The sequence below is a fragment of the Columba livia genome, chromosome 22, assembly GCF_036013475.1.
Source record: "Columba livia isolate bColLiv1 breed racing homer chromosome 22, bColLiv1.pat.W.v2, whole genome shotgun sequence".
Lineage (NCBI taxonomy): Eukaryota > Metazoa > Chordata > Aves > Columbiformes > Columbidae > Columba > Columba livia.
The window spans coordinates 48567-107172 of NC_088623.1; the positions used below are offsets into that span (position 1 = coordinate 48567).

Here is a 58606-nt window from a genome sequence, read left to right on the forward strand (position 1 = left end):
GCTGAGCTGGGCTGGGCTCCTGGGACACAGGGAGCTCATGGCAAGCAACGCTGCAGAGAGACAGCTCTGCCCAGGAGCAGCTCCTCTGCAAATGCAGCAGGGCTGAGGGCTCTGCCTGGGGATCTCAGATGAGCAAGGCAGAGAGAGAGCTTCAAGGTGGTCAGGATTGGGACGATGTCCAAGACCTCACTGGAGGAGAAATCCTTACAGTCCTCGACACGGTAAGTCTCTGAGTGGTGGGCAATGCAGGTATCGTTCCTGAAAGCATCTCCTAAAGCTAAGACACAGCCACAGCCTGTGGGATCTGTAAGGAGTGGGCTCTTGTCAAGCAACTTTGAAGTGATGTGAAGCCACGTGTGCACCCAGGGGTGGCCAGGACTGTCCTTCAGAGCAGGAACCCTGCACTCCCAGGACTGTGTGCCCACGGAGCTCCTCATGGCAGACACCGTGGGGAAATGCTACATCTCTCTCTCTTAGAGGTGAAAAAAACTAGGAGTATCAGAAATGACACACTGTGGCTTGCAGACAGCACCAGGATCACTTTTCCAGTTTCATGATGTTCCCACCAGCTCTGCCCACACAGAGCTGTCCCTGGGCAGTGCCGGCTGCTGGGTGGGGTCTGCAGGGCAAAGCTGAGCACACAGCAGGTGGAATGGGGTCTGTGACATTGACAGGGAAGAGACTAAGAAACAACTCCTGGCAGGGACAGCTCCAGGCACCAGGGAAGGGTGTGTCCAGGAGATCTCTTTTGGTCCTTCTCTGTAAATGTTTGCAGATGTCTTCTCTGTTTGAGATGACAACACCCAGAGGTTCGTTGGGTGTTGTCTGCTGGGCAATGATCTGACTGTCCCTTTAGCACATCCCATCTTCAGCAGCCCTGACTCTCTGCTCTGCCTGTCCTGCTGGGCTCACGAGCTGCCCGCAGAAAGGCCCAGCTCTGCTGTAGGATCCCAGGAGTGCTGAGCCTTACCTTGGGGTCAACACTCTTCTCTCAGTCCTTTGCTACTCTCTGAGAGACGTCGTGTCCTGCTCTCTCCATCACATCTCCGCCTCTAGACTGGGACAGGGAAGAGTTTGCAGATCTGCCCCTTTCAAACAGTGCTCCCCCACTCCTATGTGCATCCAGCTGTTTGGGTTTTTTCAGAGAGTAATTTAAGTGTGAAGTCACCTTCAAGGCAACACAAGTAAAAGCTCTCAAGATATGAGTTTAAAAAACAGATGGACACTGAGGGTCTCCTGATTCTGCACTCAGTCACAGGAAGCTGAGCCCTGTTGCCTGTCCTGTCACAAGACTTCACATGTTCAGCCATGAAAATGAAGACTTTCTCCCTTCACCAGCTGTGAAGGTGAAAAATTAAAAACACAAACAATATTATTATAAAGATATGCTAAGCCTCCCCTCTGCAGCACATGCTCCTGACAGTCATGAATGCAGTTACTGAACTTTTCCATTAAAGCTGGATTACATCTGACATACCCTGTGAACACTGGAGCTGTCACAAAGCAGCTTCCCCATTCTTACTGCAGAGACGAAAGCTGGCTGCTGGACAGCACATGGGCAGAGGTCCTGCTAACTCACCGAACACTCAGCCGGAACAAAACAGAGAAAGGAAATGCGTGTCAGTTGGGGTGATTACTATGAAAAGTGGGGTGGCTTTGCTCAGAGAATGTTCCCTCATTTTACATTATCTTTCTTTATTAGATCAGTTCATCTATGACAAGAAACAGCAAATGTCCAACAGCAGCTTCATCACCCAATTCCTCCTCCTGGCATTCACAGACACACGGGAGCTGCAGCTCTTGCACTTCTGGCTCTTCCTGGGCATCTACCTGGCTGCCCTCCTGGGCAACGGCCTCATCATCATCACCATAGCCTGTGACCAGCACCTCTGTACGCCCATGTATTTCTTCCTCCTCAACCTCTCCCTCATTGACCTGGGCTGTATCTCCACCATCCTCCCCAAAGCCATGGCCAATTCCCTCTGGCACACCAAGGCCATCTCCTACTCAGGATGTGCTGCCCAGCTCTTTCTTTTTATCTTCTTGATCACAGCAGAATATTCTCCTCACAGTCATGTCCTATGACCGCTACGTTGCCATCTGCAAACCCCTGCATTAGGAGACCCTCCTGGGCAGCAGAGCTTGTGTCCACATGGCAGCAGCTGCCTGGTCCACTGGGCTTCTTCATTCTCTGCTGCCCACGGCCCATACATTTTCACTACCATTTTGCCAAGGTAATACTGTGAGACAGTTCTTCTGTGAAGTTCCCCAGATGCTCAAGCTCTCCTGTTCACGCTCCTGTCTCAGGGTTACTAGGCTTCTTGTGCTTAGTCTCTTAGTAGCACTCAGGTGTTTTGTTTTCATCGTGGTATCCTACGTGCAGATCCCCTCTGAGCACAGTCGGCACAAAGCCTTTTCCACCTGCCTCCCTCACCTGGCTGTGGTCTCTCTTTTTCTCAGCACTGCTGTCTTTGCCTGCCTGAAGCCACTCTCCATTTCCTCCCTGTTGCTTGGCCTCTTGATGTCAGTTCTGTACTGGGTGGTGCCTCCAGCAGTGAATCCCCTCATCTACAGCATGAGGAACCAAGAGCTCAAGGGTGTCCTGTGGAAATTATTTGAGTATTCACTATTCCAGCAACAATAAGGTGCCCATCATCCTCATAGGACTCCCAGGGCAGCTTAGGAAATCCCAGCACTAGCTTTTGTTCACATGTATCTTTCTTTTTCCTTCGTACTTTTGTGCTTTTCTGTTTTCATTTGCTTTTGTCTTGTTTGTTGGACGCTTCTTCCAAAGCTGGTGTCAGGAATACACCCACAGACCGGCTCCCTCAAAAAGCTGTTACTGTTTGGGGTTCTCAGTGGACAGAGGAGGAGAAGTTCAGAGTCCCAGAAAGATGTGTTTGAGACCAAGGCCCGGACAAAGAGCTCTCTTCTTGGTTGCACATGTCCAGAAAGACAGGGACACGTCTGTGACTTATCTGCCTGGCGCTGTCCCACCCGCAGTGGCAGATGCATCCTGGAGAGGAGTGGAGCTCCCAGGCACTGTCAGAGGATCTCCCTGAGGTGCCACTCGCTGCCCACCCAGACTCACACCCTGTCCCTGGCCGTGACAGATACACCAGCTACTAGCTCCGGACACAGGACACAACAGTCCAACAGCAAAGACCATCTCTCCTGTCCTGAAAGACTGTAATGAGTCCACAGTCATGGACTAAATGAATTCAACAGACATTTTCGAGATGCGGCTCATAGATGGGGGGAATAGGATATCTGTGTGTATCCATGGACAGGAAAAGTGCTGGTGATTAGCTGCAATGTATTGGAGAGTGTGGGACCTGCGCACAACACAGATGCCTTAAAATAAGGGCTGGACACTGCCCTGGTATTGGTTGGGACAGAGTTAATTTTCTTCCTAACAGCCGGTAGTGTGCTGGGTGTTGGATTTCATACAAGAAGAATATTGATAACACAGGGATGTTTTGGTTGTTGCTAAACCATGTTTATACCAAGTCAAGGACTTGAAGGTTGGAGGTACAGCAAGGAGGTTGGAGATGCACAAGAAGCTTGAAGGGGCCACAGCCAGGACAACTGGCCCAATCTGGCCAAAGGGATATTCCACACCATATGATGTCATGCTTGGTATGTAAACTAGAGAAAAGTTAACTGGGGGACCGCTGCTCAGAGTCTGGCTGGGTGTCACTCAATGAGTGATAAGCAATTGCATTGTGCATGAATCACAGAATCACAGAATCACAGAATGTTAGGGTTTGGAAGGATGACTTGGATTACATCTATTATTATTATTTTCATTATTATTATTACCATTATTATTATTATTATTACTATTATTATTGTTTTTGTTTTCTGTTTCTGTCTTATTAAACCATTTTTATCTTAACTCAATATGTTTACTTTTTTTTTTACTGATTCCCTCCCCTGTCCCATTAAGGTGGGGGGAGTGAGAAAAGGGCTTTGTGTGATATTTAGTTGCCTGCTGGGTTAAACCAAAGCAATCCTCATAAAATGGGTGATTATCCATGGTGGAGTCTCCCAGAAGAAAAGGTGAATCTGAGGAGCCCACAGGATAACAAGGGCTCAGCAATATAAGGAGAGGCTCTGAGGACAGAGCAGGTGAAGGGACGTAAGACTAGAAAGTGTTTCAGGACGCCGTCTGGGAAAGCTTACAGGGATATATATATATATATATATATATATCTTTATATATATAAAGCACCTATCACCATGTCAATAAACATTCTTTGGAACCACTCTCACAGCGAAGGTAAGAACAGGAGTCGGCCTGTTAGTACCTCAGCACTTGTTTCCAACCAATCAAAAAAAAAAAAAAAAAAGCCAGAAGGCTCTGCTGCCAGCCTGCCTGGCTGGTATTTAATACTGCTACTCTATCAGGGTTGGAGGGAAACCTATTGTGAATGGCAACAGTTTGCGCTGTGACTTCTCCAACTGCACAGCGCAGGTGTTGCAGGAGGGCAGTGGGACAGGAGGCTCAGACCTGTTATCAGTCAAACCTCTGATCAGCAGGATCTAGGATCTAGCAGCTGGATCTGGTTCAGTCCTCCCTTCCCCTTTGTGCCATTAGAGACACCCCATGGTCCTGCCCAGTCCTTGGCTACTGACCCAGCTGGGAAAATGGAAAGGGGCTCAGCAGCAGTGATCCTCATCCAGCTGGGTCTGCTTCCCACCCTGACCAGCATTGCAGAGAAAAGTCCCATCAGAGTTCCAGACCCGAGCAGACGGAGGAAGAAATGCAGCCGACCCAATATGAGTGATAAAGCATACTTCAACTTTATTGCCCGAGATAGCGTGCATTTATACCAAATACCATAATTATGCATACTTGTCTCTATCTAATAGGCTAAGCACATTTACTTACTCCACCTACTTGGGTTTAGCTAGCTATGCGCATCCCACATTCTTCTGACACCTATCTCTTCAAAAATATCCTGACCCTGCCTTAGTTAGTACTTTCCCGTTCCCCCCTTTCCCATGGCCTAATAGACAAGCTAACTAAGGCCTACTTATGTCAACTAAAATGGGCTCTGCTCGTACAGTTGCTTGGTGGACTCATGTCTGTGCTCCTTGAGCCAATCCCCGACATCTCCCCCCTTTTCTTTTATTAATGAGCAGAGCCTGCCCAAGTGTCTGCTCTAAAATCTTCTTAATACATGATATAGCACAACTCAAGCATATTAATGCAACTACTACTATGATTAAGATAGCCAGAGCACTCTGCAAAAGCCCTTTTACCCATCCTCCTAGTCCAAACCAGTTCATGAGGCCCTCTAAGCCAAAGAGGCCCACATCCTCTCTGATCTTCTGTGAATGGTCCGTAAGTTGTTTAATCTCCTCGTGGATGGATCTCGACTTATTCTGTAAATCCATACAGCACATTCCGTCAAATTCCTCACATCCATGGCCATGGGCTAATAACAAAAGTCTCCTGTGACTGTATTCTGCAGTGTAGCATGTCTTACAGAATCTACATCTAACAAAAGTCCACTTAAAGCCTTAGAAGTTCTGTTTATTTGCTTAACTAGCCAGCATCCTAACTTTTCTAAAGTATTTAAAGCTTTAGTTGTGCCAACACTAGATACAAGAGATCCTAAAACCCTTAACCCTGATCCTCAATAATCTACATTATCATCACATTTTGACTCATATACACGCAAAAAGTGTTTTTCTCGTCTTGCTCTTTTGTGATCTATTATCATAGATACATTGGGCGTTAAGAGAGTTAATAGTCCCAAAATACACAGTCCTCCAACAGCGTTAGAAGGAATTCCTGGTCAGGCTCTATCTTCACAGATCAAGAATACACCATACAGGAGGTTTTAGGGTCGCTGTCAATGACATCCCTTGCATTCTTCTGTGAAGCATTACACCGTCGAGTTTCATTTCTGTAGTCACCAAGAGTAGCATTAACATTTTGTAGTTTTGTCCATTCATGTTCTTGTATATTGTTCTGACACTTTTCACAAACCGGCTGAATACAAGCGTCCATGGGCATAGATGCCAGCAATTCCAGTTCCTGTGGTTCGACGTCTGCTTCCAGGTGGCAATTAATCCAAAGTTCCGTGTTAGTATTATTACAGTTCGTTGCAATGCCTCTGCATCAACCACTATTTGAAACAGTCGTGTGATGCTGCTGTAGTCATCAAGGAAGACACCAACCAAGCATGTGTGGAACGTTTTTTCCAGAGACATCGTAGTTAGGCATATAGATGGTCAGTCATGTTGGCTAAAGTACTCCACATGTCAGTCTTTGTGCAGGCATCCAAAACACAGCAGCTGCAACAATCATTGTCAGGAAGATAACACAGGTTTCACGTTTCGTGCTGGCAACCATTGCAGCTCTTGATCTGTAAAAACATAAGCATAACCTCTCCCCCAGGTTATCAATTGGTGTGGCCTTTTCCATTGAACGTTAACTAGTGATTTGACCATAACTAATGCAGGTTCTTTCTGATTTAGCATGGTTTTGGGTCATAGTTACAAAGTGTTTCATCACAGGGCAAATTTAGGCTGTACCACTTAGATACAAGTGATTCATCACATACAATCCTTTTGACAATTCCCCTTTTTGTTTAAAAAACAAAACAAAACAAAACAAACAAAACAAAACAAAAACACAGTTCAGAATCAGATACGTGTGTTGGATCTTGACTACGTACTCAAAATCGCAAATCAAATTCAGAGGTTCCTTAAATTTCGCAAATGGTACATATATGACAAAAGGATCATGGCCTTAAATTAATTCCCTGCATTTTCTTGATCAGAGTGACAATTGGTATATTAGTCTGTTAGCATTCTCATCATACTGTCCCACAATAGCCACAGGTTGTTTCATAGACAAATCTGTAAGTCCAATCAAATGCAGTCATCCTGTAAAGTTGTCATAAATTCATTCCTCAAAGTTTCTAACTCCATTTCGGCTGTCATATTTATTGGATATTGTTTTCCCTTACCGGATTGAAGTCCTGTTTCAGATTTCTCAGTGTAGTATTTGCTTTATCAAAAACATTGGCTGTTAATACTAGTGGAAATACAGCATTCAAAAATTCCTTGAAGATTTCTCACTTGCACAAGCAGATCTGCACCATCCAAGCACCTTCTTGTAGGATATGCAACTAAAGAGAATTCTCAGAAAACGTTATTTGAGCTTACAATTTACTTAACAAATCCTGACCCAAGAGAGGTATAGGACTTTTAGGTAAATACAAGAATTCATGTATTAAAACTTTGTTCCAAATCTGGCATTCCGTTTGTCTCAAAAAATGGCCTTTCTTTCGTTGTCTCTAGCATGGTGAATTTACTAAGAAGTCTCGTACAATTAATTACCATAGGATAAGTCCATCAACAAATTTTTGGTTTAATTGTCCAGTTTCATTAGAACTACGGGTCTGCTCAGGATGCCTTTAAACTTCACCCTCGGACTGCTCCATTCAGTATTACATCGCTGCAGTGGGGGGAGAGAGAACCCCCCTTTCTCTGCTTTAAAAGCGGGCAGCCAGGTTTTTCCAGTTGTTTTTTCTTTCTGTGCAGTGTAGATATAACCAAGGTCACACAGCTGGCACACGGGCTGGTACGAAGTAGGAGGCTCTGGGAAACTTCTCAGTTACAATGAGCTGCACACAGGCCTGGGATATTTTGCTCTTTTGTTTTCCCATTTCATTTCAGCCATAATACACTTTATATGCAATTTCAAGTAGCTCAGCAATAGTCACATTCCTTAGCTCCATTTACCTTTTACAATTTAGAGATGTCAAAAAACAGTATAAACCAGTATAATAAACATAAATCCATTATTCTATTGTCCTAGATCCAAATCAGTTCACATTCCAGCAACCTTTAAATACAACTTCATAACTTCATACAATACCCCAAGTTCACATCTATCATAGTATTTTAACAATTTAAATGCTTTTCTAACAATATAAGCAATTACTTTAATGTGTAAGGATGCATCCTAAGGGGGAGCAAGGTGGAATTTTAGCAGTGGAACCGGTTCCCATTTTGTAATTATCTCCCCAAACAAGATTCTTTTGGTACAGAATATGAATATGCAAACTAAAATACTGAGCTCAGATACGAAAACCATATACCAAGTTCAAATAAGCAGATGGATCACACTTACACCAATTTAAGACAATATCTCAATTTTTTGCATTGCACCTTGAACCGCTTACTGCTCAGCCAGGTGGAGATACCTCTGGGTCTCCCTGACAAAATGGGTCAGTGCGCGCTGGAGGCCCATTTGGCATCCGCCCCCCCCCGCAGCAACCTGGACTGGGCAAGGCCTTTTATTAGTGTCTCATCTGGTGTGCTACAACTGTTATTCTAAAACCATGATTCTTCACTTGATGTGCATACAAAAAGGCCAAATTTAGTGCACCGAGATGAGAGACAGCCTGTCACAGAGTTGCGCAAGTCTGGATATTGGAATAAAGCTAGTACGCTAGAAAAAAAAACATAACAGCTACTACACATAAAATCTTAACATCACGTTCACGCAGTAAGGAACTAAATTACTCATGATCTTTTGTACTATCACAAAACGCACCTTTTGAGTCAACCGATTCTCATGATTTAACAGTCTGTGAACTTATCGTACCATATAACAAAGACCTACCAAAATTGCAACATGCTTAAACAGATACCCACAAAGAAAACAGGCTAATAAGGAAAACATTGTGCAGACTTCAGCAAGTTTACTGTGACCTGTGTGTTATCAGTTAACTCTCTCTCAGCTGTCTGAAATGATTTAATGATCTCTTGTAGGGATTTATTTTGTCTTACTCTTCTCGCCCTAAAAACAACATTAATTGCAACAAGGTGTTATACTTCAAGATTCTATTCCCCGGACACTTTTCCCAATCATTTAACTTATACAGCAGCCACCATTAATTACAATATTTTACAAGATCTTCTTTCCTCATATTTCCAAGTACTTCCCTATGTTTTAAAACACCTCCCAATACCGATTTTTTATGAACACGACTGAAAACAGTAATTTCTGACCCCACGGAAAAGCACAGGGCTGCTTGCGGCGTGAGTGGGAAAAGTGGAGAGAAAGTTTTACGGTGCACTTATGCCACAAAGAAACAATTCTAACAACAACCAGTAAAACAATTAACTCACATTCCTGACAAGCTGCTTGACTTTCAGAGAGGCAATAAACAGCAGCACATAATATGCACTGTAAAACTCGCAAATAACATGTTGATAGCAAACTTTAGCATTCCCTACTGCCAATTCTAAAACCAGTGCTTCCTTAACTTCTAAGTTTTATACCCTGAGTCCCCAGGAGCACCCCTTTTCCCGTCACGATTATCATGACCACATTGCCGACTGTCAGATTCACTTGCTATTAGCTGATCTAATCTGTCACACAGTTCTGTTGTCCAGTTCTATTTTCAGTGACTTCTTCTGTTCTCTTGTGGAAGTTAGAGGGTTAAAATGCATCAGGCTGCAACGCTGCAAAAATTCCGGCAGCAGCAGACCGTTCAAGCTTCCATGTAGTTACTAATGATTTAGCTTCTGTATCTCCATTGCTGACTTTATCCCATAATTTCTGCTCTATACTGTCCCAAAGTTCAAGTTTTGAGTCACTAATGCTCGTAACAGTCTTTTCAGGTTTTAATTGCTTCACTGTAGTATTTATCAGTTTCCAGATGGTTACAAGGCCGAGAATATATCTTTCGCGGTGACTAATTGCCTTCCACAACACAGTTCCCATCTTTTTCCAAGTCTCTATTTGAAAAACTTCTGACAGGTCAGCAGGATACCTATTGCCTCTGCACCAAGTTAATAGTCTTTTAAGGTTCTTCGCTGATAACGCAGATATGCCCGTTTCCATCGGCGGAGCGTAAGGCTCCATTTTGCCGAGTTTCTGTGAAGCTACCGCGGCTAAATTCTTTTCCACTTTATAACGCTTAATATTATTAATTACTTCCCTCCACGGTTTCATCAGTTTCTTAGCTGTTTTATCCTCGTCTATGACCATATCCCACAACACATCCCCCAATTTCCTCCACTCTCCTTCATCAAACAATAAATCAGGATCCTGAAAACACCCCTTAGTTTTCCCCGTTGCTACTAGACCAGCTAGCTGTTTAACGCAACTATAATCAACCCCCCGCTTTTCTAAAAAGCTTTGTAATAAATCTAGGGCTACTTCTAAATCCATTTCTCTGTTATTCATCATTTTAACCCGTTTCTCCGTTATTCATCACTTTTAATCCGTTTCTCCGTTATTTATCACTTTTAATCCGTTTCTCTATTATCTATCACTTTTAATCCGTTTCTCTGTTATCTATTTCTCCGTTATTCATCATTTTTAATCTATTTCTCCGTTATTCATCACTTTAGTACGGTACCTCTTGCTAAATTAAGAGACCTCTTGCAGCCCTTGTTTCCTGTAGCCCAGCACTGGCGAACTTCAGTCAGTTCAGGCTTCGGAGTCGACACACCGCAGCACAGTGTTCGGTCGCTCTTGCCCGCCGGTCGCTGCTCTCCCGGCGCCTTTTGCTTCTATCCGCCGCTTCGGATCCCCAGTTCGGGCGCCAATTGCAGAGAAAAGTCCCATCAGAGTTCCAGACCCGAGCGGACGGAGGAAGAAATGCAGCCGACCCAATATGAGTGATAAAGCATACTTCAACTTTATTGCCCGAGATAGCGTGCATTTATACCAAATACCATAATTATGCATACTTGTCTCTATCTAATAGGCTAAGCACATTTACTTACTCCACCTACTTGGGTTTAGCTAGCTATGCGCATCCCACATTCTTCTGACTCTTATCTCTTCAAAAATATCCTGACCCTGCCTTAGTTAGTACTTTTCCGTTCCCCCCTTTTCCACGGCCTAATAGACAAGCTAACTAAGGCCTACTTATGTCAACTAAAATGGGCTCTGCTCGTACAGTTGCTTGGTGGACTCATGTCTGTGCTCCTTGAGCCAATCCCCGACACAGCATGACCAATGTAGTCACCCCATGGCCCCAGGGTACCACAGCCCCTCACCCTGCAGAGCAGCATCGCCAGCTCAGGGCCCTGTGGGGGCACAGGGAGGGAACCAGGAGCAGCCAGCCAGGCCAGGCTGGACACCCTCACCTGGGGAAAGGGATGTCCCTGGAGAAGAGCAAGGGAGCATTTCTGTGCCTGCAGGGAGGAATCCAGGAAAAGGAGAAACCTCCTTCTGTAGAAACTCATTTGGGGCAGGCTGCTCGGTTGCTGGACCAGGACTCTTGTTCTGGCCTGGGGAGAGGGGCTGGCACTGAGGAATACAGGCTGTCTGTGGTGGGGGGATCCTGGAGTTATTTTTACTGGTCTCCATGTCCTTGTGCCATGTCCAGCCTCCAGCCCTGGGACTGTGGGGGAGGCTGAGACCCATCTGTACCCCCAGCAGCTGCTGTGCCGTTCAGGATGGGGCTGTGGGGTGAATGCCCAAAGCCCTGGCCATCTTTGTCCTCCTGTGGGACTCAGTGCCTGTGTTAGGGAACAGCCAGCCCTGCCCGGCATCTCTTCTTGTCCAGAACAGGGCTGTCTGCAGACCCTGCATGGAACATGGCTGGGGCTGAGCTGGGACCTCATTGCAGGCTGCACCTTCCTCAAGGGGGGCAGCGGAGGTGGGGGACTGATCTCCTTGCTCTGGTGGCAAGAGGAAATAGAATCAATGTGCATCAGGGGAAGTTCAGAATGGAATGTGAAGAACTTGGGAAGGTGGTCAGTCACTGGAACAGGATTCCCAGGGATGTGGTCATGGCGCCAAACCCTTCAGAGATCAAGGAGCATTTGGGCAATGCTCTTTGTTTTATGGTTTCAGTTTAGGTGGTCCTGTGAGGAGCAGAGAGTTGGACTCTATGATCCTTATGGGTCCCTTCTAAATCAAGATATTTTGTGATCCTATGATCTTCAATCTCAATAACAGCCTATCCCAGACACACTTGTGTGTGTGTGCATTTGTCAGTTTCTGAGATAACTGAGAAGATTAAGAAATCCAGGGTCAACTTATGGTTAGACTGTAAACTTAAGACATGGTCTGTGGGGGATCTAAAACAAATGGATGTATATTTTTGACTAACACAGACAGCCATACAAACAGACATGCTGGGGATGGGGACGTGAGGAGCAAGGTTGTCCATACAGTGATGGAGCTCAAGGAGACTACTTTTCCTGGCGCATCTCCTTAGGAGACACTCTGAGTCAATACCTATTTGAGAATTATTCTATTATGTGCTCTTTACATACCTTCCTCTTTAACTACACTTATCTAATAAAGCATACAAGTCTTGAAGACCAGATGTAAATGACGGAAGTGACGTGGCTCTGTCAGTCTTCTCTGATAACTGCCAGTCCCAGGCAAATACCTCACATACGCTGAGGCCTCTTGAGCTTTTCAGTGGGTGCTTATAGTCAGACCATGGAGCTCTGCCTGGAAACATGTGAAATGCTCTCAATAACTGAAAAAATAAAAACAAAAAACAACAACAAAAATCTGAATGTGGATTAATCGTGGGAGAAGAAATATTGACCTTTTCCTGGGCTTACATTACCAGAACTCTGACTATCATGCTGTGTATTTATCTGCCTGATCTTCCAGGTTTTTCTACCTGTTCTTCTTCAAGTCACTATGTTTGAACACAGCTCTTTAGAAGCCTCTCTGCACATTTGCACTTTCCATTATTTTCCAGAGGTTCTTCCTCCTCTTACTCTTTGATCTCTCAGAGCCTGCTCACCTATCACCCTGCATTGAGCTTCAGGAGATAAAGCTGAATTGTCTTGGATCAGGCTTTCTCATACTAGCTGTAGGCAACTCTTCAACTGTGGCCATGGACCTGACACGCGGAAATCACTTCACAAACTGTGAGGTTATAAAGATGGTATGTTTATTCCATCTGTGCTGGGCGGACATGGGGATAATTCCTCCAAGATGTGGCACTCTCCAGCAGCCGTGAATCTGGTTAAATGCTGCAAAGCATTACATATTCATGAAAATTCTAGGAACACCTATACATATTCATAACCTGTCCCTGAGAAGGTGTTTCTTATTACAATGAGTTCCAAGAAATAATTTCCAGAGTCTCTACCTTTGGCCCCTCCTGGTTGTTCCTGCACAGTGACACCTGGTGGTCGTGGGCAGGGGTCTTTGGATGAAGGCTACTCACATTCCTCCCTGTGTCCTTTTTACCTCTGGCCTGGTGTGCTTAATTGGCGGGCGCTCAAACTGATGAGCATATATATCCTGCATAGGAAATGGTCCTTGTGTCTCAGAGGTAGTTGGCCATGGACTTGGGGACAATGGCAGAGATGCAGCCCAGGCTGATGAGGGAGAGGTTGAGGAGGAAGAAGTACATGGGGATGTGGAGGTGCTGGTCACAGGCTATGGTGATGATAATGAGGCCGTTGCCCAGGAGGGCAGCCAGGTAGATGCCCAGGAAGAGCCAGAAGTGCAAGAGCTGCAGCTCCCGTGTGTCTGTGAATGCCAGGAGGAGGAACTGGGTGATGGAGCTGCTGTTGGACATTTGCTGTTTCTGGGCACGGAGGTTGTGTTCAAAAAAGGAAATGATAATGTAAAATGAGAGCAGACTCATCTGAGCAAATCCACTCCATTTTTCATAGATATCAACCCCAATTGAAATACATTTCCTTTCTCCAGTCTGTGATGGCTGAGGGTGCTGTGGGGAGCAGGACCTGTGCCCATGTGTTGCCAACCAGCCAGCTTTGCTCTGCTGTACTGGAAACATGGGAGCTGCTTTATGACAGCTCCAGTGTTCACAGGGAATGTCAGATGTAATCCACCTTCAATAGAAAAGTTTAATATCTGCACTCACGACTCAAGAGTGCAGATTGCAGAGGAGAGGCTTAGCATGTCCTTACATTTATTTATTTTTTTTAAATTTTCCCACATCACACCTCATGAGTGGTTTTTTTTTAAGGCGTAGAAATTCTCATTTTTATGGTTGAAAATGAGAAGAGTCTTGAGACAGGACAGACATAAGGGCTCAGTTCTCTGTGGCTTAGTACAGATTCAGGAGAGCTGCAGTGTCCATCTGTTTTTTGCCTGCATCCTGTACTTTTGGTTGTGTTGCCTTGAAGTTGACTTCATACACAAATCACTCTCTAAAAAAACCCAGACAACTAGACTCATATGGGAGTAGGGAAGCACTGATTGAATGGGCAGGTCTGCAAACTCTTCCCTGTCCAAGTTTAGAGGCGGAGATGTGATAGAGAGAGCAGGACATGATGTCTCCCAGAGAGAAGCAAAGGACTCTTGAGAGGAGAGTGTTGACTCTAAGGAAAGGGTCAGCACTCCTGGGATCCTATGGCAGAGCTGGGCCTTTCTGGGGGCAGCTTGTGAGCCCAGCAGGACAGGCAGAGCAGAGAGTTAGGGCTGCTGAAGATGGGATGTGCTAAAGGGACAGTCAGATCATTGCCCAGCAGACAACACTCAGCAGACATCTGCAGAGAAGACATCTGCAAACATTTACAGAGAAGGACCAAAACAGAGCTCCTGAACACCCGCTGCTCTGCTGCCTGGAGCTGTCCCTGCCTGCAGCTGTGTCTCTGTCCCCAGGTCTCATCACTGTCACAGATCCCATTCCACCCGCTGTGTGCTCAGCTCTGCCCTGCAGACCCCTCCCAGCAGCCGGCACTGCCCAGGGGAAGATCTGTGTGGGCAGAGTTTGATGGGAACATCAGACAAGCTCCAATGGGGCTGTAAAAGTTATTCTGATGCTGTCTGTTTAGCTACAGTGTATTGATCTCTGATACTTCCAGGTTTATTCAAGTCTAAGAGAAACAAATTCAGAGTTTCACTGCCACCTCCTGAACTGAGACATTAATTTTTCTTTCCCATTGCCTACCCAGACAACCAAGAGTATAATATTTAAAGAACAGTATCCTTCCCTTTCAGGAAGTCTTGCCTTGCTGCGCTTTATGAAAAATCTCCTGGGAATGTCCTCTAGTGATCTGGAGCTGTGAGCAGCCCTGACCCATGCAGCATCATCTCAACAGCAGGACCCTGCCTTCCACAGTTTTCTCCTTTTACCCACAGCTTCTCCCCACAGCACTGTGGGGATCTCCCTGGTCTGATCCTGTGTGCTGGTTTGACTGAAAATTGATTATTTTTCTTCATGCAGTTAGAAACCTTTCTTTTTCATAGCTAGCATGCTCATTGTTTGAACCTTGTTTGAGAACAAGCAGATAACGTGCCAGCACAGAATTAAGGTTTTTAATGCCAAGGACACAACGAATGCTCTGCCCACAGGTGTGAGACAATGACTCAGAGGTTCACTGGCAACCAGACTGATCAATAAGAGTATTCCATTCCATTAGGGCCATGCTAATTATTTAATAAGTCAGGGCCTTCTGGTAGGCGCTTCTTCTGCCATTTCTTGCTTTCTCTGGGGCGCAGCTGGCAGAGGTCTGTGGGGACATCTAGCCCAGCTTTTGCAGTTTTGCAGAGGACTCTGAGCCGTTCTGCCTTCTTCCTCTTTTTTCACTGTTGGGGACCGGGTGCTGTTTTCGAGGGACTGGCTGCTCAGTGTGGATGGAGTTAGTGAGAAATTGCCTTGAATATCTTTTATTTCTATTTTATATATATATTTATATTTCTATTTACTAGTAGTGTATTAGTATTTTGTTATTTCATTAAACTTTGTTTATCTCAGTCTAAGTTTCTCCCTTCCATTTTGATTCTCTCCCGTTTGGGGGGGTGGGAGAGGGGGTGAGTGAGCGGCTATCATGGTTGTATTGCCAGCTCAGGTTAAAACACAACATCCTGGTAGGCAGCAGAGTCCCTGCCCTGGCACACAGCCCCTGGGAGTGCAGGGACGCTGCTCCGAAGGACAACCCTGGGCACCACTCTGTGCAAAATGGCTTCACAGTATTTAAAAATTGCCTAACAAGAGCTCCCTCCTGACAGATCCCAGAAACTGTGGCTTTGCCAGCTTTAGGAGATGCCTCCAGGAGCTACAGATGAATTGCCTTGCACCTATAAACTTACCATGTCAAGGACCGTGAGCTCTCAGTCTTCCTCCCAATCCTGACCACCTTTAAGCTCTCTCTCTGCCTTGTTCATCTTCCTGAGATCCCCATGCAGAGCCCTCAGCCCTGCTGCATTTGCAGAGGAGCTGCTCCTGGGCACAGCAGCGCTGCTGCTTGCCATGAGCTCCCTGTGTCCCAGGAGCACAGTCCAGCTCAGCAGCACAGGAGCAGACCAAGGCATTTTAGTGACACCTCAGGTGGATTTGGTTCTGAGTTCATGAATCTCAGATGGTGACAGCAAGTTGAAGAAATCTCTCAAGAAGTCAAAGTCAGATTCAAACTCAGAAGTTTCTTGTTGTGTTAATGGGTCCCACTGAGGGACATCACTGACAAAGCTTACATGTTTGTTAGGGGAGAAAACTAGAGGCACTGAGTACAGGCAGAAAAAGGCAACGTGCAGGTGGCTCTAATGCTGAGTGACTTGGATGTGTTATTTAAGACAAAGGGCCAAGCCCTGAACCCAGCCCCTGTGAAGGCAGATCCTGCTCCTTACACATTGGTCAGGGCTCTTCCTGGGGCAGTGGGATGTGGTGCTGTGCAATGCCAAGAGCAGGACTACAGTACCATCTCTTCCAGGCTTATGAGCTGTGATGAGGAGGCCATGAAGTCCTGGTGCTATAATGATGTCTCCTCATAGGCATCAGCTGCTCAGAGAACAGCCACAGCCCAGGATGCAAAGGCCTTGGCTGTGTTGGGGGCTTTCAGCCTCACCAGTGCCCCTAGCTTTCTCCACCCCAGGATGTGCTACAGTGTTGACATCCACCCTGCTTACCAACCTGGGTCTTACCTGAGCATCTTCCCAGCCTTACTGACATGTCTCCATCCTCACAGACTGTTCATTGAAAGACAAAGCTTTGGCTAATCCAGGGTCTTTCTGAGGGCCTATTGTACCACAGAACCGCACTTAGAGTGACATTTGTTTCTCCTCGTGTCCAATTTCAACCTTCCCAACTGCACTTTGTGGCATTTTTTCTTTCTCCTACTGTTTCCCAATTTTGAGATAACCTCCACTATCTCTGAAACCACCTTTCAAGCACTCTCAGGATACTCCTATACTGCCCTGAGCCTCCGTGCCACTGGGCAAAAGGGTCAAAGAAATCCAGGTCTTTCAGCTCCTTTACACAGGCCATCTGCTGAAGGCCCCGGACTCACTGTCTCCTCTGGGCACTCTCCAACTCTTCTCATCTCCATCAAAACTGGGAGCTGATATTTGGGACAAACCCACGTGTGTGGGTCCCTACCAGTGCTTTCTCAAGGTGGACAATAACTCCCTTTGTCTGGGTGAACATGCTCAACCTAATGCAACCCCATATGCTGGTGGCCTTCTTCATGGTGACCATAAACCACTGGCTTGGACGGCCTTCCCTGTAGTTCCCAGGCCCTTCTCCTCAGAGTCACTCATCACTCAGAGTCACACATACTCAGGTCCCAGCTGGCCCTGATGTGCAGGTTTATTATTACTCTTGAGGCTGGACTGGCCAATTCTCTTTGTAAACTTCAAGGGGGTTCTGTTTCCCAAATTCCTGAGTTTCTCAATGCCCTTCTGGATTCAAGATCCATTTAGTCAGATGTTATGTCTATGTGCTCACCTTGACTGCGGTGTGGTCTCACAAGGTAACAGTGTGAGGAGCTGAAGGTCTCTGCAAACCTGGGCAGGAATTGCCATGAACACAATCTCAAAAACACCAACGGAGAAAGGATATAGGAAGGTTGGGCTGTTTGAATGCAAGGCTATATTAGTGGGAAATGTATACGTATATAGACACAGACAAAATATAGATCTCTTCAGGAGCTGGTCTTAGACTCTTTGCCTGTCTGGGAGTCGGGCCCAGGACCCCCTCATCTCCACAGTTCTCCCATGCACACACACACATACAGATGCCTGTCTCCAGCACAGCAGCGCAGAACCATTGAGGCTGGAAGGCAGCCAGCTTCCACCTCCTCTGTGCTTCCTCTCCACGCAAGTTATTTGTCAGCAGTCCCTTTCAAAGGAGTTCCTCCTTTGCCAGGGAGTTCCATGCCTTCCTCCTACCACTTTTTCTTGACCTTCTGCATGTGGGGCTGGACTTTTTGGAGCTTGAAGAGGAGATCCTTGACCACCAAACATCACTCTGCACCCCTCCTCTCTGCCGGGCTGTATCCGAAAGAATTCTTCTTCCAAGCAGGTTGCCAAGCAGGCCCAAGCCTTCTCTTCTGAAGTCCTGTTCTTGGCCTTGTTCCCCTCTCTCAGGATCCTACACTCCACTTTCTCACCCCTGACTGTTACATCTCTGACCAGTTCTTCCTTGTTTGTAAGTAAAACTCCTGCAGGGCACCTCACTGGCTCTTCTCTTTTTTAACACTCTGCTCCCACCAGATGCCCTTTGTGGCCCTTCATTGGACTCTCTCCAGTTGTCCATATCTCTCTGGTACTGGAGAGCCCAGAACTGGACATGGTACTGTAGCTGTGGTGTGTCTGTGGTGCGGACCCCTCACTCACACACACGCACACACTGTGGATCCCCAGTAACTGGTCTCAGACACGCAGCCCATCCAGGAGCTCACCCGGGATCCTTGCTCTTCCCAAGTTCCTTTGTCCTGTGGACATCTGTGTCCTGCAGTCTCTTTCAACCATACATGCACACAAACAAACATACACAGAGAAACAGGTCTCCTGGTCGTTCCTCAGACCCCACAACCTTTCCAGCAGCTGCAGGTACATCCCTGGTCCCTCTGTAGGCAGCTCGTCCCATGGTGTCCCCATCAGAGGCCCTCACACAGCCTTTGCTCCCACGTCACTTCACTTGTGTGCCAGCTGGTCTGGCTTAATCTTCACCATTGATGGCACATCTATAATAATATCCCAGAGCCCCCTTGATCTTTAATGGCTTCAGTGCTAATAGTCCTTATTCTGTTTTCTTTCCGCTTTTCAAACGTTTATCTTTTTCATAAGCCTCCCAGATTCTGTTACACACACACCCCTTATGTGACCTCTCACTAGACAGAACGTGAATGAAAATGAAAATTCTCCCACTACCTCTGCCTGCCAAGGAACTAACTGTAACCACAACCTCAACTGTACTCCAGGCTGTTGTATTACTGGGGCACCGAATGGGGATGCACTCACCCCCCCAGCCACACTTTTCTTACTGTATGCAATCTGAGTACAAGTCAACCACTTTCTTCCATAAAAATGACAGCCTGGATGAGCCCACTTTGAGCTCTCCCTGCTAAATAAGTGAGCTGTATGGCAATGGTTTTACTATTCAGAGGTCAGTGGATGAGCCCAACTGAAGTTTCATATTAATAATTTAGCTTAAGTAAATGCATACTGAATGTAATGAATCATCTAGAAGTATAAAATTGTGTGATTTTTAATATACTCTTTGCTTCATGTTACTTAGTAAGCTGGATTTGCTGAAATTTTAAGCTGTAAAGTTCTACTCATATTTACTGAAAGCAACTACAAACTACACTGAACACTTGCAAGATAAGGCCTATTTTACACTTTGCTGAGAAGAAAAGGATTTGGACTATAATTTTGGCTATGGACAATAAGGAATGTCTACAGCCAAACAAAACAAAGGCACATATGAGATCAGTGAAAAGGATCCAATGAGGAGCAAGAAGACCCCAAGTGAAACTTTACTATTGGACTGAATCAGGGTATGAATGGTCTGTAGAGATGTAAAAGTCTGTGGTTTTCTATATTCAGGTTGGAACCTCTGCGCAGGTACCAGCTTGAGCCAGCCCTCCTGCTATTCTACTCATTTTATTTTTTTTCTGAGAATTTTGTTTCCTGAAATCTGCTCTGCATACAGTTATCAGCCTTCACCTGAAAGTTTGTCTCTGGACCTCTAAATTATAGACTCCAGAGCAACCGGTTATCAGAGGGGGAATGCCTGAAAGTTTGCTTTAGCGAATGGGTGCAGGCATTCCCTCAAAGTTTGCCTTCGGAGCTCTAAATACAGACTCCAGAACAACCGGTTACCAAGGAGAGAAGAATCCTGAAAGTTTGCACCCTGAGGGGTACAGCACCTGGAGAGAAGGTCAGCAGCACTCAGCTTGGCATATTTCCCCATGCAGTAAATAACAGAGAGAACCCACCAGTGAACTCTAAGTTGTGCTTTTCCTTGAGAAAGCTAAACATTGTTCTGCAGCAGCACAACTCTCAGTTACTCCCTTGCGACAAGTATGCAAATATGTAACAAACTGGCTCTTTAGCTCTTTGGCCGTCACTTTTCTTGCTGGCACACTGGCTTCGTTCCAGCATCCAGACTTGCACAACTCTGTAACAAAATATCCCCTCTCTGTGTGCTAAATTTGGAACATTTGCATGCACACCAGGTGACAGAAGGCTTTTTGGGGAACAACACCCTGTGTTTGTTTACATAGGACCTAGAGAAATGAGTTTAAAAACAAAACATTAAAAACAATCTCATTTTTGTAGGACCTCCAGAAAGGGGATTGTTTAAGTAGGACATACAGGAATTGGTTTGTTTATATGTCACCACCATGTTTGTTTATGTAGGACCCCCTGCAAACAGGCTTTTTTACATAGCACCCTCTAAAACATCTTTGATTTTGTAGGACCTACAGGAATTTATTTGATGTAGGATCCCCCCACCCAGGAACGGGTTTGTTCACATCCAACCCCCCACAGTGTTTTTGTAGGACCTACAGAAACCCCTATGCTGACACAGCCCTGCCCCTCCCACTTTGTTTATGTCGGCCCCACACTGACTCCACCCCACACCTTCACTGCAAGGACTTTTATTTACATAGGACCTACAAAAATTGCTACACCCAACCCCTCGACCAATGTTTACATAGGGCCTACAGAAAAACACAGAGGGGATGTGGGGGCCACACCATCTGACCCTGAGCGCAGGGTCCTCAGAAAGGGGACCCAAGCATGAAGGGGTGGAGGGGAAACAGCAGAACCAGCACTCCCTGAGCTGGGCCCCACGGATCTGTGGGGAGATGGGGGCGGGGGTGGTTAAGGTCTATGGGGAAGGGGGCGGGGCTCTGGGGTAGGGTTATGGGGCAGAGGCAAGGCTATGAGGCAGATCTATGGGGCAGGGGTGAGGCTATGGGGCAAGTTCTTACCTGGAGAGGGTGGGGCTTTCTGGGAGCCCTGCCCACCGCAGGTGACACCACCCCCACCCCACCAGCCAATTCCCTCCTCCATGGGGCCAGGGGTTGTTCTGCCATGGGGCAGCCCTATAGCAGGACTGGAGGGGGATTAAGGCACCAGGGCAGCTGTGGGGCTGCACTATGGGGCAGGGGAAGGCACTGGGGAGAGGCAGCCCCACGGGGCCGCTCAACTATGGGGCTGGGAGGTCAGTGGTTGCCATGGGTTGCTGTGGGGTGCGGGGTCATCACTGTGGGTCATGGGGTTGTCACCGTGGGGTGTCAGGTCATCACTGTGGGTCGTGGGGTCGTCTCCCTGGGGTGAAGGTTGAGGGTAGACGACCAGGAAGAGCCGCTGCCCAAAATGGGTCACGGCATCTGTGGGGAGATGGGCTGTAACCCATGGCTGTCCCATAGTGGCCCCAAACTGCCCCCTAAGTGTTCCCCTGCCCCATAGTGCTCCATATCACTCCATAGCTCCCCCTAACTGTCCCCAAACTGCCTCCCAACCCCTCCAAAGTACCCCTGAACTCCCCCAAACCACAACCAACCCCCACTATGGCACCAATACCAGTGTCTCCACCACCCCCACATGCACCCCTGCCCCATGGCACCCCACATCACCCCAAACTGTCCCCCAAACCACTGAAACTGCCCCCCACCCCCTTCAAAGTGCCCCTAACTTCCCCCATCCTCCACTATGGCACCAGTACCAGTATCCCTACCACCCCCTCTGCCCCTCAAGTGCCCCCCAAATGCCCCCTCCACCCCACATCACCCCACAGCGGCCTCACACGTACCGCAGGCCCGTCGCAGAGCAGGGAGCCGGGGCCCCTTGCCCCTCATTGCCAGCAGGTAGAGGGGGGCAGGGAGCAGCGACACTCCCAGCCCCAGCCCGCAGAGCAGTGGTTCCCGCAGCAGTGCTGCCCCCCCCAGCCACCCCCACAGCAGCAGGTACAGCACCGGCAGCACTGTGGGGACCTGGGAACAGGGAGGGAGACATTGCGGACAACCCCATGGGGAGGAGGACATCCCCCAGGAGAGGGGGAGAGGCAGGGAGGGGGGATATGGGGACACTCCTGCAGCAGAACTGCAGATGGGGAAGTAGCAACACCCCAGCCTACAAAGCAGCAGCTCCTGCAGCAGCACTGCCCCCCGCCAGCCATCCCCACAGCAGCAGATACAGCACCAGGAGTGCCATGGGGAACGACATGGGGACATTGGGGACATCCCCACGGGGAGGGGGGACACCCTATGGGGGAGATTTGGCTGAAAGGATGGTCATGGGGACATGCTGGAGTGACATGGGAACAGCCTGGGAGGGATCACGGACACCTGAGTACACAGACAAGGACACAGGGACAGGAATGGGGATATGGGGTCATTTGGAACATGGCGTGGACATGGCAGGATACTTTGCAGGGGAGATACAGAGGAGGGGGGGACATTCTGGGAGGGACTGAGGTGACCATGAACACCCTAAGAAGAGACAGGGTGACAAGGGGACACTCTGGGGTGACAGGGGTACATGCCAGGAGGATCCAAGGCAACAAATGGACACACTGAGGGGACCCAGGAGAACTTGATGTGACAAAGGGACACACTGGGGTGACATGGGGCCATCCCACAAGAACTCAGGGTGACAAAGGGACACCCCAGGGTGACATGGGGACACTCTGGGGGGAGGTGTCAGGGGGCCGTTGGGACACGGGAGAGGAAAAGGAAACACCCCACGGTAAGGGGGAGGGGCTGGGCAATCCCTGGGGTGACTGGGGGACCCTCTGGGAAGGCTCAGGGGGACACCAGGGCATGGCTGGGGGTGGGAGGGGGGCGTGTCTCACCCGGAAGGGTCGTGGCTTGTGGGGGTCCCGCCTCCGCAGCACCAGCAGCGCTGCCACTGCCACCCCGTACCAGAGGTGGTTAACGAACCCCACGTAGCTAACGAGGGCTGTGACATCACCGGCGCCCAGCATCAGCAGCGTCGACAAGCACTGGGGGGGATGGAGGAGAGGGGCACATCATGGGGGCGGAGGCAGCCCTAGGCCCCGCCCCTGCCCAGGCCCCACACACCAACAGTGACCAGGAGGGACTAGGACACATGGGGAAGGGCTGGAGGTGGGTGGGGCTAGATGGAGATGGACGTGGACTATATGTGGTCCTACCCTGGCCCCGCCCACCAACCCCAGGCCCCACCCACTCATGGTGACCAGGAGGGACCAGTGACCAGGACACACTGGGAGAGGACGGACTATGTGAGGAGGGGCTGGGCAATGCGTAGCCCTGGCCCCACCCCCTCCCGGTCACACCCAGGAGGTCACAGTGACCAGGAAACCCACAGACGTGGGCGGGGCTAGAGCGGGGTGGGTGCCGTCCATGCCCGGCCCCTCCTACCAAAGGTCCCGCCCACTCACTGTGACGAGGAGGGCGGGGCCGGGCGTGCGTCGCTCCAGGTGGATCATGGCCAGCAGGGCCGGCAACTGCCTCTCGCGCGCCCCCGCGTAGAACAACCTGCAGGCGGGGACAGTGACATCATGGTGGGTGGGGCTTCTGGGGGTGGGGCCTCACAGGGAGATGGGCCTGGTGAGGGGGCAGGGAAAAGGAAAAGGGTTGATCCCCCCTGCCAGGGTGGGAGCAGGGAAAGAGAAGGAGGGGGTGGACCTTTGGGAAACGGAAACGGGCGGGGCTTAAAGGATGGGGTGCGGTTTTCAGGGGGCGGGGCTCTGGGGGGCAGGGCCTGGTGGGTGGTCGGGGCAAATAAAATGGCTGCCTGCTCCCAAGGGGGGCCAGGGAAAGAGGAAAGGGCAGGGCTTTGGGGAGGGGGTGGAGCTTCAAGAAGGGGGAAGGCCTTCAGGAGGCGGGGCTTCACGGGGTGAGGCTTTGGGAAGGGGCGGGGCTTTGGAAAGGGGCGTGGTCTGACCGTGCCACACCCAGTGGGCATGGCAACCACATGGGAGATGTCAGGAACCGGGCTCAGCCCCACACGAGTCGTATTGATACAGTCTTGATGCAGCCATCAGGACAACACATCACCCCTGGTGGGCTTAGCCATGTGACATCACACATGGGCGTGGCTGCCATGATGTCACTCAGTGGGCATGGCCACTCACCGAGAGCAGGTGAAGAGGGATCCGTTGACTCCCCCAAAGGTGGCCAGGGCCACACCCAGTGGCATCACCCATGCCAAGGCCCTGCCCAGCGCCTTCTCCCCAAATGTCTGCAGGAAAAAAACAGGGTGTGGTCAGTGGTGGGTGTGGCCAAACAGGTGTGGTTAAGGGGGTTGGAACTCACCACAGCAACAGCCTGTGATTGGAGGAGCTCCTGAGGTGACATGGCGGTGAGGTAGGCAACATTGGCCAGGACGTAGACAAGGGTGACAAGGGGGAGGGAGATAAAGATGGCGCGGGGGAGGTTCCTGTGGGGGAGTGGCCAAAGCAGGCACGGTCAGGCCGAGCCCCCACACCCCAAACCCCCTAAAATCACCCTAAAATCTCACCGGGGGGGGTCGATGAGCTCATCGGTGAGGTAGTTGAGGAAGTTCCAGCCCCCATATGCGAAGGAGCCCTGGAGAAAGGCCAAGGCCAAGGGCCCTGCCCCTGGCCACGCCCCACCAGCCACGCCCTCCCCCGGGAAAGCCTGGGGCGGGTCCAGCCAGAAGTGCTTGCCTAAGGGCAGGGTAATTAGGAAGGTAATTAGAGGGGCTGGGGGTAACTAGGGGGAGAGGGGTCAGTTAGGGGGCCTGGGGGCAATTAGAGGGGGTGGGGGTAATTAGGGGTAATTAGACGGCTTGAGGATAATTACAGGGGTTGTGGGGGTAGTTAGGGGTGGGGGTAACAGCAGGCCGAGGTAATTAGGAGTCCTGGGGGTAATTAGAGGGTTCCTGGGGTAATTAGAGGGGGATGCAGGTAACCAGTGGGGGTGGAGGTAGGGGGCCCCTGGGGTAATTAGGGAGGTTGGGGTAATTAGGGGGCTCAAGGGTCATTAGGGATATAGGGGTAATTAGGGGACCCTGGGGTAATTGGAGGAGGTCTAGAGTCCTTCTGGGAGGGGGTGTGGCTTCAAAGGAGGCGGGGCCTGGTGAAGGGGCAGGGCCAGAAAAATGGCTTGACTTCTTCCAAGGTGGGAACAGGGAAGAGGGGCGAGGCTTTGGAAGGGGGCGGGGCCTGGGCCAGAGAAGGGGTTGTGGCTGTTCCAGTGCTTTGGGGAGGTGGAGGATTTTGGTGGATTTTGGAGACGTCATAGGGGGTGACACCTTGTGCAATGCGGACGAGACCAGTGACAATGACAAGGCCGATGGCCCCCAGCTTGGCGGCAGCGCAGGCGTCCTGCAGGCGGGTGGCCCCCACCACACTGGCCCAGTTCAGCCCAGTCAGCAGCACTAGGGGGGCCCAGTATAGACCAGTATGGCCCAGTAAGAACCTCCCAGTACAGCCCCAAGCCCCCCCAGTATATTTCAGTATGGCCCTGAGCCCCACCAGCATATCTCAAGTCTCTCCCAGTAGAGCCTATTGCCTCCCAGTACATCCCAGTATAGAGCCATATAGACCAGTATGGCCCAGTACTCCCTCCCAGTAGAGCCCAGTGCTTCCCAGTCCATCCCAGTACCTCCCGGTACACCCCACAGTTCTCCCAATATGGTCCTGAGCCCCTCCCCAGCTCCTCCCAGTACATCCCAGAGCACTCCCAGTATGGCTCCAGCCTCTCCTAGTAAATCCCAGTACCACCCAGTGCTTCCTGGACCAGTCCTGAGCCCCCCTCAGCACATCCCAGACTTCTCCCAGTCCACCCCAGCTCTTCCCAGTCTCATCCTCAGCCCTCACAGTGCCTCTCAGTCCATCCCAGTGTCCCCCCAGTGCTTCACATTCCACTTCAGTGCCCACCCAGGCCAACCCAGTGCCTCCCAGTCTGGTCCTAAGCCCTGCCCAGCCCACTGCAGTCCATCCCAGAGCCCTTCCAGTATGGCTCTGGCCGCTCCCAGTACATCCCAGTGCCTCCCAATATGGTCCTAAGCCCCTCCCAGTTTGGGGTGTGACTCACCCACACAGGCAGCTGCCAGCAGCCGCAGGGCGGTGTCCAGGGCGGGGTCTGGACTGTGACAGGGGGCGGGGCTGAACGGGTGCAGCAGGTAGGAGGCAAAGGTGAGGGCGATGACGGCCTGAGTGGTGGGGAAGATCACCAGCACCAGCAGCCACAGCCGCAGGAACCTAAAGCACGGGCATTAGGGTGCTGCCCCACAGCCTGCCCCACAGATCCTTGCCCCATAGACCACTCCCAGTTCATCCCAATACCCTCCAGTTATGACTTTGATGTAGGTGGCGTCGCCACTGGGGGTCTGGGCAGTGGTCAGGGGCTGCACCACAGCCTGCCCCATAGATCCCTGCCCCTTCGATGTCCCTCTGCCCCATAGACCACCCCCAGCCCACCCCATCACACCCCCTGTAGTCACCACCGGGAGAATTTGGAGAGGGTTGGGGAAGGTTTGGAGGGTGTCACCCCACCCCCTGCCCCACAGATCCCTGTGCCCCATAGACACCCCCCCACCCCATAGATCACCCCATAGATCACCCCATAACTCGCCACACAATCTTCCCGAAGGCCTCCTTGCCGTGGGAGTAGTTGCCATTGGAGGGATTTGGGAGGGTTTTGGTGGGTCACCCCCACCCCCTCACCCATAGATGCCCGCCCTCACCCCATAGATTGCCACACAGACTCACCCCACGAGCCCCCCGAAGGCCTCCATGACGTAGGCGTAGTCCCCCCCGGGGCGGGGGACAGCCAGGCCCAGCTCGGCGTAGCACAGGGCCCCCCCTGCTGTCACCACCCCTGCACCCCCCCAGACCAGTAAGGACAGTCCAACGCTCCCAGTTTGCTCCAGGACCCCCCGGGGGGAGACGAAAATCCCCGAGCCAATGATGTTACCTGTTAGTAACATCATCATGATGTCATGCACAGGGGCACCCCACCACCAGAGGGGAAATCCCCACCAAATGGGGGAAAAAGGGCCAAAACTGGGGAATCCCCCTACAAATATGGGGACTAACCTCCCCAAAAATGGTGGTTTTGGGCAGGTGGGGGGATGAAGGGGTTTTGAGGTGATTTTGGGAAGATTGGAGGGGGTTGAGAGAGTTTAGGGGGTTTTTGAGGGAGTTTGGGGTGACTGGGGGAGGTGAGGTAATTTGGGGTTGATTTTGTGGTGATTTCGGGGGGATTGAGGGAGTTTAGGGGGATTTAGAGGGAGTTTGGGGTGATTTGGGGGGTTTGAAGTGATTTGGGGCTGATTTGGGGTTGATTTTGCGGTGATTTGGGGGGATTCAGGGGAATTTTGGGGGTGATTTTGGGCTCCCCCCTCACCCACGATGACGCCACAGGCGCTGAGCAGCCCAATCTCCTTCTTCAAGGCAACACCACCTTCTTCATCTCCTCCCACTCCTCCTTTTTGGGGGTGCTCCCCTTTTACAGGGGGCACCCCCCTTTGCCGGGCACCCTCCATCATGGCGGCCAGGGAGGGTTGTTTTTTTGGGGGCGAGTTGTTTATCTGCTCTCCTCTTCCAAACTGGCGGGGTCCAAGGGGTTCTGGAGGGCTGTAATGAAAAAAAAGGGAGGGATGTTGGGAGGGGAGGGATGGTTTAGAAGGGGGGGGGTGGCTTAAAGGGGAGGTGGGACCCCCCCAAATTACCTGGTGGAGGAGCAGGATGTGTCACCCCCCCCCGTCTCCTTGGACGGTGACCTTTGGTCTCAGTCTCCCCGATAACAGGGGGACGGACTTTCCACCCCCCCCCCCACGAGGTGGAGGAGGGAGGAGGAAGGAAAGGGAGGAAGGGGGGCAGTCACGTGACTGGGAGCCCCCTGTCCTGCTGGCAACCCTCCAAAAAAGTGCCTCACCCCGCGTAATCACCCACTGAGAGGCCTCGTAGCCCCCAAACCCCCCTCGAGCCCCCCCATTTGCCTTCAGACCTGCCCACTTCACCCCCTTTCCCCTCATCCAACCCATTTCCCCCTTTTCTCTAATTTTTCCCCTCAGACCACCTTCATTTCCTCCGATTTCCTCTCAGTTCCCCCTCACACCTCTCCATTTCTCTCCCATTTCTCCTCAACCCCCCCCATTTTCCCCTTTTACTCCAAATTTCTCCTTCAACCCCTCATTCCCATTTCCCTCATTCTTTCCCCAGACGCCCCCCATCTCCCCAAAATTGCCCCAGACCCCAGCATTTCCTCCCCAAACCCCATTTCCCTCGTTTTTCCCCTCAAATCCCCACATTTTCCCCCAAATTCCCCCTCACCCTCCCATTCCCTTTGTATCCCCCCTCAACCCCTACTTATCCCTCAAATTCCTCATGGGACCCCCCATTTCCCCCTCAAACCTCCCCATATCCCCCCTTTTCATTCATTTTTCCACTCAGACCCACCCAAATCACTCATATTCACTCTCAGACTCCCTTTTTCCCCAAAAATTTCCCCTCAGACACCCCAAATCCCCACTTTTCCCTTATATTCTCTATCAGTTCTCCATTTCCCCCTCATATTCTCCCTTCTTCATCTCAGACCCCCTCATTTCCCCCCTTTTTACTCATACTCCTCCATTTTCCTCCCCCTTTCCTCACATTTCATCTCAGACCCCCAATGTCCCCCCTTTTCCCCCAAATGCCCCCTCACACCCCCCCCATCTCCCCCAAATGCCGCCTCGTACACCCCCATGTCCCCTCTGTTTCCCTCACTTTTCCTCCTCACACCCCTCATGACCCCTATATCGCCCTTTTCCCTCATTCTACCTCTCAGACCCCCCATATCCCCCAATTCCCCCTCACGCCCCCCCATTTCCTCGCCCCGCCCTCCATTTACCGTTGGCCGCTGTCTCTTCATCCCCGCCCCCTCCCCCGCTTCCCACCTCGCTATTGGCTCCCGCCTCTTTGTCCCCCCGCCCTCCCTCTCCCGCGGTGCGGCAGGGCTGGGTTTTCCCTTGGAAACGGGTAGTACGGGACTTATAAACACTTTTAAATGCCTAAATTGGGTCAAAATGAATAAGATTAATGAATTTAAGAGGTAAAGTAGGATAAAAAAGAGGAAAAACGGGTCTTTAAAGGGACCGCCGCGGGCAGCGCCTTTCAGAGCTCACCCCGCTCCCCCCGTTCCCCCAGGCTGGGCGCTCAACCATTGGCCGCCGCCTATCTATCCCCGCCCTACTATTGGCTCCCGCCTCTTTGTCCCCGCCCTTCTCCCCTGACACGGCCCCTGCGCGTTCGGTCGGTGCTGTCACTCATGGTGCTGTCACTCATGGTGCTGTCACTCATGGTGCTGTCACTCATGACGCCGCTTCGGGGCGGCTGCGGTTCGCGGCTTCTCCGGAGGACCGGGACCCTTTAAGGGAACGGGCTGGGCCCAGAGGGGGCGGAGGGCGGAGGGCGGGAGGAGGCCCTGGGAAGGACTGGGACAGGAGGACGAGGCCTCGGGGGTCTCTGCTCTTCCCGCCACTGCCACCGAGAGCGTTGGTGCTGCGGCGCCCAGGGCACAGAGACGCGGGAGAGTCGGAGGAGGGGGCGGGGCTGGGGAGGGGGACCCGCTGAGGGGGAGGCGGGTTTGGGTCAGTTCACACGGGCACAGGTCACGCTCCCTTCAGCACACCCAGCCAGCACAGGCCGCAAAAGGAAACGCATTTCAATTTTAAGGGGCAGGGAGATTTTTATACGAAAAATTAGATGGCTCTGAAGTCTGTCATATTTTTTTCCTGTCCTTTCCTTTTTTGATCAGAGGCAGCAAATGTCCAACAGCAGCTCCATCACCCAGTTCCTCCTCCTGGCATTCACAGACACACGGGAGCTGCAGCTCTTGCACTTCTGGCTCTTCCTGGGCATCTACCTGTCTGCCCTCCTGGGCAACGGCCTCATCATCATCATCATAGCTTGGGACCAGCACCTGCACACCCCCATGTACTTCTTCCTCTTCAGCCTCTCCCTTCTTGACCTGGGCTTCATCTCCACCATTGTCCGCAAGTCCATGGCCAGCTACCTCTGCGACACCAGGGCCATTTCCTATACCAGATGTGCTGCCTAGGCCTTTGTCTTTTTGATGTCATGAGATTTTTACCTTCTCACCATCATGGCCTATGACCGCTAGGCTGCCATCTGCAAACCCCTGCACTACGGGACGCTCCTGGGCAGCAGAGCTTGTGTCCACATGGCAGCAGCTGCCTGGGCCACTGGGTTCCTCAATGCTCTGCTGCACACAGCCAATACATTTTCACTACCACTCTGCAAGGGCAATGCCCTGAACCAGTTCTTCTGTGAAATCCCCCTGATCCTCAAGCTCTCCTGCTCAGACGCCTGCCTCAGGGAAACTGGGCTTCTCATGTCTAGTGCTTTTTTGGGGGAGGATACTTTGTTTTCATTGTGGTGTCCTATGTGCAGATATTCAGGGCCGTGCTGAGGATCCCCACTGAGCAGGGACAGCACCAAGCCTTTTCTACATGCCTCCCTCACCTGGCTGTGGTCTCCTTGTTTATCAGTACTGGAATGTTTGCCTGCCTGAAGCCCCCTTCCCTGTCTTCTACATCCTTGGGCCTGGTGGTGTCATTTCTGTATTCACTGATACCCCTGCATTGAAGCCCCTCATCTACAGCATGAGGAACAAGGATCTCAAGGATGCCCTGAGGAAGCTGATGTACATTGCATTTGCTGTGTAGGGGTGACTTTGGGAAAGGCAAGGCTCACCTGGAGTTGGTGGCTGCAAGAAAAGTCAAGAGCAAAACCAAGAGCTTCAATGTCTGCGTCAGAGACCAAGGCTGAACAAGGGAAATGCGGGGCTGCTGCTGAGGGGAATTTAATAACAGCAGAGTGTGATGCTGGTGCTGAGGGACTCAATGCCTGCTGTGCCTGGGTCTTTACTGAAACACCCTCCCAGGCCTCTGTGCTCAGTGAAGGGCTTCGAGGAAAACACATCTTTGGCAGGAACCTCAGGAAACCCCAGCAGGACTAACACCAGTGTCTGCCCCTGCAGGGGACTCACCCTGGCAGTGGCACAGGCCGGGGCTGCCTGGCTGGGAGCAGCCCTGTGGGAAAGGTCTGGGTGGGCAGGGAGCTGGGCAGGAGGCAGCGTGTGCCCTGGTGCAAGGGAGGCCAGGAGCACCCTGGGCTGTGCCACCAGGAGATGAAGGAAGGAAGGAAGGAAGGGAGGGAGGGAGGAAGGAAGGAAGGGAGGGAGGGAGGGAGGGAGGGAGGAAGGAAGGAAGGAAGGAGGGAAGGAGGGAGGGAAGGAAGGAAGGAAGGAGGGAAGGAGAGAAGGAGGGAAGGAAGGAAAGAAGGAGGGAGGGAAGGAAGGAAGGAAGGAAGGAGGGATGGAGGGAAGGAAGGAAGGAGGGAAGGAAGGAAGGAAGGAAGGAGGGAAGGAAGGAGGGATGGAGGGAAGGAAGGAAGGAAGGAGGGAAGGAAGGAGGGAAGGAAGGAGGGAGGGAGGGAAGGAGGGAAGGAAGGAAGGAGGGAGGGAAGGAAGGAAGGAGGGAGGGAGGGAAGGAAGGAGGGAGGGAGGGAAGGAAGGAAGGAAGGAAGGAAGGGAGGGAGGAAGGGAGGGAGGGAGGAGGGAAGGAAGGGGTTACACAGCCGCATCAAAGGAGCTTCATGTCCATTGCACTCTCCGTGCCCAGCAAGACTACGAAGGGATTTAAATCAAGTGAATTTGTGTAGAGCTCATTAAAATGCAAAGCACTCCAAGGAGCTGGTAAGAGAAACAAATATATTTTAGAAACCCCTAGGCATAATAAGGAAGGAGGGAAGGAAGGAAGGAAGGAGAGAAGGAGGGAGGGAGAGAAGGAAGGAAGGAAGGAGGGACGGAAGGAAGGAAGGAGGGAGGGATGGACGGAAGGAAGGAGGGACGGAAGGAAGGAGGGAAGGAAGGAAGGAAGGAAGGAAGGAATTAGTTTGGAAGTGCAGCATCCTCTGGTTTCTGTTCTGGTTCCTGCAATTTCTCCGGTTCTGAAATTTCTCTAATTAACTACATAAGATTTGAAGGTTAAAGGAAAATTATGCTCAGTCTTGACTGTGATACAGAAAAGTCAACAAACAGACTCCTTAACACTGTTTTGAAATTGTAAAAAAGCAGACTTTTATTACAGTATGCTAGACGCTTGGAGGATTGTTCCTCTAAGTGAGCACACATGTGATTCACACTTCTTGATATTTATTACATATTACCTATTGCATAGTCTTTTGTTTCTACTGCTTAGCTAATGCATTAAACATAAATTATTTCCATAACCCCGCCCCTTGCTGACAGTCCATCATTGGTATTCCAGAGTCTTCAGCAGGGTCTCTAGTGGTCCCTGGTGTCTTCACAGCTGGTGCCCCCAGCGTCAGCTCCTGGACCTGATTTATTGAGCATGCATTTGTCATTTTGTGCTGCTACCCAGCAAAGTGACGCAGCTCCTTCTTCATTCAGTGGAACAATCCGCTTTCCCAGCTTGCAGGCCAAGGACATCCCACTTTGCCTCCTACAGTCTCTATAGAGCTCTAGATGAGGTTTCGGTTACATTATGCCTAGGGGTTTCTAAAATATATTTGTTTCTCTTACCAGCTCCTTGGAGTGCTTTGCATTTTAATGAGCTCTACACAAATTCACTTGATTTAAATCCCTTCGTAGTCTTGCTGGGCACGGAGAGTGCAATGGACATGAAGCTCCTTTGATGTGGCCGTGTAACCCCCTGCAACTCAGGACCGGTGCTTCTTCACACCCAGCAGCAGAGAGGTTACAACCTCCTTCTGTTTTCCTCAACATTTGCTCAAACTCAGAACCAGTGGGAACCAAGCAGGTCCTCTTCATCTGATTTCAACTAGAGAGAAAGAAACTGTAATGAGAGATGCCCCTTTCTGCAGATTGGGCTGAACTTTGTCAAGCTCTAAATGGATGTAAGAAAACAACTTGCAGAGGTGCTGCCAGGCTGCTCCAGCCCCGGGCTGAGCAGCTCGCCCCGGACCACTCTGGTCCCTTCGGCGGGATGTGCCCTGGGGACAGAGGAGCGAGGCCGAGACGGGCAGGAGCAGCCCGGGGCGAGGGAAAGGCCCGTCTCTCTGTGGCTCTGGCGACGTTTCTAGTCAGGCCGTGCACAGACAGCCCGTTGCTATGGCAGCCAGGGGCTTTCCATGGCCGGACCCGCGCGGCGCAGCCCCTGTGGCTATGGTAACGGGTCCTTCACTGAGGGCGGCGCTGAGCGGCGGCGGGGCCGGGCGGGAGTTCGGCGCGGCCGGTGGGTGACGGGCCGGTTACCCCGGTTCCCCCGGGTGGGCAGTGGGAGCCGTTGGAGGTACAGCGGGGGGAAGCTCTCGGCCCCTGGATTCCCCGAGCGCGGCTGTCGGGGCGGGCTCAGGGAGGGGCTGGGCCGGGACTGCTGGGGCTTTCCCGCATCCGCCCTGGGGCGGGCGGGCACGGATCCACGTCGGGGTCGACCTGGTGGGGCAGAGAGGAGCCCACGGGTGAGCCACGGTGGGATCCGCTCTCACCTGTCCCGTGAGTGGCCGGGAGGAGGGGCAGGTCCCGTTGCCAGCGCGTCCCCAGCCAGGGCAGCAGTGGGCGGCAGCGGAGGGCTCAGGGCTCTGACCGCGGAGAGGGAAACAGCCCGAGCCGCAGTGTCCTGCTCCCACATCCCTGTGTGCGCTTTGGGTGGAGAGTGCGGTTACTGCCATGAAAGCAACACTCTGTGCCGTTACTCCTGGGCTGTCTCTGGGCAGGACCTTGGTGAAGGTGCAGGAGACCCACGGCCAACGGGAGGAGATGCTGCGGCAGGAGAAGGAGCAGTGGGTGGCCCAGCTGCTGTGGCAGTGACAGGACACGGCGCAGGAGTGGGCAGAGCTGCTGGTGCAGCACCAGCCACACCTGACTGCGCTGGAGGTGAGAGCGACCCGAGCAGCGCACGCGTGGGGCTGTATCCCCGGTCTCACCAAGGGAAACAAAGAGTGGTTTGAGGAGATGGGGAAAGGAGAAAATCAGAGTCCAGAAGTGCTGGGTTATGGGCAGCTGGGTGGCTTTTGGAATATGAGTCTGGTTTGTAGGTGGACATGGAGAGACCTGGCTGGAGACATCATATCAGAGTGGATGCATTTTAATTTGAAAGGAGCTGGACCCTGTGTTTTCTCTGCCCAAAATTCAGGTGAATGAGTCACCAATGTAGTTTAGGTCAATGAGAAATCTGGTTTTGGAGAAGCCCGTAACCCCGGATGTGTCTGTCACAGATGTGGGTGTCTGTCCCAGATGTGTATGCCTGTCAGTGTGATGCCCCATGACAGACCACCATGGCAGCTCAGCTCCTGGGACCTGGTTGCACACACAGTCATGTGTGCACACACACACCCACACGTAGACACACGCACTCAGATGCATATGCCAGTACACATACACACCCGTATGCACACGCATGTCAACACACACACATTTGCACACACACACTCACATACATGGACGTGTGGGTTCACACACACATACACGCACATACATGTGCACACACACACCTGTGCAAACGTTCTCATAGAATCACAGAATCCCCGGCTGGAAAGGACCACAAGGATCACCTGACCCAACCTTTCTTGGCATGAGCCCGGTCTAGGCGAGCTGGCCCAGCCCCCGGTCCAGCTGAATCTTAAAACTGTCCAATGTTGGGGAATCCACCACTTCTCTGGGGATGTTGTTCCAATGGCTGATTGTACCCATGGTGAAAAATTTCCCTCCTGAGTTGGGATCTTGTAACTTGTACCCATCGTCCCTCGTGTTTTCCATGGGACTCCTTGTACGAAGGGAGTCTCCATCTTTGTAGCCACCCTGGAAACACTGGAACATGGTGCTGAGGTCTCCCTGAACCGCCTTTTCTCCAGTCTGAACAGGCCCAGTTCTCTCAGCCTTTGCTCATATGGTGGCTGCCCAGTCCTTTGATCATGTTTGTGGCCCTTTTTTGGACCCTCTCCAGCCTGTCCAGCCCCAGCAGGCAAATGCTCTGCTGCCCAGCATTTTCCTGTGATGGCTGTGTCACTTGTCACCTCTGTCACTGAGTGCAAGGACAGTGTAAAAATCAGGTGCTTTGGAAAGCTCCACCAGTGTCTGCTGATGCTCATTCTGTCTCATGTGCACCCTGAAAATACACATTGAGGCAGGAAAGCAGATCTGAGGAAGGTCCCAGCCCCGGATCAGCCAGGTGGTGCAATAGCACAGCCTCCTGATGTCATAGTGCGTTTCCATGATGATCCCAGGCTGCCCCAGGGTCACCTGGCCGCTGACACCACAACCTCTCTTGCCAGACCTCTGGCTGCCCTCACTGCTCGCCATGCTCTGTGACGGAGAGACAAAGCAGACGCAGACAAGTTCATCCTCATCCCACTCAACCGCCACGGCAGAGACGGGTGATGTCCTGAGACTCCTCCTTTTCTGCCATAGTTCAGCATCAGTGATGAGCTCCATTGTACCTGAGGGGATTTGCATCCCCAGGCCTTGAACAAATCCAGTGATGGGGAATCCACATCTCTGTGCATCCTGCTCCAGGGTCTCACCACCCTCATCATAAAAAATGTTCTTTTATCAAGAGCATTGGTATTCTCTGGTAGGACAGGACTCACATGGTACACGACCAAGATGTCACCAATGGGTGACTGAGATCCCTTAGAGAACCACTGTCAAAGATTTTAGCAAAAATGGTTTTAATATGATGTTGTAAATGTGTTACTTAAGAAAGCTCAATGGCAAGTTCACTCTATTACTATACAGCACAATCCTTTGAAAAGTGATTCAAAACTCCTAAGGCACAAATCAAAGTACCAAGACACTCCTCTGCTCTTTCCTCAGGCTTTATCAACATCTCCCAGCATGGATTTCATCCCACAGATACAGTTGCAGCTCAGTCTCAGAGCTGCCAACAGAGCCCCAGCATGGCAGAAGGTGGAAGGATTGGGAAAGGGGGCAGACATCCTTCCTGCTCCTCTGAGCAGGCTTTGCAGGGTGCCTGTCTTTGCCCCAGAGGTTTCTTCTCTTCCCATTCCTCTTGCAGGTCTGGGCACCTTCATGTTGCCCAGGATGATGGGCCCCAACCACCGTGCAAACAGCTGCCAGCCCCTGCAATTCCATGAAGTGAAAGTCAGTGGGATCACTACAATGCTGATCTCACCAAGGTGAGCTCTGCCTTTTTGCAACACCAGCTGAAGCTCTTCTGCTCTCCTCATGGCAGGAGAGCTGCAAAGCCTGCGGGATCCTTTCTTAGCACATCCTTTGCTGCAACAGGAGCAAAACCAGAGAGTGCACGTGCCCTCTGGAAGGACCACAGGCTTCTGCCATTCCAGCAGGGAGGGGAGTCTCTGCCTCCACCGCCATCCCTTGCTTTCTAAGTTACAGTTTTGCTGATGCAGCACTCATCAGCTCTTGTGGGAATCTCCATCCTGCTCTGGAATAAGCCTCATCTCTGCTCCTGGTCCTTGCGGGTTGAATTCACTTTACTTGATTATTCACTATGGAGAGCTGGCAGTGGAGATGAAGGGGGAGGAAAAAATCCTCAGAGCTATTCCTGAAACATATTTCAGGCAGAAAAACAAACCCCTTTTTTTCGGGTATTTGCTCTGATCTCCTTAGGATCAGGATTTCACATCCAGGGGCCATCCCAGGGACCTCCGCAGTTAACCAGGACTGCTTATGAATAATCGAAAGTGGCTTGGTGATCACTTCTGCCAGGTCCCTCAGCACCCTTGGGTGAATCCCATCTCACCCTATAGACTTGTGGGTGTCCAAGTGGTGTAACAGATTGCCAGCCATTTCCCCTTGGATTATTTGGGCTTCATTCTGCAGGTCCCTGTCTTCTGGCTCAGGGGCGTGTGTGCTTGGAGCACAACTGGTCTTACTATTAAAGACTGAGGCAAAGAAGGCATTTAGTACCTCACTGTTTCCCTCATCTTCTGTCACGATGTTTCTCTGCACATCCATCAGGGGATGGAGATTCTCCTTAGCCCTCCTTTTGTTGCTGATATATTTTGGTACTCAGGCTCAGCTCTAGCTGGGCTTTGGCATTTCTAGTTTTCTCCCTGCATAACCTCACATCATTCTTGTATTCCTTTTGAGTAGCCTGCCTCTGCTTTCAAAGGTTATAAATTCTCTTTTTAATCCTGAATTCCAGCTGCAGGTCTCTCTTCAGCCAGGCTGGTCTTCTTCCCCACTGGCTTGCCTTCTGGCACATGGGGACAGCTGCTCCTGCACCTCTAAGATCACCTTCTTGAAGAGAGGCCAGCCCTTCTGGACTCCTTTGTCCTTCCAGTTTGCCTCCCAAGGGACTCTGCCAAACAGCTTTCTAAACAAGTCAAAGTCTGCCCTTTGGATGGCCAAGGTAGCAGTTCTGCTTACCACCCTCCTTACTTCTCCAAGAATAGAAAACCCGATCATTTCATGATCACAATACCCAAGGCAACCTCCAACCGACATGTTACCTTCTCTGTTCACAAAGAGGTCCAGTGGTCACCTTCCCTAGGTGGCTCACTAACCAACTGTGTCAGGAATTGTCTTCCATGCACTCCAGGAGCCTCCTAGACTGCTTCCTCTCTGCCGTGTTCTATTTCCAGCAGACATCTGGTAGGTTGAAGTCCCCCGCAAAAACAAGGGCTGGTGATCATGGGACTTCTCCCAGCTGCTTGCAAAATATTTCATCTGCCTCTTCATGCTATTTGGGTGCTCTCTAACAGACCCCCACCAGGGTATCTGCCTCGATATCCTTCTTGATTCTTACCCATAAAAACTCAGTCCTATCATCACCGTTATCAAGCTGTAGCCCAACATCTGGGTGGCAGCATTCACACATCGGATCTCAGTTTGGGTAGCTGCATCAGTAGTGGTGGGGGCCAACCTTGCGGAGGCCATGGCTTTCTACTGGGTGGACACCATACTCCCTGGTTTTGCTGGCAAAGCTTCCCTGCCTTTCCTGCATGCCCTTCCACGTGAACTGCCACACAATCTGCCTTGTCCCGCTCTGCAGCGTTCCTGGTTGCAGTGCTGCCTAAGCTGCTTTTTGTAGGTGTGGTCACCGTTGCCCTGGCAACTCCCAGGTCTCCTCTGTGACTCTCAGGAGAGCTGCTATTTGGTGACACTGCTCTGGCAGTCCACTGCCTCAGGAAAACTCTGCCTGCACCCCAGATCTCCCGCTTTTGCCACGCATTTGGATCAGCTCTGCAGCAGCTCCCCTCAGCACCTGATGAGGTGTTGAGGTGGGTTGTCCATCTCACTTCCTCATATCCTGTCCATGGTCACGCAAGTAAAACCACAGGGTGCATCATGGTGTGTACCCCCTGTATTCGCTCTCTTGAGCAGAAAATTGCTTCCTCCTAATAAATGAGATACTGGTCCATACAGGTGTGGAGCATGACATATCCTCTTTGAATCACTGGAACTACCGGGACAGTTTCTTGGCTATCATGACCAGTAGTTTCACCGCAGGTGAGAGAAAGGAAAAAGAGAGATTTTCTTGGTATTGCTGGAGCTGGCCAGCCAGTTCCTCCATGGTTGGTCCCTCCATCTTTCCAGTTCAGTACTGACAATGACCTGGCATATGATGATGGTGTGCTCCATACAGCCTTAGTTCACATGGGTCGTGTCCACTGGACTTCCTCTGGATCACTGGACAACTGTGCATTGTCCAGGTCACTATAAACCACCTCTAGCATGGCTAGTTCCCTCTGGTACTGGATACCTCTCTCCACAGTAACCCACTTGCCTGGGTTACATATATTATCTTCCTTGAAGGCACACCTTTCCTTTATGCCTGACAGGAGTCGCCTCCGGAGGCTGAGGGCTTGTGTCCCTTTTTCGACTGCCTTGTCAATACCTCCTTCCCTAGAAAGGCATCCCAGCTGCCTGGCTTCCCTGCCCTCCAGTTCCAGGTTATTGGCCCTGTTGTTGCAGCATTGAAGCAATCAAGTGAGCATGTGCTCACCTAGATGATGGCTGAAATATTGTCATATGTCTCACATCTCATTCAGGCACAGAGATCAGGAGGTTACTATCTCCTTCTTCCTCCCCTTCTCATGATGGCTCTGCTTTTTTGTCATCCCTTACTAAATGAGCTGACTTTTGCTTCAAAGCTTTCTTTTTTATAGGGGCAACTGATATCAGGATGGATTGGTCCTCTTGCCCACCTGCAGTGTCTGCCTCCTGGGGTTTGAGTAGCAGCACTGCCAGTCATGGGGGTTGGAGTAGCCACAGTGCTTGTTGCATTGTCATCAGATCCAGAGACCTTCTTATCTCTTTGGGGGTACTAATAGTGTTTGTTCATCAGGGCTTGGTAGGCATGGTCCAGGCCCCAACACATTGCAGTGATCTGTGTCTCCCTGGAATTGCCAGGGTGACAGTGCATCTCTTCCGAATATTCAACTAGTTTGACAGGATACTGCACTTGTTCAGGGGTGCAGTTCGAAAACACTGGAGGTGCCCACCATCCTTGGCATTTGCTGGTGCTGTTCCACACACTCTGCCACTCGCAACTATCCAGCATCAGGGCAGATCTCTGGACGGTATTCTTAAACTGCTTGCTAACATTTGCCAAAACAATATTCCCAAGAGATACAAACAGAAGTATTTTAACTACCCAAGGATGTTGAAGGTAGTGATAATTAATTGTAATGCAGGAGGAGACATCACAGAAGAAGGTAGGAAAGGTGCCATTCTGTATTTCCTCCATAAAAAACTTCTCAGACGAAGCCCAGTTACTAATTGTCTCTACAAGATGGTGCCTGATGTACAGTAATGGATTCAGTACAAAGCTCATATGCCAGATTAAGCTCAAGGTCAGTCTTCTGATAACACAATCACTTGCTGACTCCTCCTCCCCAAGTGGGATGGGAGAGAGAATTGAAAAAACCTAATGGATTGAGATAAGAATAGTTTAGTAGAACAGTAAAAGAAGATAAAACAATAATAATGATCATAATAACAATAGTAATAATATCAAATAATAATAGAATATACAAAACAAGTGATATGGAATGCTATTGCTTAGTGCCTATGACACCAATAGCCCATTTGTTCACAAGCAGCTGAATTTCCTCTGAGCCAGCTCCAGTTTATATACTGAGCATGACATCATATGGTAAGGAATAATCCTTTGGCCATCTTGGGTCAGCTGTCCCAGCTTTGCTCCCCCCAGCTTCTTGTGCACCTGGTAGATCATGGGAAGGCAAGAAGTCTTTGAGTAACCACTAACAACCAAAACATCAGTGTATTATCCTTATTCTTCTCATACCAAATCCTATACACAGCTACTAGAAAGAAAATTAACTCTATCTCAGCTGAAGCCAGGAAAGTATCCACAATTAAACAAGGTCTCTGTTCTCCCAGAGGAGGTCATGGGTACCCAGCAAGATGATGAAAAGGAAACTGGAGGATGATTAACACCTCCTTCAGTAAAAGTGCATAGATGGTTCAATGTGTGCACTGGAGAACACTCCGAATCATGAGAAATGCTCTGAGCCCTTTCCACAGCCTTAGACCCCTGTGAAGAAGCTCGGTGACAGTGCAGCCCATCCGGTTGCATCTGCATCCCTCACTGAGCAGCACAGCCAGTGTGGAGTCACCCCATGGTCCTGTAGCCAACTGGCTCTGCAGAGCATTACTGCCAGGTTGGGCCCTGTGGGGAGCACAGGGAAGGGACCAGGAGCACCAGGCCAGACCAGAGGAGGGATAGGGGGAGATAGACAGGAGCTGACCTGGACTGGCAGTTGCCTTGGAGAGAAGAATGCTGGTGTTCTACTACTCCAAGATAATACCCAGAGTTTAGGGTGCAGAGCCAGAAGTCGTTGCTGTGCTTGTGTTTCACCAAGTCTGGGAAGTGGCTGGAGAAAGATTGGTGTCTGTCACTTGCCATCTCTTAGTGCCATCGTCCCTCCTGAAGGGTGGTGTGGAAAGGAAGTCTGGGACCCTGTGTCTTCACTGAAGATAGTGTTCACCCAGAAGCCACATCATTTTGCTCTGGTACTTCAGTCCTAGTGCCCAGTACGTCCTTATGACAACCTTCCCCACATCATCTGTCACCCTTACCCCAAAATTCACTCTAAGACAAGGCTCCTCAGATGGGGCTGAGCTGGAGAACTGGGTTCCAGCTGTGACCGCAGCAAGGACAAGGCCTCTCTTGGGGCTGGCAGCCTCCTGTGATCCCCACCAGAAAAGGCAGCATGCAGAGGAAAACTTAGGAAACTGTAGATCATCCCCATGCCCACCAGAGGTTCTTAGGAAGAGTCACTCAGTCTCAATATCCAGCCCTTCTTGTTGCTTCATGAACAGGAAGGAGAAATTGCACTGGACCCTCATTCCAGACCCAATCTGCTCCACCCCAGACAGACAGTGCTTTCCCTCTTGTCACTGTAATGGTTCCAGGGACCCAAGAGACACCTGGTGGGGAGGTGTTTGGTAGGCAGTGCCAGCCCAGTGCTCCCAGCAGCTCCTCTGCAGCTAGACCAGCTTTCCATGGTCAGAAGAGGACTCACTGCTGCTCATGGGGTCAGGGGGGGTCTCTTGGGAGGCTGCAGCCACTGGCAGTGGCTGCTGGGAACTCCCAGACTGAGGGCTGAGATTTGGTGGCCTTCACCACTCCTCATGGTACCTCCTGCTGGGCTTTGTGCTGCTGGTCACAACCCTCTGAGTCTGGCTGTTCCGTCAGTTCTCAGTGGTGCTAAATAGGAATATGCCCATGAGCACATTGGGCTGCACTGGGAGGAGCGTGGCCAACCAGACAAGGGCACTTATTGTCCATCTTGACTCAGCGCTGGTGTGGTCACATCTGGAGTGGTGTGTTCCATTGTGAGGCTCCTCATTCTGGAGAAATAAAGAAGAGCTGTCACATGGCCAGAAGAAGGAAGTCTGCCAAGACAGAATTGGAGTCATGTGTAGAGAGACTGAGAGACCCCAGCTTCTTTAACCTCATGAAGTGGAGGCTGAGTGAACATGCTGGTTTAACTGAAACTGAGTTAATTTCTATGCAGGTAGGATCTTTTCTCCTTCATAGCTAGCATGACCTTTTGATTAGACTTACTATGAGAGTAATGAGATAACACTGCTTATTTCTTGGGATAGAGTTAATATTTTCTTCCAGTAGCTTTCCAGTGTTTGGGATTTGGTGTGAAAGGAATTTAAGAACTCACAGATATCTTGGCTGCTTTCAGGAAAACCAATGACTTCTTCAGAGTTCAGCTGCAGGTGCAAATTTGTAAGAGGGGCCACACACAGGACAACACCTTGATTGACATCCAGGTTGATCAATGAAATATTCCCCACCATTAGTGTCATGCTCGGTATAAAGCTGGAGGTGACTTTTCTGGCTAGTTACTCCGGCTAGTTTGGGTTTTCCAGCTCATTCAGTTAGTTCCATTTGGAAGTTCCATTCCATTGGAAGTTTAGTGTTGGTTCATCCTTCTGCTATTCTGTTTTGCAGTTGGCACTTGGGCCTTTCTGCCATTTGACTTTTTGCTTTTTCTTCCTGCAGTTGTCTGCTCAAGACAAGGGTGTTCCCTTCTCTGGGACTGTCTGTTTGGTACGACGAGTTACATGAGGGAAGGCACTGTGTATTATTTATATGATTTTACATATAAATTATAAGTAGTAATAGAATATTATTTTTGTTGTCTTATTAAACTCTTTTTTCTCAACCCATGAGATTCTCCCTTCCCTTTCAGTACTCTCCCTTATCTTACTTGGGGAAAGGAGAGAGTATGTGAGTGGCAATTGTGGTCTTAGTTCCTGGCTGGGGTTAAATGATGGCCGGGAATAATAGTAGTAGCTCTTGAGGGTTTCAAAATCACTTTCCATCGAAACAGCATAAGAAAGGAGAACCATCAGAAATTGCAGCTCTGGAGGTCCGGAGTGGACCTCAGGACAAAGCAGTGTCATTCTGAGTGTAATGCTGTGGTTGTTCAGAGGGAGTTTGGATCAGCCCTTGGCTTTGTGTTTCAAGGAACAGCTGGTGAGGATGGAGAGACAGCAGCACAGGTGGGGACATACTGTGGGGAGAACAGGGTGGGGAAGCACATTGGGTGTCTGCAGCCTGCAGGGAAACAGCCACAGGCCTGGGACAGTGCAGGATGGACTGTGGTGGAGATGGCCAAGGGTACTGGCAAGGCTGGATGCCACTGAAAGGCCCAAGGTCTTTGTCTCTTTGGCTCTGGCTGATGTCCCTGCCTAAGAGAAGGCCTAAGAGAAGACACATCGTTTTCATGACCTTGGGGCCTAATTGTCTCCTTGTGCCCTCCAGGGAGACCAGGAGGTGTCACACCATTGTCCTTCACTTGGCATCGCACTCCCCACATCCCCAGCAAGAGCCCCGAGACACACACGAGGGACAGGATCTCCCTTCCTAGGGGTGAGGGTTCAAGGCTTGGCCATTGTCCTTCATCAAACAAAACAAGGGTTTTCTCAGCATCAGAGCTGCTGCACTTTGCCTTTGCCTGATGCAATCACAGCCTCCAATTATCTGCTCTAACAAGTCCCTGGGGAGGCTTTGTCAGTAATGGCCTCAGTGGGGCCCATTAATGCTTCAAGGAACTTTGGACTTTGCTTCTGACTTCTTCAGTCTCTTCTTGGTATCTGAGGTTCATGGACTCAGCACCAAATACGCCATGGGGCTCGTTAAAATACAGAAAGCCCTAACAAGCCATGTCTCTCCCCATGATTTTATTCAAGTCTTCAAGACTTGTGTACAACTAATTTGAGAGGTTTCAGTGGGATACTTAATGATGAAGTTTTCAAAGATTTCAACAGGGGGGGATTTTTCTTTCAGGAATATTTTCTATCATTTTTCAGTTTGTAGAAGAAGTAATATCAGCGTTCTACAGTGGACATTGAGCCAGAGGGTCTTCTGAAGACATCTGAATGGGGAGGAGACCAGTCCCTTGAAGTCAGACACTGTATGGACAACCTTGCTCTTCACCCCCCCCAGTCCCACAAGTCCCCTCATCAGCCACCTGGGACTTGCATCACTTTTCCTCACATCAGACTTCTTCACTGAGATCTGCAGCTGGATGGTGCAGCTCCTGTACACCAGCTCCCACCTTCTCTCCTTAGAGACCTGGCTGGGCACAAGCACTGAAAGGTTTCTGTTCAATGCCAACAAAGAAAACATAAACAGTACACAACTAAATAAGCAGTAAACCACTTTCCTTAACTGTATATCTAAGCTGGGTTTACCCCGCAAAGACTTAAAGCATAAAGAGAAGATCGTTTCGTGTGTTGCACAGAGCCCGTGCCCCCAAAACCTTCCCTGCCCAGGACTTCTCAGTGTTTTCCCAGAGAGAGTCACGCTGATCTGTTGACCTCTTTGCTGGTTAGGATGTTGTTTTAGATGGTCACCTGCAGCACTGGAGGATTCATGCCCCATAAACATCTGCCCTACTCCAGTCAGAAACAGGGTCCAACATCATCATAGGATAAGAGAACTGAGGTTGGAAAGGACATCAGGAAGTCTGCAGTCCAACCTGTCAGATGGACCAAGTTGTTCAAGGCTTGGTTGAGTCTGAGCTCGAAAACCCCCATGAACAGAGACTGCAAACCCTCTCTGAGTTCCTGGCTGAGTACGTGGGGGAAAAGTTTTCCATATGTCGTGGCTGAAACTCTCTTCTTTCACCTTCCAACCATTTTCTGTTGTACCTCTACCATGCACCATGGATAAGAACCTGGCTCTGCGTTCTCCATCACCTCCTCATTGGTACTGACAGGCTGTGATGAGGTCCCCGTCAACTTTCCTGTCTCTGGGCTGGACAAGCCCGGCTCCCTCAGCCTCTCCTCACAGGGAAACTGCTCCAGTCCCTCACTGCCCTGAGGGCCCTTTGCTAAACCCGCTCCAGCTTGCCAATATCTTTCCTGAATTGGGATCCGAAGTCTGGGTGGAGTAGTCCAGAGAATCTGCTCCCTTGATCTCCTGGTGGCACAGCCCAGGGTGCTCCTGGCCTCCCTTGCACCAGGGCACACGCTGCCTCCTGTCCAGCTCCCTGCCCACCCAGACCTTTCCCACAGGGCTGCTCCCAGCCAGGCAGCCCCGGCCTGTGCCACTGCCAGGGTGAGTCCCCTGCAGGGGCAGACACTGGTGTTAGTCCTGCTGGGGTTTCCTGAGGTTCCTGCCAAAGATGTGTTTTCCTCGAAGCCCTTCACTGAGCACAGAGGCCTGGGAGGGTGTTTCAGTAAAGACCCAGGCACAGCAGGCATTGAGTCCCTCAGCACCAGCATCACACTCTGCTGTTATTAAATTCCCCTCAGCAGCAGCCCCGCATTTCCCTTGTTCAGCCTTGGTCTCTAACACAGATCTTGAAGCTCTTGGTTTGCTCCTTAGCTTTTCCTTTCCCAAAGTCACCCCTGCACAGCAAACGCAATGTACATAAACTCCATATCTCTACCTGTCCTTGCTGTCACCCCTGGTAGCTGCTTCATGGCCCCTGTCTGCACCTTGTGCTGTGACAGCCCAGACCTGCTGCCCCACAGATGGTCCCACAGCCCCACAGTGCAGGCTCAGCACAGGACAGAGTGCATTTGGGGTGGGGAATGGTCTTCCGATGTGATGCCCACAGCAGTCCTTGGTGCTTTGTCACCCATTGCCTTCCTGTTGTGCAGCCTCTCCAAGCTCCTGGAGAGGCCGTGTCACCTGTGGGGTCACAGACAGCCCTGCTCCAGGGTCTGCAAGGGTCTGGGCCAGGAGAGAGGCTGGGCAGGGCTGGCCATTCCCTGAGACAGGCCCTGAGCCCAGCAGGAGGATGGAGATGGCCTCACAGGGAACCTCACCCGTAAACCTGGGATGAGCGGCCAGTGCTGGAAATGGCCCATGAGAGATGGCCAGTGGTTGGGTGGTGCCTAAGGCCCTGGGCCACCTTCCTGGTCTGTCCATGCCACCACGGGCACAGAGCAGCCTCCTCTCTCCTGCACCTGCATGTCTTTGATCCCTTCGACAAGCCCTGGCTCTGCACCACAGACCCTGGTGTGCATCTTCACCCTGCATAGCCCTGCAGCACGATACACAGGCTGATGTGTGTGAGCTCCCTCGAGGCTCTGCCACCTTCCCTGCCCTCTCTCTACCCCCAATGCCCTCTCCCCAGCAAAGCCCAGTCAGGGCTGGTCCCACATCAATTCCCAGTGCAGGTGCTCTGGGCAGTCACCCCACAGCCTCTGCCCCTCTGAAGGGCACAGCAGCTCCTGGGGCTCAGAGAGGGGTCACCCCATAGGTGGGTGAACATGCATTGCAAAAGGAAAAGGAGGCACCCTGTGTCCTTTGCTCTCCTCTCCACATGATCCTGAGAGGTCTGCACACCCTCATGCCATCCCGTCTCTGCAGGCCAGCACAAAAGCCCTGGCCCTTGAGGTCCTTAAGAGCTCTTACTGCTCCAGACACAGAGCAGCCTTCCCAAAGCTGGTGCAGCCAGAAAGCTCTTTTCATTTCCCATTCATCCCTGACACAATGAGGATAGATATCAGACAAAAAAAAAAAAAATTTGTGGCAGGTCCATTTGTTTCATTTTAATACAATGAGAGACTCCCCATTTACACATTTTCTGGGTCACACTACGTGGGTGGATACTTAAGCAGGAAGGGATGAACAGTGACATTTCGTGGAAGACACCAATAGTGCAAGTGAAAAAACAACAAAAAAAATGTAAAGAAGGCAGACTTGGCCTGTCGTGACATACACTGGGAGCCGTTTGCAGGCAGAATCAGGCAGTCTATGGCTGCTGAAAACATCTAGTCATCAGCTTCCTCAGTGCATCTTTGAGCTCCTGGATCCTCATGCTGTAGATGAGGGAGTTCAATGTTGGAGGTACATACGGGGACAGAAATGCCATCACCAGATTCAGGGATGGGGAGGAGATGGTTGGGGGCTTCAGGCAGGCAAATGCACCAGTGCTGACAAACAAGGAGACCACGGGAAAAAAAAAAAAAAAAGACCTGGCTAACACATCCTGTGTAGGAGATGGCCCTGGTGTCCCACAGGCCATGGACTGGGGGACAGTGGCCCAGATTGAGGAGTGAGAGGCTGAGGAGGAAGAAGTACATGGGGGTGTGCATGTGCTGGTCACAGGCTATGGTGATGATGATGAGGCCGTTGCCCAGGAGGGCAGCCAGGTAGATGCCCAGGAAGAGCCAGAAGTGCAAGAGCTGCAGTTCCCGTGTGTCTGTGAATGCCAGGAGGAGGAACTGGGTGATGGAGCTGCTGTTGGACATTTGCTACCTCTGAGCATGGGGACTGTCCAAAGAGAAAAAGGTTAAGCTAGGTAAGGTTAATTTGAGCAAAATACCTTCAATATCTCATAGAAATCCCCAAACTGCCTTTCTTTCAAAAAGACTTTTGGCAAAGCACTTTTCATGAGCTCTGCTTTGGTCTGATTGATGGTGTCACTGGGAGCAGGAGCTCTGCTGTAGGCTCTGCAGGAGTCAGTCCTGCCCCACAGCAATAGGTAAACAGGAACATAGGGTGATCTCACATTAAATTCTCCTGTGATATTTAAGAGGTTTTCGGCATTGTCACTCCCAGTTCACCCTACTGCAGAGCAAATCTGAGGGGATTTTTTTTTTTTTTTTTTACTTCTCATTTGTGTTGCCCTGAACCTGCAGATTAGGGGAGGACTTGGACACTTTACTCCCATGGATACCTCTGCATGGCGGGACTCACAGAACTGGTCTCTGAACTGCAGCTTAACCCAAACCCCATCCCAGAAGTTCCAGGGTTAAGAACAAGGTGAGCAAAGACAGGAGAGGAAAAAGGGACAAATGCCACAGAGCTGTTGCTGATTGAGCCAGGAGACAGACAGACAGTTGGGTGTTTAGTAATTTCTCCTTTTGAGTGGTGAGGCTGATGAGCACCCATAGCCTTAAGAGAAGAGGTGGGAGAGGGCACCAGGAGATTACTCCATGTTAGGTATCTGCACTGCAGGGGGGCAGGGAGGTTCCCAAACCACCATCCCATGGCATTTGTGGGAGAACGTCTTTCTCCATCCTTGCATATTTCTCTGCTGCCTGGAGCTTATCCCTGCCAAGAGTTATTTCTCTGTCCCTCTGTCTCTTCCCTTTTCTGTGCTCACAGAGCCCACCTCATTCACTGTGTGCTCAGCTCTGCCCTGCAGACACCCCTGTCACTGGGGCACTGCCCAGGGGCAGCTCTGTGTGTGCAGGGGCTCAGGAGCAGCTCTGACAAGTCCTAACAAGAACTGGGAACTCAGTGTCTTTCAAGAACAGAGAAGTAAATTCCCATCTCCTGCTGCCCACCCAGCCAACCAAGAGTGGAATAAGGAAAGCAGACTCCTTCCCTTTCATCTGTTCCTGCCTTCAGAAAGAACCTCTGCATTTGCTGTCAGGGTGATCTGGAACTCTGAGCAGCCCTGTACCACACAGCACCCTCTCAACCCCAGAAGCACCCTTCCTGCCCTGCCAGAGGTTTCTCCTTCCACCCACAGCTTCTCCCCACAGCCCATTGGGGAAATTCCCGGGCAGGCTGAGCGCTGACCCTGGCAGGTGGCAGAGTCCCTGCCCAGCACACAGCCCAGGGGTGCAGGGACCCTGCTCTGCAGGACAGCCCTGGGCACCCCTGCGTGCTCACCCCTGCAGGCACCCTCATCAGAAGGTGTCGTCGTGTCCTGTCGCTCTGACAGTGCAGTGGGTAAGCCCTGCTCTGGAGCATGTTCTTCTCTGCAACAGAGATACTGTGAGAGAAACCTGACAGATCCTGTAAACTGTGGGATGTACCAGCTTTAGGAGATCCCTCCAGAAACCACATCTGCATTGTCCTACAACCAGAGACTTTCCATGTTAACACTGTGAACATTTGTCTCTCAGTGAGCTGTCAGCATCCTCCCACTCCACGTTGCCTCTAACCTCTCTCTGCCTGTCTCCTCTGCCCTCGGTGCTGCAGGCAGAGCCCTCAGCCCTGCTGCATTTGCAGAGGAGCTGCTGCTGGGCAGAGCTGTCTCTGCAGCGCTGCCACTTGCCATGAGCTGTGACATGGATGGAATAAACTGCCATGGCAGTGTGACAGAAGTTACTTCATCTCATCTTCAAGGACAGCAGCCTCCAAGCACAGCAACAGTCCAGACTGAAACTCAGTCTAAACCTGTAATGCAATTCAAGGGCACAATAAGGAGCTGTTATTACTTCAGGAAGAATTAAAGAAGGAACAAAGACACTGTGTGATCAGTGCTGAATTTAGTAAGTGATAGAGGTGAGAATCTCTGTGTCCTCTTGTCCTTCGTCTTCACCATCAAGGTCTCCCAGGCCTCTGTGACTCGAGGAAGGAATCTGGAGGAGAACAACCAGCAGTGGATGGGGATCAAGTCAGGGGTCACTTGAACTAACACAATCCTTTCCAGTCTATGGGACAGGAGGAGAAGCATCCCACAGAGCTCAGAGACAGCAGGACGATGTCACAGTGAGGCCACTCTCCACCATCTTTGAAAGCTCATGGAGACTGGGGCAACTCCATGACTACTGTCAGCACTCACACGTTGCATGCATTTTTCAAAAATGGCCAATGAATGTGCAGGGGAACTAAGGGCTGTGTCCCAGAGCGTGTCCACCGGGACCCCATTTCTGGGTGTCTGGAAGAGAAGGTGAAGGGGTTTACCCAGGGCAGGTTGTGCCTGTCCATCCTCTTTGCTTTCTGTGAGGAAAGAACAGGGTTGTGGATGTGGGCAGAGCAGTGGTGGTCTGTTACCTGGAAGACAGGAAGGCACTCAGTGTCATTCCCCACAACATTCTTGTGTCCAAGGGAGGATATTATGGTCTGTATCGATGTCTAAGTAATGGTTAAAAAACAAGCAGGATAGTTTGGGTTAGAAGAATACCAGATAAAGGGAGAAACTTTTCAATCATGAGCATAGTCGGGTACTGGGAGCTGTTTCCCATGGAGTGTGCACCCACTCTATCCCAGAAAGCGACTAAGATGTGCTTGGATAAAGCCCTGAGTAATCTGGTCTGACCCTGCTTTGAGCAGGAGATTGGTCAAGAAACCTCCCAAGGCCTCTTTGAGTCTGAATGATGCTGTCCTTCCTTCCCCTTCATGTTTTCAAATTAGGGAGAGCTCTCACGTTCTCCCTGACTACAGAAATAATTTGCATCAAGTACAGGACCGCTTTACAAGTACCTCCAAACCGTCCTGACCACATGTTTTCCATCCCTTTTCATTTCCCCCGCCCCAAGTTCTTTTTTGCTATGCTAATACTATTCCAAAAAGAACAGCCCACCTTGTTCATCCTGTCAGAGCAGGTTGCTCAGTAGATGTCAGCATCCATGTACAGAGTCTGCACATCAGCGAGGCATCAAAGCCACCATTACAGAAATGGAGACAAGCCTCTTGACCAGCTCCTTGAACCCAGGAATCAGCACACCTTGTCTCCTGAGATTGCCAAGAACACCTAAACTCTAAGTGCAGAGCAGAGTGAGTCCTCGTTGGGTATCCTGGCTTGTCTCCTGACACATGTGGTGCTTCAGGCTGTGAAGAGAATCAAAAACAACTTTTTGACTGGAGTAGTTTTGTTTTACATTGCTGTCCCACAGGGCACCTGAAAGGAGCACAGAACTCCAGACTCTGCTGCACTGTTGGGACTTCAGAGACTGGAAATGCAGGTAACAGTGTTTGTCAGCGTGCATCACGTAAATATTCTGGCTTCCTTTGTGCCTTTGCACCAACCTGGGATCTGTTCTATGGCATTATTTGGCTAAAAGAAAAACAACAACTCCCCTATGCCACACCTCTCTCAAGCCAGGGGAAAAAACAAAAAAACAAAAAAAAGCCCAACCAAACAAACAAACAAGAAAACCCACCACACACACACACACAAAAAACCCAGAAACCAAAGAAACAAACAAACAAAAAAACCGAAAACAACAACAACAACAAAAACACCCAATGACAAGAAAACACACACACAAAAAAACAAGCACAAATAAAACCCAAAAAAACCTGAGAATCGTAGAATCGTAGAATCACAGAATCATTTAGGTTGGAAAAAACCCTTCTGATCGTCAAGTCCAACCAGAAACCTAACTCTGCCAAGTCCACCATGAAACCATATCCGTAAGTGCAGCATCTACATGTCTTTTAAATAACCCCAGGGATGGAAGCTCAAATCCTAGGCTGGTGGGACAACAATGGTTGCAGTTAGACATGAGACGCTTCTCATGTCTATGATTTCAGACCTTGTTGGCTCAATTTCTCACACCCCTCATTGACAGGATGTTGCAGAGATGGGAGCACGCTTTAATTTCCCAAATCTGAGGGCGGTGCCCAAACCATCCTTCCTGTGGCTTCTGGCATCTCATCTCTTGAGATGAAAAGCTGGTGGGCCTTCTGTGGATAATCATGTTAAAATGTATCTATAGTCCCTAAAGTCTTTGGATAATTTCTCTAAGAGTATCAGTGTGTGGGAAAAAAAAAAAGAAAAAAGAAAAAAAGGAGGTTTAATATGCTCATGTATAAATGCCTGAAACATAGCACTCTGCATCTGTGGTAGCCTTTCTGGCAATGACAATTAAATAGGTATTTGCACTATAAGTCATGATGCTTCCTCCACAAGTACATATCTAAGTGGTTCAGATGAAGTGTGGTCTTGCAAATGTTACTGTTTTTCTCCCCAGGTGCATGGACACTGCTGGTTCTCCTCTCTAGAGAGTGACAAAGGCTGGTTCCCCTTCTATGAACAGACTCCTTGCCAGAAAGACACAGACACAGGGGTAACTCATCAGGTCATTATGGCATTTCACTTGGCATCAGTTCTGATATATTTGGTACTTTTCTGTGACTACTCTTTCTGCACAGACTATCATAAAAAGACAACCATTTCATAAGAGATGTTCATAAAGCCCTATTATGGACAAGGAAACTCACCATGAGCTCTGGAGGGAGTGAGGAAGTTAATAAGTGTGGAATGAGGAATGAGTGAGGAATTAAGTTAATAAGTGTGGAATGAGGAATGAGTGAGGAATATAATAAGGATCAGGAAGAACCAAGAGTTCAAGGCCTCTTCTGAAGAGCAAGAGGCCCTGAGCAGCAGTGACTGGCCATGTGTAGATGTGAGAGAGAGGGTGAGTGGATATCAGGGAGAAAAAAGGTTATGGCTGATGGCTTTAGCAAATCCTCACAACCATGTCTGAACCAAGAAATGGAAAGCAGTTGATGTCTGCAGGTGGAGGAGGAATAGAAGTTTTCCCTTGGAATATGGAAGGAAGGCCCTTGGCTTAGTGACACGTGACAGTGCCATTCCCAACTTGTGGGCATGGCTCTGCCTGGGAGATGGGGAATGGCTGCTGCTGGGGGTGGCTGTGCTCAGTCATGTCCCATGAGCTGACCTTGCACGCTATCACTTTTTTCACTCTCTGCACTTGGGTGGACCCCAGGAAAGATGAGGTATGGATGGAAACTGAAGAATCAAGCAAGTTTGGGACTGGGACATCGTAGGTGACTGAAGACCATTGCTGGACACATTGGGAGGAGCTCACAGGCATTGCCAGCTCCTCAGAAAACCACAGCCTTGTGGTTTAAGCAACAGCAATTGGCACCAAACCCATCCCCAAGACACAAATACACTCACACTGACCACAGACAGAGCCTTGAGAAACACTTGAGATAAAGGGTCTCCTTTGCCAAGCCCAGAGGGTCAGGGCTCAGTCATTCTGGTGATAAAGAAACATCAAGGTCCTACACTTGGCCCCATCAGGGCCACCTCCACATTGCCTTTACTGCCTTAAACCAGTGTCTCCAAGCTTTTGCTTCACCAGACTCCAGGGACAAGGAACTCAACTGGTTGTTTCCTTCAAAACTTTGTCAGTGATGGCCCTTCGTGGGGTCCCAAACAACCCCCGAAACTTGGGTTTTTCTTCTGCCTTTCACTTCATTTAGAGGTTTGTTCATTCTTTCAGCACCTGCAGTTCAGGAAGAAGGCAGCAGAGGGCTCATTAACATCTAAAATGCCCTTAGAAGCCAAGCATCTGTGCATCATTTTCCTAAAGGTTTCAAGTCTGGTGTGGATGACTAGAGAGATTTCAGGACTGCAGCCAAACAGAAAGCATTTCGATAACAAATAACAATTAAGCAGTATTTCTTCCATTCCTTTTCTTCCCCTGCCCCCTCCCCCATTTCCAGAGCAGGTGGTATCAGCAATCTCCAATTCATATAGATTTGGAGCATCTCCCGATAAAGACTAAATATGTCGGAAAAGTGGGTACCTAAAGCACCATGTGAGTGAGGAGATAGGCCAGGACACCTCAAGAGGAATCACACTCCTCGGGACCAAAAGTGGATTTTCCTGGGAATCTCAGGTGCCACAGCACAGCGATATTGATGTTTAGGGAGCTGGTAAAACGACCCGTCTCCGTTTCTGTAGTGGTGTCTGAGTTTGCTCAGGTAATCCCTGATATGAGCCACATCCACTCCTGGTTGTTCTCCAGGCTCCTGCCTTCAGGAACAAAGGCCCAGGAGAACTTGCTGGTGAAGATGGAGACAAAGAAGCCAGTACCTCAGTCCTGTCTGCTTCTACTCTTATGAAGCTCAGCAGCAGGCCCACATTCACCCTGGCTATTCTTTTACTGTAAGAAAGCAGTCTCAGCTCATCTTGCTGCCCTTACCCTCCCCTGCAGGTATCAAGTCCAGGGGAGCTTTGGCACCATCTCTACATCCATGGACAAGTTCTCCATGTAAAAGTCTTCTCCTCTGGAGCCCACCAGCCTGTGCTCTGCTGCTGGCCTTCCTCCTTCCCCTCTGGTGTCTGGGACCCCACTATTTCCTGGCCACAACAGCCAAGGTGGACACTGATGAGCACATCAATGACCAGCTTTTTCCTCCTTGCCAGTACCAGATCCAGGTGAACATCACCCTCGTTGGCCCACCAGGCAGCCATGTTAAGAAGCTGACCCAAGATCCTCTAGACTGCTGGCATCTGCTGCGTTGCCTGCTCAGTTAATGCCAGGGAAACTACAGTTCCCCATAAGAAAATTGCTCACTGACTTGAGACTTCCTCAGGTTGCTGACAGAGAGCTTTTCTATTTCTTCTCCCTGATCAAGGAGTTTGTAATGTCCAATACCATGTCACCCTGCATTGGGTTTACATGGCAAAGTTTTGGAACTGGGGCTGGGAGTGGGTGTGCCACAGTGGTGGCTTCTGTGAGAAGACACCAGGATTTGGCCCCATGTCAGACAGAGCCAGTTTCAGCTGGCTCTGAGATGGAACCACCGCTTGCCTAATCTGAGCCACTCAGGGATGTTGGCAGCACCTCTGTGATAATGTAAGGGTAAAGTGTAAAGGGTAGAAAACCACTGCACAGCACCTGGTGGGAGAGAGGAGGGAGGAAATGTGAAACAACTCTGATCACACCAAGGTTAGTGAAGAAGGAGGAGGAGGAGGTCCAGGTGCCAGAGCAGAGATTCGTGCAGCCCGTTTTGAAGACCATGGTGAGGCAGTTTGGCCCCTGCAGCACATGGAGGTCCACAGTGGAGCACTTGCCAACACTGCAACCCGTGGAAGACCCCACACTGGATGAGGTGGATGTGCCCTGAAGGAAGTTTTAAAACATGATGTCCTCATCTAGAGCCATGAGCATGTTGTCATATTGTCTCCCTTACTCTGATGAGGAGGGGGAGCGATAGAGCAGCTTGGCAGGCACTTGGTGGCCAGCCAAGGTCAACCAACCACACACCCTTGCTAGGTCCTCTAATCTGAAATGACAAAGTCAATCCTACCCATGGTCAATCCCATAGAGGAGCTCTTTATATCTGACCTGCCCCTTGGCAAAGGGGATATCCTCCCCTCCTCACCTGCCCTGCCACTCTTTCTGGCAGAGTCTGTCTTCCTCCATTGCAGCACCCAGGTGAGCAAGCTGTCCCAAGCCGTCCCAAGAGCCGAAGTATGGAAGGGCTTTGCTTCAGGGCACAGACATGCCGGAGTGTTTGGTAGATGACAAGGTAATCATTGATGAATATATTGAGTAATATAGGCCCCAGTACTGACCCCTGAGACACTCCACTAGATACAGGCCTCCAAATGGACTCCGCCCCATTGACCACGACTCTCTGGCTTCTTCCCTTCAGCCAGTTCGCAGTCCACCTCACTGCCCGATTGTCCAGATCGCACTCCCTCAGTTTAGCTGTGAGGATGCTGCGGGAGACTGTGCCAAATGCCTCAAGTCAAGGTAGACCACGTCCACCGCTCGGCCATTATCCATCCATCTTGTTATGTCCTCATAAAAGTCAATGAGGTTGGTCAAGCACGACTTCCCCTTGGTGAAGCTATGTTGACTGCCCCTAATGACCTATTTATCCCTAATACGCCTTGAGATGGCACCAAGGATAAGTCGTTCCATCAGTTTACCAGGGATGGAGGTGAGGATGACTGGTCTATAGTTACCTGGGTCCTCCCTCTTGCCCTTTTTGAAGACTGGAGTGACATTTGCTTTCCTCCAGTCCTCAGGCACCTCTCCCATTTCCCAAGACTTGGCAAAGATGATAGACAGCGGCCCAGCAATGACCTCAGCCAGCTCCTTCAGCACCCGCGGGTGCATCCCATCTGGACCCATGGATTTATGGATGTCCGGATTGCCTAACTGCTCCCTAACCCAGTCCTCATCAACCAAGGCAAACTCCTCCATTGTCCTGCCTTCCTCTGGGGCCTCAGCGGTACGGGGCTCCTCAGGACAGCTTCTGGCAGAGTAGACAAAGAAGGCGTTCAGTAACTCTGCCTTCTCTGTGTCTTCTGTCACCACGGCACCCACCTTGTCCATCAGTGGGCCTACATTGCCTCTGGTGCTAGTTTTATCTGCCATGCATTTGAAAAAGCTCTTTCTGTTGTCCTTGACCCCTCTCGCCAGGTGTAATTCTAAGGAGGCCTTAGCTTTCCTACTTGCCTCCCTACATCCTCTGACAGTGGCCTTATATTCTCCCCAAGTGGCCAGCCCCTCCTTCCATGATCTATAAACTCTCCTCTTCCACTTGAGCTTACCCAGCAGTTCCCTGTTTAACCACGCAGGTCTCCTGGCTCTCTTCCTTGACTTCCTACATGTTTGGATGCTCTGATCTTGAGCTTGGAAGAAGCAGTCCCTGAACACTAACCAACTGTCTTGGGCCTCTTTACCTTCAAATACCTTTACCCATGGTATTTCTCCCAGCAATTGCTTGAAAAGGCCTAAGTTTGCCCAGCTGAAGTCCAGGGTTGCAATTCTGCTTGCTGTTCTGTTCCTGCCACATGAGATGCTGAACTCCACCATTTAGTGGTCGCTGCAACCAAGGCAGCCCTCAACCTTTACTGCTTCAAACAGACCCTCCTTGTTAGTGAGGATGAGATCCATCAGTGGGTCATGATGTGGGTCTCTCCTGCGGCAATCCTCCATTTGGTCAGCTCAACAGCTCTGCATGCTCCAGGAGATATTTGATAAAGGTACATCAGTGGTCGGTATCATTGTGGGTGGTAAAGGTTGTCCCCCTTCCATCTCTGGCCTTCAGCTGATCACAGAATCACAGAATGGTTGGGGTTGGAAGGGACCTCCTGAGATCATCCAGTCCGACCCACCTGCTAAAGCAGCGTCACCAGTGCAGATCACACAGGAATGCATCCAGGTGGGTTTTGAATGTCTCCAGAGAAGAAGACTCCACACCCACTCTGGGCAGCCTGTTCCAGGCTCTGTCACCCTCAAAGTAAAAAAGTTTATCCTCATGTTTAGATGGAACCTCCAATGTTTCAGTCTTTGCCTGTTGCCCTTCATCCTATCATTGGGCACCACTGAAAAGAGTCTGGTCCCATCCTCTCTACATCCACCCTTGAGATATTTATAAGCATTGATAAGATCCCCTCTCAGCTTCTCCAGGCTTAACAGACCCAGCTCTCTCAGTCTTTCCTCATAAGAAAGACGCTCCAGATCCCTCAGCATCTTTGTAGCCCTCTGCTGGACTCCCTCTAGTAATTCCTTGTCTTTCTTAAACTGGGGAACCCCAAACTGGATACAGTACTCCAGATGCAGCCTCACCAGAGCAGAGCAGGGCAGAGGGGGAGGAGAACCTCCCTTTACCTGCTGGTCACACTCTAATTAATGTACCCCAGGATGTCATCAGCCTTCTTGGCCACAAGGGCACATTGCTGGTTCATGGTCAATCTCTTGTCCACCAAGCCTCCCAGCTCCTTCTCTGCAGTGTTGCTTTCCAGCAGGTCCACCTCTCACCTGTACTACTGCCTGGGGTTATTCCTCCCCAGGTGCAGGACCCTACAAAGCAAAGGCGGCATTCAGTAACTTTGACTTCTCTGTATCTTCTGTCACCAGGGCACCCACCTCATTTAGCAGTGGACCTACATTTTCCCTAACCTTCTTTTTGCTGCTGATGTACTTGGAGAAGCCCTTCTTGTTGTCCATGACATCCCTGGCCACATTTGCTTCCAAGTAGCGTTTGGCCTTCCTCACCTGCCTCTTTTTTCACATTACATAAACATCCTTCTTCCATTTGAGTTTTGACATGAGCTTCTTACTCATCCATGCTTGCCTCTTACTCCCTTTACTTGATATCATGCTCATAGGGATGCATTGGTCTTGAGCTTGGAGGAAGTAATGCTCTAATATTAACCAGCTCTCCTGGACTCCCCTACCCTCTAGAGCCCTATCCCATGGGTTTCTTCCAAGTAGGACTTTGAAGAGGCCAGAGTTCACCCTGCTGAAGTCTATGGTTGTTATTATTGTTGCCCTGCTTCCTCCTTGCCAGATCCTGAACTTCACCATCCCGTGGTCACTGCAACCAAGGCTGCCCCCCACCTTTACATCTCCAAACACTCTTCTTGGTTTGTTAGGACAAGGTCCTTCATTTTCAAAAGCATATTATAGCGTTGCCTGGGATCCTGGACAGGTTAATGAGGGTTAACAGTAGTCAATACAGGAAACAGTAGTCAATATAGGAAGGGGAGGAAAAAAAGGTTTACAATTGTTTGGAAAGAGGCAGAACAGACAGTTAGAAACAACAGGTGAACCCTCAGGTATCTGACCTCTTATGATAATTTGGGTAAGAATTGCCAGTTTCTGTACCCAGTGACACATGTGGTAGCAACTTAGCTAGCATCACAGTCATCTCCGTTTGGTTCCCTAACCAAATAGGCCTACCTTAAGTTACTTAATGCACAAGCCCACTTAAAAGACTCCCTGGTTCCTCCTTTTGCAAACAGTTTCCTATAAGGATGTGCCTACTGCAAGGAAAGAATGCCGCCTACTTTGGCATCAGAATCTGGAAACCACTGTGGTTGTATTTCACAACTGGGGGAGCAGTGATGTGGCTGTGCATGGTGAAAAGGTCAGTGTGGTCTTGTGGCTGGGCAGTCAACGCTGGCGGGGGGCAGTCTCATGAAGGGGTGTTGCAAATTTGATGGTGGGTGGAACTGGGCTAAGGTTTGGGGAAAAGTCGTGAAACTGGAGATGGAAGGTATGAAGCTGGAGGCTGTCTAGAGGGAGTTTATGAAATTGG

The 58606-nt window shown here is 50.4% G+C and overlaps 1 protein-coding gene, 1 long non-coding RNA gene and 1 other non-coding gene across 5 annotated transcripts; 2 read left to right on the top strand and 1 right to left on the bottom strand.

Moving 5' to 3' along the window:
* Window positions 1-20804: 20804 nt before the first annotated feature.
* LOC102094704 (large neutral amino acids transporter small subunit 2) lies at window positions 20805-28202 on the bottom strand. The gene is made up of 12 exons (XM_065038570.1): window positions 27854-28202; window positions 27529-27758; window positions 26892-27096; window positions 26215-26381; window positions 25430-25555; window positions 24674-24842; window positions 24469-24592; window positions 24288-24394; window positions 23592-23688; window positions 23022-23171; window positions 21981-22161; window positions 20805-21558 (listed from the first exon to the last, which is right to left on the bottom strand). The coding sequence occupies exons 2-12, from the start codon at window positions 27668-27670 to the stop codon at window positions 21371-21373; spliced, it is 1656 nt and encodes a 551-aa protein (XP_064894642.1). The 5' UTR covers window positions 27671-27758; window positions 27854-28202; the 3' UTR covers window positions 20805-21370.
* LOC106146116 (uncharacterized) lies at window positions 23440-31031 on the top strand. The gene is made up of 2 exons (XR_010467551.1): window positions 23440-23714; window positions 29923-31031. It is a non-coding gene; the product is annotated as an uncharacterized LOC106146116 (transcript).
* A 724-nt stretch (window positions 31032-31755) lies between these two features.
* LOC135576023 (uncharacterized) lies at window positions 31756-51194 on the top strand. 3 transcript variants are annotated; one of them, XR_010467553.1, is made up of 4 exons: window positions 31756-33463; window positions 33888-34047; window positions 36188-36308; window positions 43957-51194. It is a non-coding gene; the product is annotated as an uncharacterized LOC135576023 (long non-coding RNA). The 3 variants fall into 3 exon arrangements; XR_010467554.1 differs by lacking the exon at window positions 43957-51194 and adding an exon at window positions 42644-42810 and having other exon boundaries at window positions 31756-33406; XR_010467552.1 differs by having other exon boundaries at window positions 31759-33406.
* Window positions 51195-58606: the final 7412 nt, after the last annotated feature.

Bases quoted from the DNA above. Each gene is read 5' to 3' on its own strand.
- LOC102094704 (XM_065038570.1), bottom strand. From the start codon at position 27,670: ATGATGGAGGGTGCCCGGCAAAGGGGGGTGCCCCCTGTAAAAGGGGAG. The intron at 26,382-26,891 runs GTGAGTCTGTGT...CCCGTGCTTTAG, and splicing joins GCCTTCGGGGGGCTCGTGGG to GTTCCTGCGGCTGTGGCTGC. The intron at 21,559-21,980 runs GTACGTGTGAGG...ATCTCCCCACAG, and splicing joins TGCTCTGCGACGGGCCTGCG to ATGCCGTGACCCATTTTGGG.